Source organism: Muscardinus avellanarius (genome assembly GCF_963383645.1).
Source record: "Muscardinus avellanarius genome assembly, chromosome: 16".
In the NCBI taxonomy this organism is placed as follows: domain Eukaryota; kingdom Metazoa; phylum Chordata; class Mammalia; order Rodentia; family Gliridae; genus Muscardinus; species Muscardinus avellanarius.
Window position 1 is genome coordinate 25,939,746 of NC_137802.1, and position 70,254 is coordinate 26,009,999.

At 45.2% G+C, this 70,254-nt stretch overlaps 2 protein-coding genes across 4 annotated transcripts in view; both read left to right on the forward strand.

Moving 5' to 3' along the window:
• Positions 1-2,011: 2,011 nt before the first annotated feature.
• SDF2 (stromal cell derived factor 2) lies at positions 2,012-12,687 on the forward strand (the record flags this gene model as incomplete). Of its 2 annotated transcripts, XM_080713473.1 has the most annotated exons (4): positions 2,012-2,162; positions 9,528-9,724; positions 12,400-12,424; positions 12,539-12,687. In XM_080713473.1, 4 exons carry the CDS (start codon positions 2,012-2,014, stop codon positions 12,685-12,687), a joined length of 522 nt encoding a protein of 173 aa, XP_080569599.1. The 2 variants fall into 2 exon arrangements, with proteins under 2 accessions (XP_080569599.1, XP_080569598.1); XM_080713472.1 differs by having other exon boundaries at positions 12,400-12,687.
• Positions 12,688-33,366: 20,679 nt separating this feature from the next.
• Positions 33,367-70,254, forward strand: part of BLTP2 (bridge-like lipid transfer protein family member 2) — a gene marked incomplete at both ends in the record, with an annotated part of 39,637 nt that continues 2,749 nt past the window's right edge. Inside the window, 34 exons of one of the 2 annotated variants that reach the window (XM_080712808.1) lie at positions 33,367-33,434; positions 34,201-34,330; positions 35,984-36,033; positions 36,324-36,498; positions 36,633-36,751; positions 37,009-37,069; positions 37,266-37,455; positions 38,082-38,205; positions 38,365-38,489; positions 38,739-38,806; positions 38,911-39,056; positions 39,874-39,992; positions 40,100-40,263; positions 40,412-40,667; positions 41,952-42,157; positions 44,295-45,387; positions 46,507-46,698; positions 46,841-47,043; positions 47,183-47,301; positions 47,422-47,642; positions 48,309-48,499; positions 48,613-48,712; positions 50,177-50,379; positions 52,051-52,345; positions 58,794-58,951; positions 59,780-59,986; positions 64,187-64,286; positions 64,603-64,785; positions 65,265-65,386; positions 66,820-66,975; positions 67,070-67,191; positions 68,983-69,163; positions 69,882-69,968; position 70,254. The exon at position 70,254 is cut by the window's right edge and continues 110 nt beyond it. In XM_080712808.1, coding sequence (XP_080568934.1) covers positions 33,367-33,434; positions 34,201-34,330; positions 35,984-36,033; positions 36,324-36,498; positions 36,633-36,751; positions 37,009-37,069; positions 37,266-37,455; positions 38,082-38,205; positions 38,365-38,489; positions 38,739-38,806; positions 38,911-39,056; positions 39,874-39,992; positions 40,100-40,263; positions 40,412-40,667; positions 41,952-42,157; positions 44,295-45,387; positions 46,507-46,698; positions 46,841-47,043; positions 47,183-47,301; positions 47,422-47,642; positions 48,309-48,499; positions 48,613-48,712; positions 50,177-50,379; positions 52,051-52,345; positions 58,794-58,951; positions 59,780-59,986; positions 64,187-64,286; positions 64,603-64,785; positions 65,265-65,386; positions 66,820-66,975; positions 67,070-67,191; positions 68,983-69,163; positions 69,882-69,968; position 70,254 — 5,935 coding nt within the window. The remainder of the gene's footprint in view (positions 33,435-34,200; positions 34,331-35,983; positions 36,034-36,323; positions 36,499-36,632; positions 36,752-37,008; positions 37,070-37,265; positions 37,456-38,081; positions 38,206-38,364; positions 38,490-38,738; positions 38,807-38,910; positions 39,057-39,873; positions 39,993-40,099; positions 40,264-40,411; positions 40,668-41,951; positions 42,158-44,294; positions 45,388-46,506; positions 46,699-46,840; positions 47,044-47,182; positions 47,302-47,421; positions 47,643-48,308; positions 48,500-48,612; positions 48,713-50,176; positions 50,380-52,050; positions 52,346-58,793; positions 58,952-59,779; positions 59,987-64,186; positions 64,287-64,602; positions 64,786-65,264; positions 65,387-66,819; positions 66,976-67,069; positions 67,192-68,982; positions 69,164-69,881; positions 69,969-70,253) is intronic. The other variant, XM_080712809.1, reaches the window with a different exon arrangement.

Genomic DNA, 70,254 nt, shown 5'->3' on the forward strand with positions numbered 1-70,254 from the left:
CTTAGTAATGCCCTCTGCAACTTTGTGAGACCCCGTTTCAAAATAAAGAATGAAAAATAGGGCTGTGGGGGTAGCTCAGAAGTAGAATGCCCTGAGTTTAATCCCTACCACAAAAAAAAAAAAAAAAAAAAAAAAGACTGGGGGTGTAGTTCCGAGGTAGAACGCCCCTGGCTTCCAACCCCAGTACAAAAAAAAAAAATCATTGTGCTATGTAATCTAACCTAGTGCCCACACGAACCATTTGAATAATAGTGAGCTTGTATTGATAAAAGAGATACTAGTTAAGGAAAAGAGACCTAAATTCATAGCTGATGGAGGAGCAATCATGCTTTTGTAATTAAAATAAAGACTTAGGCCCAGCATGGTGGCGATAGTGTTTAGTCCCAGATACTTGGGAGGCTGAGGCAGGTGGATCACCTGAGCTCATGAGCTGGAGATTAGCCTGGGAAACACAGCCAGACCCAATCTCAAAAGAATGCAAAAAAGATTTACCAAGTGGTACAGTCTGAGATAAACAATGGAACTAAACTTTTCCCAAATTTAATTTCCAAATTTAATCCATCACTAGTGTAGCTTAATACTCTTTTGCTACATATGTCATTACAGTGAATTTCCATCAAAATATTTTTTGATAGGGTAAGCCTCCTCCTGAAGGAAAATATCAGTTCTTGTGACAATCCAGCGAAATTAACTTCTTCAGGTAGTCAAGAGCATACCTGAGGAAAAAGGCGGAAATTGAAAGAAGATAACATTTTGACCTAACAACCCATGCTGGCCAGGCGTGGTGGTGCACACTTGTAATCCCAGCATTCGGGAGGCTGAGACAGAGGATCGCTGTTCGCGCACAGCCTCAGCTACTTGGTGAGGCCCTTTGCAACTCATTAAGACCCTGCTTCAAAATAAGTAATAAAAATTAGGGCTGGGGATGTAGGAAATACAATGTCCCTGGGTTCCATTCCCAGTACTGGGGGAAAAAAATGATGTTTATGGTAGGTATTTGATAAATGTTTTAGGAAACGAATCTAAGACGAATGGATCAGCTTCAGATTACTTCTACAAGATTTCAGAATTTTAGAAAGGTATAAAGGATGCAGCCATCTACGAAAAGTTCTAACCGTAATACTCAAAGAGCTAGAATTTAGTACAGCCCTCTAGCCTGGTGGCTGAGATGCTGAAAGCCCAGTAGGACTTACAGTAACAGAACAATTTGATCATCTGATTCCAGGTCAGAAGCCCTAGATCTCTTACATTCCTAATCCTTTTAGCTTGGCCCAGTTTTTAGAGGGAGGACGAATTTCCAGGAAGCCTGTTGATTCAACCTGCCACCGAGTTCACGGGCTCAAAATACTACGGCGTTAGAAAAAGCGCTGCGACTCTGAGCAACTACCCCGCTCCCCCCTCCCTCCCCCGAGAGCAGGGAAGGCCGGGCGCCCCTTCTTCCCGCACACGGCTCCCCAGTGCCTCTCCCCTTACGGGACCAGGCCCTGCGAGCCCGGTTTCCCACCTGACTCATGCGGAAAACATACTCTCCAGTCTGAACTTTACCTGCTTGAAGCTCCCCGCGCCTCTGCTGAGCTAAGCCCCCACTGAGGAAAATGGAGTCGTCGAACCGAGACTGGGAAAGGATACTACGGACCCACCGCACGGCCCCTCCGCCGCCGCCGCCGCCGCCGCCGCTGCGTCAGCGTGCTGCGTCACTTCCGGCCCCCTGTCACTGGGAGGGGGCGGGCCGCTCCGTGCTTTCCTCCAACCGGGTTTGGGCGAAGCTTGGTCCGGAGGGTGCGGGGCGGGAGCTGGCCGAGATCGGTTCAGGGAGGTGGCTGCCAAAGAACGCCCGGGACAGAGCGAGGGTATCAGAAGCAACCGGGCCGGGTGGGCCGCTCTAGCCAAGAACCATAAAGATCAGGCTAGGGCTTCTCCATTTCCTCCTCTCCGCGGTTCCACCTTCAGCTTCCGGATCCGGGGAGGGGCCGAGCTTTCTAGGATAATTAGGGGTCCGCGTTCGGCCAGGATGGCGGTGGTGCCGCTTCTGGTGTTTGGAGGCTTGTGGAGTGCCGTGGGAGCCTCCAGTGGAGCAGTAGTTACTTGTGGCTCTGTGGTGAAGCTACTCAATACGCGCCACAACGTCCGACTGCACTCACACGACGTGCGCTATGGGTCAGGTACTACGGGGCACCGGACTTGGGTGGGCTGAGGAGGCAGGGGGGGACCCCAGAAAGTATGTGGGACGTGGTCTCGGGAGGTTAGGGGTCCCCAGGGGAGGTTCCCGCGCCTGTATAAAATGAGAATAAGCCACGTCGGTGGTGCACATCTGTAATCCCATTAATTGGGAGGTCGAGACAGGAGGATCTTAGGTTCAGTGCCAGTCGTCTAATTTTTTTTTTTTTTTTTTTTTTTTTTTGTGTGTGTGTGTGTGTTACTGGGGATTGAACCCAGAGGCATTCAAGCTACACCCCAGCCCGATTTTATTATCAGGAGAGTTTCACTACTTGCTGAGGCTGCCCTCGAACCTCCGATCTTCCTGTTTCAGCCTCCCAAGTACAGGGATTACAGGCATGCGCCACCAAACCCGTCTTAAGCCTGGTCTAATTTAGCTAGACCCTTTTTCAAAATAAAAAAGTAAAAGGGCTGGGGGTGTAGCTTGGAGGTAGAATGACCCTGAGTTCAATGCTTCTACCAAAAAAAAAAGAAAAGAATACTTTTGAGGTGCAGCGCAGATGCAGTAAAGAACGAATTTATTCAAAGAAAACTTCATCTTAATACCGGCTTGTCTGTCTCTCTTCTCTCTCTCTCTCTCTCTCTCTCTCCATATATTTGGGGGGTGGTACTTGGGATTGTACCCAGGGGCATTCTACACTCCCAGCCTCCCAGTCCTATTTTAATTTTGTGTGTGTGTTGTACTGGGGGGTGGAACCCAGGGACTTTTCTACTTCCAGGCTATACTCCCAGACCTATTTTATACTCTATTTGGAAACAGCGTCTCACTAAGTTGCTGAGAGCCTCATTCGATAGCTAAGGCTGGCTTTGAACCTGTGTGATCCTCCTGTCTCAGCCTTGCAAGTGCTGGGATTACAAGCGTGTGCCACCATACCCAGCTTTTTAAATTTTATTTTGAAACAGGATCTCGCTAAGTTGCTGAGGAATCTCTAAGTTGAAGTTGCCAAGGCTGGCCTGAGATCTGTGATCCTCCTGTCTCAGTCTTCCAAGTACTGGAATTACAGAAGTAGGCTACCACACCCAGTTTATCAGACATGTTAATATGTAATTTTTTTAGTTTTTAACATTTAAACAAAATGGATACTATTGTTACTCTCACTTTACAGATGAGAATGGAGATTCAAAGAGCTTGCTAGCCTGGTGTGGTGGCCCATGCTTATAATCACTCCCCACCCCCTTGGGAGGCTGAGACAGGAGGATCGCGCAGGTTCAAAGCCAGCTTTGCTGGCTTAAGAGACCCTGTTTCCAAAAATAAAAATATAAAAATAGGTCTGGAAGTGTAGCCTAGAGGTAGAAGGGTTCCATCCCAGTACCACCAAAAGAAAAACAAACAAACAACAACAACAAAAAAAACCCTCTGCTTGCTAAAGCCTTGCAGCTAGGGAATCACAAATTCAATCCAAGCCTGTTCAGGTTCAAAACCTGCTTTCAGCCGGGTATAGTGGCGCATGCTTGTAATCCTGAGCTTGGGAGGCGGAGACAGGAGGATCACACAGGTTTGAAGCCAGCCTCGCTGGCTTAAGAAACCCTGTTTCCAAATAAAATATAAAATAGGTCTGGGTGTGTAGCCCGGAGGTAGAAGGCCCCTGGGTTCCATCCCCAGTACCACCACAAAAAAGAAAAAGAAAAGAAACCTGCTTTCATACAATCCCAGTACTTAGGAGGTTGAGACAGGAGATTCACAGGTTTGCATCCAGCCTCAGCTACTTAGTGAGACCCTGTTTCAACATTTAAAAAAAAAAAACACCAAAATACGACTGGGGATGTAGCTGAGAGGTAGAATGTTCCTGGGTTCAATCCCCAGTACAAAAAAAAATAAAAATCTTCAGTTACTCTGGGTGACACTATTTTGTATAGTAGAGACAGACCTGTATAAAATTACATTAAGTAGCTGGGCATGGTGGCGCTTGGGAGGCAGAGACAGGAGGATCGCGCAGGTTCGAAGCCAGCTGTGCTGGCTTAAGAGACCCTGTTTAAAAAAAAAAAAGTATAAAATAGGTCTGGGAGTGTAGCCCAGAGGTAGAAGGGCTTCCAGGAACCCCAGTACCACCAAAAAAAAATTTTTTCAATTCATTAAGTGGTGTATCTTTAAAATCTTAAAATTTGCCCAGGCGTGGTGGCACATGCTTGTAATCCCAGCGCTTGGGAGGATGAGACAGGAGGATCGCACAGGTTCGAAGCCAGCCTCAGCTACTTAGTGAGGCTCTCAGCAACTTAGTGAGACCCTGTTTCCAAATAAAGTATAAAATAGGTCTGGGAATATAGTCCAGAGGTAGAAAAGCCCCTGGATTCCACCTCCAGTACCACATACACAAAAAAAAAATATTAAAATTCACCTGGACATGGTTGTGCATCCCTGTTATTCCAGTACTTGTGAGGTTGAAACAGGAGGGTTGCAGGTTGAGGACACCCTCAGCAGGTAGTGAGACTCTCTTCAACCTACCAAGACCCAGTTTTCAAGACGGGCATGGTAGCACGTGCTTGTAATCCCAGCATGAGGATTGCATTCGTGGATATCCTCAGCTACTTAGTGAGGCCCTTTGCAACTCAGTGAGACCCTGTTTCAAAATAAAGAATGAAAAATAGAGCTGGTGGTGTCCCTTGGTAGAATGCCCCCCGGGTTTCCAATACCAGTACCTTAAAAAAAAAAAAAAAGACACTGTTTACAAATAAGAAATAAAATCGGGCTGTAAGTATAGTTTGAAGGTAGAATGCCTCTGGATTCAATCCCCAGTACCACAAAAGTAAATAAGTAAGAGTTCACTCTTTGGTTACAATCCTGTTTTTTAGAGCTTTTGCATCTTACATACACTTGCTTTTTTAGTGCGTTCTCTCTCTCTCTCCCTCCCTCCCTCCCTCCCTCTCTCTCTCTCTCTCTTTCTCTCTTTCTCTCTCTTTTGTGGTACTTGGAATTGAACCCAAGCATTCCACCTCTGAGCTATACCCCAACTTTTTTTTTTTAAGAGTCTACCTGTCTACCTAAATTGCTTTTTTTTTGTTTTTGTTTTAATGGTACTTGGGGGTGGGACCCAGGGCTTTCTACCTCCAGGCTATACTCCCAGACCTATTTTTATAATATATTTCGAAACAGGGTCTCACTAAGTTGCTGAGAGCCTCACTAAGTAGCTGAGGCTGGCTTTGAACCTGTGCGATCCTCATCCTCCTGTCTCAGCTTCCCAAGCACTAGGATTACAAGTGTGCACCACCATACCCAGCTCCCTAAATTGCTGAGATTAGCTTTGAACTGCTATCTTCCAGGTTCATTTCCCCAAATACTAGGATTATAGTGTGGGCCACCACACCCAGCTTTATTTTCATTCTAAAATGGGGTGTGCCACACTTGTTATCCTAATACTTGGGAGGCTGAGACAGGTTCTCCACCAGCCTTAGCAACTTAGTGAGGCCCTCCTGAACTTAGTGAGACCCTGTTTCAAAATAAAAAATTTAAAAAGAGGGCTTCAGGTATAGCTCAGAAGTAGAATGCCCAGGGTTCAATCCCCAGTACCATAGTAACTGAGGCTGTCTGCAAACCCTGATTCTCCCGACTCAGCCTCCCAACTGCTGGGATTACAAATGTGTACCACCATGCCTGAGTTTTATTTTTTTAACTTATTTTTTATTTGTTTTTGTGGTACTAGGGATGGAACCCAAGGGCATTGTACCTCTGAGATACACCTCAGCTCTATTTTTTAATCTTTTTTAAAAAATTATTTTCCGGGGAGGGAACCCAGGGGCATTAGACCTCTGAGGTACACCCCCGGCTCTATTTTGTATTCTTTATTTTGAAACAGGGTCTCACTAAGTTGAGGAGGGCCTCACTAAGTAGCTGAGGCTGTCTGCAAACTGATGCTTTAGTCTCAGCCTCCCAAATGCTGGGATTACAAGCATGCCAAGCATGCGCCACCACGCCCGGCTTTTATTTTTTATTTTGAAACAAGGTTTCACTGAGTTATGGAGGGCCTCACTAAGTTGCTGAGGCTGGCTTTGAACCTGAAATCAACCTCCCAAGTACTGGAATTACAGGTGCTTGCCACCATGCTTGGCTTGTAATATATATTTATGATAACTTGGGTAACTGATGATGCTGTTTGCTGAGAGAGAAAGGGTTCTCTCAGATGGCCTAATCTGTGGTTCATGATTCCAAAACCTATTTGACCAGTTAGACTAGAAAAGGAACTTGGTTGTCATTACTGGATGTCTTAATCCTAGGATCTGTTCAGGAATACCTACTATGTAGTGGGTTTATTACTTTTTAGTTTAATCTAGTTTGTTACTTTAAAGCCCTTACATTGGTATGGAAGTAGAGAGGGGGCTAGCAGTAGAAATCTGTTTCACATACTCTGTTGGTTCTGACTGCAGCCAGATTTGAGAACCAGTCTCAGTATGGAGGAGATCTATGCTGAATCTCTTGGATACAACATCATTTGTAAGATGGTGGTTGAAGATGTAGTAGGAAACCATGAAATGCCCAGGGTGAACTATAAGTGTGTCAATTTGGATTACTTGAGAAACTTGTTAAAAATACAAATGCAAAGTGAGTGTGGTGGTCCACGCTTGTAATTCCAGTACTTGAGAGGCTGAACCAAGAGGATGGAGGTTTGGGGCCAGCCTCAGGTGCTTCAGCCCTCCACAACTTAGTGAGATACTGTTCCAAAATAAAGAATAAAAAATAGGGCTGGGGTTATAGCTCAGGGGTAGAATGCCCCTCGGTTCTATCCCCAGTGCTGCCAAAAAAAATAAAAATTAAAAAAATAAAAATTAAAAAATGCAAGCCAGATGTGGCACATGTCTGTAATCCCAGTACCTGGAAGGCTGAAACAGGAGAATCCCAGGTTCAAAGCCAGCCTCAGCAATTTAGTGAGGCTCTGGCAATTTAGTAAGACACTGTTTCCAAATAAAAAATAAAATAGGTTTGGGGGAATAGCCCAGAGTTAGAAGGCCACTGGTGGCATCCCTACTACCATGCATACACACACAAAAATTCTTTTGACCCCCAAGAATATTTGATACAGCCAGCCATGGTGGCAGATGCTTGTAATCCCAGTACTTGGTAGGTTGAGACAGGAGGATCACAATTTCAATTGCTTTGGCAATTTAGTGACATCGTATTTCAACATAAAAAATGATAGGTTTGCTGGGCGTGGTGGCGGTTCGAGGACAGCCTCAGCAATTTAGGCCCTCCTCAACTTAGTGAGACCCTGTTTCAAAAATAAAGAATAAAAAATAGGGCAGGGGTGTAGCTCGGAGGTCAAATGCCCCTGGGTTCCACCCCCAGACCCGCAAAATAAATAAATTAATTAATTAATTAATAGGTCTAGTGGTATATCAAAGAGATAGAATGCTCCTGGATTCAATCCCCAGTACCACAATAACAAAAGAACCTTTGGTACAATCAGATGGAGGCCAGGTACAGGATTCTGGGTAATCCCAAGGTGTATAAGGATTGATGGGGGAGAGTAGGGTGGTTGATAGAAAGTAAAAAAGGAAGAAAGGAAGAGTTGGTTTACCTTGTTTCATTTCTTTTTCTTTATTTCTTTTCTTTATTTCTTTATTTATTTTTTGGTGGTAGTGGGGATGGAACCCTTCTACCTCCGGGCTACACTCCCAGACCTATTTTATATTTTTATTTGGAAACAAGGTCTCTTAAAGCCAGTGAGGCTGGCTTCGAATCTGCGCGATCCTCCTGTCTCCACCTCCCAAGCAAGGGGATTACAAGCATGCACCACCATGCCTGGCCATTTTTTCCCCTTTTCTTGATGTGATAAAGAAGCCGGGTATAGTGGCACAAGTTTGTAATCCCAGTATTTGAGAGGCTGAGACAGGAGGATCTGCAGGTTCATTGTGAGCCTTAGCAACTTGTGAGGCTCTCTGCAATTTAGTGAGACCCTGTTTCAAAATAAAGAATAAAAAATAGAGCTGGAGCCAGACGTGGTAGCACATGCTTTTAATCCCAATACTTGGGAGGCTGAGACAGGAGGATAGAGGTTTGTGGTTTGCAGCCAAACTTACCTACTTAGTGAGGCCCTTTGCAACTCATTGAGAACCTGTTTCAAAATAAAGAAGAATAAATAGGGCTGGGGGTGTAGCTCAGAGGTAGAATGCCTCTGGATTCCATCCCCAGTACTGCAAAAAAAAAAAAAAAAAGTAAGAAAGAAAGAAAAAGAAAAATAGAGCTGAGGGTATAGCTCAGAGGTAGTTGTTATTGATAGAACAATAGTTAAATTTTCCCCCAGTACGGGGAGGGGGGAATAAAATAGAGCTGGGCGTGGTGTCGCATGCTTATAATCCCAGCATTTGGAGGCTGAAACAGGAGAATAATGGTTCGAGGACAGCCTCAACTCCTGAGGCTCTTTGCAACTTAGTGTGACCCTGTTTCAAAGTGAAGAATAAAAATAGGGCTGAGGATATAGTTCCAGGGTAGAATGCCCCTGGGTTCCATCCCCAGTACCACACACACACACACACACAAAAAAAAAAAAAAAAAAAAAAGATTGGGGTATAGCTCAGAGGTAGAATGCACTAGATTCAATATCCAGTAAAACAAACACACACACACAAACACACACAAACTCACAGCCGGCTGTGGTGGGTACACTTATAATCCCAGCATTTGAGACTGAGACAGGAGGATCGTGGTTTGTGGACAGCTTCAGCTACTTAGTGAGGCACTTTGCAACTCAGTGAGACCCTGTTTCAAAATAAAGAATAAAAAATAAGGCTGGGAGCCAGGTGTGGTGGCGCACACTTGTAATCCCAGCATTTGGGAGGCTGAGACCAGAGGATCACGGTTCGCAGACAGCCTCAGCTACTTAGTGAGGCCCTCTGCAACTCAGTGAGACCCTGTTTCAAAATAAAGAATAAAAAATTGGGCAGGGGGTGTAGCTCGGAGGTCAAATGCCTTTGGGTTCCATCCCCAGACCCACAAAAAAAAATAAATAAATAAATAAGGCTGGGGGTGTAGCTTGGATGTAGAATGCCCCTGGGTTCCATCCCCAGTACCACTCACAACACACACACACACACACACACACACACACACACACACACTCACATAGATTTGTGTGTATAGTGCCCAAATTCTTTGAATTTTCTGATTATGGCACACGCTTTAGTTTATTATTTAACAACTAAAATTACAGCATATGAACATGTTTAGTATTTATCTAAATATTTTAATATTGTAGAGGAGAAAATATTACTAAGCAGTGTTTCCTCCCCAGCCCATCACACCAGATTTATGATAAAGGCCACATTATTCACCATAGGAAGAGAAAGGTCTGATTCAACTGCTTACCTTCCTTTGTCCACAGGAAGTGGGCAGCAGTCAGTGACAGGAGTAACCTCTGTGGATGACAGCAACAGTTACTGGAGGATACGAGGGAAGACTGCCACTGTGTGTGAAAGGGGAACGCCCATCAAATGTGGCCAACCTATTCGGCTGACGCACGTCAACACTGGACGGAATCTCCATAGTCACCATTTCACTTCACCTCTTTCTGGAAACCAGGTGAGGTAGCACCCAGTGCATCATGGCTGCTCTGTGGTGCGCAGTTTACTTGTATGGTACCTTGGTTCTTAGTCCTTTTTCCAAGTAGTAGATGTTCTCTTTTCTTTTCTGCAAACCTGGGGAAATGGCTACACTCCCAGCCCCTATTATTTATTTTTTATTTTGAAACAGGGTCTTGCTAGCTTGCTGAAAGTTTTACTTGCTGAGGATGTCCTTGAACCTGTGATCCTTCTGTTTCAGCCTCCCACCCAAATACTAGGATTATGGGCTTGCTCCTGCCTTTTTTTTTTTTTTTTTTTTTAAACTTTTTATTTATTTGTGTGTGTGTGTGTGTGTGTGTGTGTGTGTCTGAGGATGGAACCCAGGGGCTATACCCCCAGCCCTAATTTTTATTCTTTAGTTTGAGACAAGGTCTCACTGAGTTGTGGAGGGTCTCACTAATTAGCGGAGGCTGGCCCCGAACCATGATCCTCCTGTCTCAGCCTCCTGAATGCTGGGATTACAAGTGTGCACCACCATGTCTGGCTACTTCTTATTTTTTTAATCGTACGAGGGCGTGAACCCCGAGGTATTCTACCTCCCACCTCCCAGCTAGACCACCAGCCCTATTGTATTTTATATTCTGAAACATGGTCTGGTTAAGTTGCTGAGGACCTCACTAAGTAGCTGAGACTGGTTTTAAACCTGCAATCCTCCTGTCTCAGCCTCCCAAGTACTGGGATTACAGGCATGCACCACAACACTGACTTTACATGACTTTTTTTTTTTTTTTTTTTTTTTGTAGTGCTGGGGATTGAACCCAGGGCCATTCTACTTCCAAGTTACATCCCCAGCCTGATTTTTTTTTCCTCTTTCTTTCTTTCTTTTTTTTCTTTCTTTCTTTCTTTCTTTCTTTCTTTCTTTCTTTCTTCCTTTTTTGCAGGTCTGGGGATGGAACCCAGGGTGATTCGACCTCTGAGCTACACCCCCTCCCTATTTTTTATTCTTTATTTTGAAACCGGGTCTCACTGAGTTGCAGAGGGCCTCACTAAGTAGCTGAGGCTGGCCGCGAACCGCGATCCTCCAGGTCTCAGCTCCCGAATGCTGGGGTTACAAGCGTGCGCCACCACGCCCGGCTTTATTCTTTATTTGAAACAGGGTCTCACTGAGTTGCAGAATGCCTCACTAACTAGATGAGGCTAGCCACAAACCCAGATCCTCCTGTATCAGCCTCCCAAATACTGGGGTTACAAGTGTGCACCATCATGTTTAACTCTCTGCATGTTTATTTTTACAGTACTAGAGATGTAACCCAGGGATATTCTACCTCCAAGCTACACCCCCAGCCCTATTTTTTTTTTTTTTTTTTTTGGTGGTACTGGGGGTGGAACCCAGAGGCTTTCTACCTCCGGGCTATACTCCCAGACCCGTTTTATATTTTATCTGGAAAGAGGGTCTCACTAAGTTGCTGAGAGCCTCACTAAGTAGCTGAGGCTGGCTTCGAACCTGCGCGACCCTCCTGTCTCAGCCTCCCAAGCCCTGGGATTACAAGCGTGTGCCATCACGCCCGGCTCCCCAGCCCTATATTTTATTCTTTATTTTGAAACAGGATCTCACTGAGTTGCAGAGGGCCTCACTAAGTAGTTGAGGCTAGCCTCGAACCACAATCCTCCTGTCTCAGGCTCCCAAATGCTGGGATTTTTTTTTTTTTTTTTTTTTTTTTTTTTTTTTTTTTTGGTGGTACTGGGGTTCCTGGAAACCCTTCTACCTCCGGGTTATACTCCCAGACATCTATTTTTTATATTTTTATTTGGAAACAGGGTCTCCTAAGCCAGCGAGGCTGGCTTCAAACCTGCGCGATCCTCCTGTCTCTGCCTCCCAAGTGCAGGGATTACAAGTGTGCACCACCATGCCCGGCTCCGTGTTTTTATTTTATTTTATTTTATTTTATTTTTGCGCGTGTGGGGATGAAACCCAGGGGCATCTGACCTCTGAGCTACACCCCCTGCCCTATTTTTTATTCTTTATTTTGAAACCAGGTCTCACTGAGTTGCAGAGGGCCTCACTAAGTAGCTGAGGCTGTCTGTGAACCACAATCCTCCAGGTCTCACCCTCCCGGTTGTTGGGATTACAAGCGTGCGCCACCACACCCGGCATCCGTGTTTTTATTTTTTAAAACACGGTCTCACTGAGTTGCGAAGGGCCTCACTAATTAGCTGAGGTTGTCGGAGAAATGCAATCCTCTGGTCTCCGCATCCCGAATGCTGGGATATAGGGGTATGCCACCACGCCTTGCCTATTTCACTTTTTTCTTTTTCTTTTCTTTTTTTTTTTTTTTTTTTTTTTTTTTTTTTTTTTTTGTGGATATGGGGATAGAACCCAGAGGCATTCAACCTCCGAGCTACACCCCCTGCTGTTTTTTATTCTTTAATTTCAAACCGGGTCCCGGGTCTCACTGAGTTGCAGAGGGCCCCACTAAGTAGCTGAGGCTGTCCACGAACCGCAATCCTCTGGTCTCGGCCTCCCAAATGCTGGGATTACAAGCATGCGCCACCACGCCCAGCTACCTATTTCACTTTTTAACAACACTGGAAAGCCTCTTGTTTTCACTGTTGGGTAGCCTTATTTTATCGCCTCCCTCTGATCTTCAATCCTGTTTCAACCATACTAATGTTTCCAACTTTCGCATCTTCTAGGAGGTGAGTGCTTTTGGTGAGGAAGGTGAAGGCGATTACCTGGATGACTGGACAGTGCTCTGTAACGGGCCCTACTGGGTGAGAGATGGTGAGGTGCGGTTCAAGCATTCTTCTACCGAGGTACTGCTGTCTGTCACAGGAGAACAATATGGTCGACCCATCAGTGGACAAAAAGAGGTGCATGGCATGGCTCAGCCAAGCCAGAACAACTACTGGAAAGCCATGGAAGGCATCTTCATGAAGCCCAGTGAGTTGCTGAAGACAGAAGCTCACCACGCAGAGCTATGATCCCAGAGTCTCTGAGCCATGGTCACCATACAGTGTTCACAGTCGTCTCGTGCTGCTTTATCTTGGGATCTCTGCCACAAGAATCCTGGACGGTGGCCATGTCCCCCCTGAGAGAAAGATGCACAGTAAAAAAAACTGGTGTGTTTGGAAGCTGTGGCCCTTCACACTTCAATTGATTTCTCTCCCGGACTTGGGTCAGTTCCAAGTAGAGAACTTGCTCATGAAGGTGCAGATGCTTTTAATTCATGCTGATAAAAGAAACTAGGGCAACTTTCCTCTTGGCTAGGAAATTTTTACTCTTAGCATCATGAATTATTTTATGACTCCTTTTTTTTTTTTTTTTTTTTTTTGTGCTGGGAATCAAATCTAGGGCCCTGTATGTTAGACAAGTTCCCTATCATTGAACTAGAAATCCAGCATTCATCATGGGTTGTTAATGTGTGTGATATTTTCCTTTCTCCAAAATAATTAAACAATATAATTTTATTATTAGCCACTGTGTTATTATTTTTCAGGTGTGCTGTTTTATGATCTGCTTTATCTAGCATTCTAACACTCTTTAGAGGAGCTGAGAATCTTCAAAATGGGTTATTTTAATAGGCTTACTTGCATCCAGTCTTTTCTCTCTATACCTTCACTTCCCAGGCACCTTAGCTTTATTAAATTTTTACTAATTATGGCTAAAGACCCTAAGAAAATACAGTATAAGTAGCCATTGAAATGTTTTACTCTGAGCCGGGCGTGGTGGCACACGTTTGTAATCCCAGTATTCGGGAGCTGAGACCGGAGGATAGCGGTTCGTGGACAGCCTCAGCTACTTAGTGAGGCCCTCTGCAACTCAGTGAGACCCGGTTTCAAAATAAAGAATAAAAAATAGGGCAGGGGGTGTAGCCCGGAGGCCGAATGCTCCTGGGTTCCATCCCCAGACCCGCAAAAAAAAAAAAAAAAAAAAAAAAGGAAGGAAGGAAGAAAGAAAGGAAGAAAGAAATGTTTTGCTCTGGCTGGGTATGGTGGCACACACTTGTAATCCTAGTACTGGGGAGGCTGAGACAAGAGGATCATGGTTCATGGGCAGTCTCAGCTACTTAGTGAGGCCCTCTGCAACATAGTGACATCTTGTTTCAAAAATAAAGAATAAAAAATTGGAGGCTGGTCATGGTGGCATACATTTGTAATCACAGCATTCGGGAGGTGGATACTAGAGGATTGTGGTTTGTAGACAGCCTCATCTATTTAGCAAGGCCATTCGCAACTCAGTGAGACCATTTCAAAAATAAAAAGACTAAAAATTGCCAGTCGTGGTGGTGCATGCTTGTAATCCCAGCATTCAGGAGGCTGAGACAGGAGGATCGCAATTTGTGGCCAGCCTCAGCTACTTAGGTCCTGTGCAACTCAGTGAGACGCTGTTTCAAAATTAAGAATAAAATATAGGAGCCAGGCGTGGTGGCACACACTTGTAATCCCAGCATTTGGGAGGCTGAGACAGGAAGATCATAGTTCGAGGACAACCTCAGCTACTTAGGCTCTTTGCAACTCAGTGAGACCCTGTTTCAAAAAATAAAGAATAAGCCTGGCGTGGTGGTGCAAGCTTATAATCCCTGCACTTGGGAGGCTGAGATAGGATGATCACACAAGTTCAAAGCCAGCCTCAGCTACTTAGTGAGGCTGTCAGCAACTCAGTGAGACCCTGTTTCCAAATAAAATATAAAATGGGTCTGGGAGTATAGCCCGGAGGTAGAAAGCCTCTGGGTTCCACCCCCAGTACCACCAAAAAAAAAAAAGAATAAGCCGGGCATGGTGACGCACGCTTGTAATCCCCGCGCTTGGGAGGCTGAGACAGGAGGATCGTGCAGGTTCGAAGCCAGCCTCAGCTGGCTTAAGAGACCCTGTTTCCAAATAAAATATAAAATAGGTCTGGGATTATAGCCTGGAGGTAGAAGGCCCCTGGGTTTCATCCCCAGTACCACCAAAATAAAAAGAAAGAAAGAATAAAAAATAGGGCAAAAGGTGTAGCTCAAAGGTAGAATGCCCCTGGGTTCCATTCCCAGTACCACAGACACACACACAAAAAGAATGGGATAAGCTGGGCGTGGTGGCGCACGCTTATAATCCCAGCATTCGAGAAGCTGAGACTAGAGGATCGCAGTTCGCGGACAGCCTCAACTACTTAGTAGTGAGGCCCTCTGCAATTTAGTGAGACCCTGTCTCAAAATAATAAAAAAATAGGGCAGGGGGTGTAGTTCAGAGGTTGAATGCCCATCCCCAATCACCCCCAACAAAGAATAAAATATAGTGGTAGGGCTATAGCTTGGAGGCAGAATGCCCCTGGGTTCCATCCCCAGTACCTAAAAAAAAAAATAAAAAGCTTGAAACAGGGTCTCATGAGTTGCAAAGGGCCTTGCTAAGTAGTTGAGGCTGTCCCTGAACCGGGATCCTTGTCTCAGCCTTCCAAATGCTGGGATTACAAGCGTGAGCCACCATGCCTGGCCCAGCTGGCTCTTTTAAAGGAAACTTGGTGAAGGATAATTATGGAAAGTCATGTGAAGATGACATGAGTTGTGATTGCAAGATTACATGGTGGTCTGGTCATTTTCCAGATTTTTAGGCTGATTGTGTCTCCATTATCTAAACAACAGATAATTATGGAAAGTCCCCTAAATTACAGGTTTCTCAAGATATTATATCTGCCTTGCTTAAACTGCTTATTGGGAGACAAACATGGTGGCACATGCTTGTAATCTCACTATTTGGGAGGCCAAGATAGGAGGAATGCAGGTTCATGGCCAGATTCAGCTACTTGGTGAGGCCCTTGGCAACTTAGTGAGATCCTGTTTCAAAATAAAGAATAAAAATTAGGGTGGAGGGTGTAGTTCAACAGTAGAATGCCTCTGGGCTCAATCCCTGTTACCACAAAAAAAAAAAAAAAAAAAAAAAAAAAAAAATTTTCTTTTTTCTTTTATCTTTCTTTTTTTCTTTTTTTTTTTTTTTTTTGAGGTACTGGGGGTGGAACCCAGGAGCATTCTACCTCCCAGCCACATCCCCAGCCCTATTTTTTTATCCTTTATTTTAAAACGGGGTCTCACCGAGTTGCAAAGGTCCTCACTAAGTAGTAGCTGAGGCTGTCCACAAAGTGCGATTCTCCTGTCTCATCCTCCCAAATGCTATCATTACAAGCATGGGCCACCACCAGGCAGAAAACAAAACTTTTTATTGGGGGTAAATTAACAGTGCAGAGGGTAACCATCGCTGTTGACTAACTATTATTCACAGATTCTGCAGGAATTTGGGAGTTATAGGCCTGGGAGAGTGAGAGAACTGGCTTAGAGTGTGAAGATATGAGGAACTTTTTTTTGGGGGGGGGCAGGTCTGGGGATGGAACCCAGGGACATTCTACCTCCGAGCTACACCCCCTGCCCTATTTTTTATTCTTTATTTTGAAACCGGGTCTCACTGAATTGCAAAGGGCATAAGTAGCTGAGGCTATCCACAAACTGTGATCCTCCTGTCTGTCTCCCAAGCGTGGGGATTACAAACATGCCCCATCACGCCTGGCTTTATTCTTTATTTTGAAACAGGGTCTCACTAAGTTGCAGAGGGCCTCACTAAGTAGCTGAGGCTGTCTTCAAACTGCAATCATCTGGTCTCAGCCTCTCGAATACTGGGCCACCATGCCCGGGTTTTATTCCTTTTTTTGTGTGTGTGGTATTGAGGGTGGAACCCAGGGGCATTCTAACTCTGAGCTACACCCCTAGCCCTATTTTTTTATTCTTTATTTTGAAACAGGGTCTCACTGGTTTGCAAAGGGCCTTTCTAAGTAACTGAGGTGACCATGAACCACAGTCCTCCTGTCTCAGCCTCCCAAATGCTGGGATTTAAGCATGTGCCACCATGCCCGGCTTATTCTTTATTTTGAAACAGGGTCGAACTTGTGGAGGGCCTCTCAGCCTCTCAAGTACTGGGATTACAAACATGCACTGCCAGGCCGGGCGTGGTGGTACACGCTTGTAATCCCCGCTCTTGGGAGGCTGAGACAGGAGGATCACGCAGGTTTGAAGCCAGCTGCGCGCGCTGGCTTAGGAAACCCTGTTTCCAAATAAAAATGTAAAAATAGGTCTGGGAGTGTAGCCCGGAGATAGAAGGGCTTCCAGGAACCCCAGTACCACCAAAAACAAACAAACAAACAAACATGCACTGCTGCCGGGTGTGGTGGCACACGCTTGTAATCCCAGCATTCAGGAGGCTGAGACCAGAGGATCATGGTTCGTGGACAGCGTCAGCTACTTAGTGAGGCCCTCTGCAATTTAGTGAGACCCTGTTTGAAAATAAAGAATAAGAAATAGGGCAGGGGGTATAGATCAGAGGTCAAATGCCTCTGGGTTCCATTTCCAGACCCTCAAAAAAAAAAAAAAATGCACTGCCAAACCCAGCTTTTATTCTTTTTTTTTTTTTTTTTTTTTTTTTTTCGGTACTGGGGATGGAGCCCAGGGTATTCTACCTCTCAGCTACACCCTCAGCCCTATTTTTTTAATTCCTTTTTTTGGCGGTAATGGGGATTGAAACCAGGGGATGTCTACCTCTGAGTGACATCCCCAGCTCTATTTTTTTATTCTTTATTTTGAAACAGGGGTCTAAGTAGCCGAGGCTAGCTGCAAATCTGCGATCCTCCTGTCTTAGCCTCTGAAGTACTGGGATTGCAAGTGTGTACCAGCACGCCCGTCTTCCCCAGTTCTATTTTATTTTTTTAGTTTCAACAAGGTCTAAGTTGCAGAGGTTCTCACTAAGTTGCTGAAGCTGTCTGGGAACCTGCGATCCTCCTGTCTCAGCTTCCCAAATACTGGGATTACGGGTGTGTGCCACAACACCTTGTTTCTTTTATGTCTTCTTTCTACCTATTTCATTTCTTTATTCTACTTCAGTCTAACTAAACTGAGGCTATCAATTAGTAGAGTTCCATCTCTGCCTCTACCACTCCCCCCTCATTCTTCAGTTGAAATTGTTTCCTTACAATGTCTACTGAAAGTAGACAAATAGTAAAATTAAAATTTTAACATATGAGATGGTTGGGAGTAGGGGTCATAATAGTCTAAGGAGAAGGAAGTAATTAGTTATTTTATTATTTATTTATTTATTTTGGTGGTACTGGGGTTCCTGGAAACCCTTCTACCTCCGGATTACACTCCCAGACCTACTTTTATATATTTTTTAAATTTGGAAACAGGCCGGGCGTGGTGGCGCACGCTTGTAATCCCTGCGCTTGGGAGGCAGAGACAGGAGGATCGCGCAGGTTCGAAGCTAGCCCCGCGCGCTGGCTTAGGAGACCCTGTTTCCAAATAAAAATGCAGAAATAGGTCTGGGAGTGTAGCCCAGAGGTAGAAGGGCCTCCAGGAACCCCAGTACCACCAAAAAGAAAAAAATAAATAAATAAAATAAATTTGGAAACAGGGTTTCTTAAACCAGTGAGGCTGGCTTCAAACCAGCACGGTCCTCTGTCTCCGCCTCCCAAGCGTGGGGATTACAAGCGTGCGCCACCACGCCCGGGTGTGATTAGTTATTTTAGCTGAATAAATAAATCAGAGTGTCCAGGCATGGTGGTGTGCATCTGTAATTCCAGCATTTGGGAGCCTGAGACAAGAGGATTGCAGATTCAAGGCCAGCCTGGGCAACTCAGGAAGACTATTTTAAAATAAAAATTAAAAGGGGAGCCGGGCGTGGTGGTGCATGCTTGTAATCCCAGTACTTGGTAGGCTGAGACCAGAGGATCGCGCAGATTAGAAGCCAGCCTCAGCTACTTAGTGAGGTTCTCAGCAACTTAGTAAGACACTGTGTTATGAGTCTTATTGACACAGTGGCAAGAATGACGGGTCACAATGTCTTTCATGAATACTCGGTTTATTTTACAATGCTCATAACACTCCCACCCTTCTCTAAGCCACTGGCCAGATAGCATTCGGTTACCTGCCAAACGATCTCCGCGGGTAACCTAGGTACAGAATCGCTGTCACAGCATTCATCGATGGTCGAGGTGCAGATGCTCGAGGTCCAGGGAGTCAGACGGGGATGAGCCCAGATGTCATTTAGAGGAATCGTCCAGCAGCTACCAGGGGAATGTTTCTTTCTGGCCGGGCTAACTTTCAGCTTCTTAGACAATTAGGTCAGAGCTGCTGATCTAGCCATTTGCTAGATCTTATATACCCTAAATTGACGTCACTGATTACGTAGGCTCATTGCTTCGACCGTCATCTTGTTTACTAGCTGTTTCATCCTATGGACATATGTCCGGGATGTGTGTCTGTTACTTCGTCCTTATCTTGTTTTCCAGTTGTCCCATCCTACGGATGTGTGCCCGGGGTGTGTGTCTGTTAATTTGTCTTGGGCATGTCAGTTACATCCTTCTGCCCCATCTTCTTTGCATATCTGGCCAGTCCATCCGTCCCTACACTATACCTATATCCTGACATATATTTTATATACTCACAACATTTTTGACATACATTTTGTATGCTCACAACACCCTGTTTCCAAATAAAATATAAAAATAGGTCTGGGAGTGTAGCCCAGAGGTTGGGAGTGTAGCCCAGAGGTAGAAAGCCCCTAGATTCTATCCCCAGTGCTACAAAAAAAATTAATTAAATAAAAACAAATTTAAAGGGCTGGGGGTGTAGCTTTGAGGTAGAATGCTTGAGTTTAATCCTCAGTACCACAGAGAGACACGCAAAATCAGATTGGATGAAGTAAGACTAGGAAGATGTTTTTTAAGACACCTCTCTTTGATTTGGACAGAGAGTCCTTGGGCCTTCCCTTAGCAGTTAAAAGACATATTCTTTGTGTGTGTGTGTGGGGGGGGAACTGGGGATGGAACTCAGGGGCATTCTGTCTCTTGATATACCCATAGCCCTGTTTTTTATTTTTTTTTATTATTCTTTATTTTGAAACCGGATTTCACTGAGTTGCAGAGGGCCTCACTAAGTAGCTGAGGCTGTCTGTGAACCGCCGGTCTCAGCCTCCTGAATGCTGGTATTACATGTATGTGCCACCACGCCCGGCTTTTATTCTTTATTTTGAAACAGGGTCTCACTAAGTTGCAGAGGGCCTCAATAAGTAGCAGCTAAGGCTGTCCGTGAACCCCATCCTCCTTTCTCAGCCTGCCAAATGCTAGGATTACAAGCATGTGTCACCATGCCTGGCTTCCATACTACTTTGAAATCCTCAGGATTTCTTTTTTCTTTTTTTTTTTTTATTTTCAGGTCTGGGATGGAACCCAGAGGCATTTGACCTCCAAGCTACAACCCCTGCCCAATTTTTTATTCTTTACTTTGAAACAGGGTCTCACTGAGTTGTGAAGGGCCTCACTAAGTAGCTGAGGCTGTCCACAAACCAAGATCCTCAGGTCTCAGTCTCCCAAATGCTGGGGTTACAAGCGTGTGCTACCACGCCTGGCTAGGATTTCCTTATCTTGTACTGTATTAGTAAATAATCCAGATACTGACTCAACATTACAGTAATTCTAAGAAAACATGTCCAAGTCCCTCATTTTACAGAAAGGCAGCAGGAAAAATTGACCCTGACTGAGCTAGGTGTGATGTTGAATGCTTGTAATCCCAGTACTTGGGAGGCTGAGACAGGAGAACCACAGATTTGAAGCCAGCCTCAGCTACTTAGTGAGGCTCTCAGCAACTTAGTGAGACTCATTTCCAAATAAAGTATAAAAATAGGTCTGGGGAGTCATGCATGGGCGTGTACACTTTTAATCCCAGCATTTGGGAGGTTGAGACAGGGGGAACATGGTTTGTGGCCTCAGCTACTTAGTAAAGCCCTTTGCAACTCAGTGAGGTCCTGTTTCTTTTTTCTTTTGCAGTACTGGGAATGAAACCCAGGGGCATTCAACCTCCAAGCTATAGTCCAGCCCTATTTTTATCTTTTTTTTTTTTTTTTTGAAACAGTATCTCACTGAGTTGCAAAGGGACTCACTATGTAGCTGAGGCTGTCTGTGAAACAAGATCTTCCTGTCTCAGACTCCCAAATGCTGGGATTACAACTGTGCCGTGCCACCAGGTCTGGCTGAGACCCTGTTTCAAAATAAAGAATAAAACATAGGGCTGAGGGTGTAGCTTCAAGGTAGAATGCCCCTGGGTTCCATCTCCAGTACCAAAAAAAAAAAAAAAAAAAGATAAAGAACAAAAAATAGGGCAGTGGGTGTAGCTCAGAGGTCGAATGCCCCTGGGTTCCATCCCCAGACCCGCAAAAATCAATCAATCAGCCAGGCGTGGTGGCACACACTTTTAATCCCCCTGCTTGGGAGGCAGAGACAGGAGGATCGCGCAGGTTCAAAGTCAGCCTCTCTGGCTTAAGAGACCCTGTTTCCAAATAAAAATATAAAAAAATAGGTCTGGGTGTGTAGCCCGGAAGTAGAAGGGTTTTCAGGAACCCCAGTACTACCAAAAACAAACAAACAAACAAATAAATAAAATGACCCTGACCTGAACTTACCTTGAATTCTTAATTTCATGTAATTATGTTTGCTTCCCAGATACACTATTTGTTGCTGAAGGACAAGAACTATATTCACCACCTCTGTAATCTACCTTTTTTTTTTTTTTTCTTCCCAGTACTGGGGATGGAACCCAGGGGCATTCTACTGTCCAGTCCTATTTTTTATTCTTTATTTTGAAACAGTGTCTTAATGAGTTACAAAGGGCTTCGCTAAATATTGTTAGGGTCCGAGAGTCACCCCCTTACCCAAATAACGAAGGACACACCAAGGTTGCAACTCACAAGCAGAGTTTATAGTGCTGCAGCTCTCACTGGCATGCCAGGGTCGAGACTCCTTCACTAGCTTGACTGTCAGTAGAGGAATTGCCCAGCAGCTACCAGAGGGAGCCTCTGGCCGAGCTAGCGTTCAGCCTCAGTAGACAGCAAGGAAAGTGGTCGGAGCTCCACCCTGAGCACACTTCAGGCTCTATTTTTATAGCCCTTGGAGGGGTGGTTACACATGTCACAGCCCGCCAAAAGGTAGGATATAACCAATCAGATAAAAAGGTAAACAAGTACAACCAATAATTTCAAAAGAAAGCACACACACACTTGAATTACAGCAAATAGTCTTAAATGACAGCCTTTCTACGTCACTGCCCGCCAAAGAGTGACTTTCTCTTTCATGCTTGGTTACTATGGCAACCTTCAGCTCGGCCCCTGAGTACTGACCGTTTGAGGAGCCCTCCGGGTGCTTCCTTGAGATAAAGTTGCGGTGAGCTTGGGCCTCACTTCCAAGAAAAATAGCTTCATTCCCTAAATTACTTTATACTATTTTAAAATATCTCAAACTTTAAAAAACAATTCTTAACATCAAGAATTTTGAAAAACAAGTCTATCCTTAAAATAATTTCTAATAGTAACCTAGGTTTTTAAATTAAAACAACTTTTAACATTAAGGTAGCTGGGACATAAGCAAGCAGTTTCACAGAAGCCAGAACTCAGGCAGTTATCATAAGCAGGAACTTACAAGTTGTACTTTATATTGGCAAGTGGGGTTACCGAAGCAGAGACTCACAGTTTTATTCTAGGTTAATTCTTCACATTTTAATTTTATCAGGAGAGGGGAATGTTTCCTTACAGTACTCTCACATGTTTTTGTTACTCTCTTACTTCTACAAGGGTCCTATTTTAATTCTAATATCCTGCTTTCTTATTTCTAGTAGATTCCCTATACTAGTATTGTCAATATCTTAGATTCTTCTTCCTGCATTCCTTCATTTCCCCCTTTTTCTGTTTATACTGAGGATTCTTCCTCAGCTGTATTTGTGTCCAAAAGGTCATAATGACTTTTGAGGACCAAGAGTTGTACCGCGCTTACACGGTTTTTCACAAAGGCTATGAGTTGATTTATAGCACATGGGCCTATGATAAGAATAAGAACTATAACGATTAGGGGCCCAGCCAAGGCCGAGAGAAGGGTCACCAACCATGGGGAAAAATTATACCATGATTCAAACCATCCTTGTTGGGCCTCCCTTTCCTTTTGACGTTTTTGTAATCCTTCCCTCACTTTAGCCATGGAGTCACGCACCACTCCTGTATGATCCGCATAGAAACAGCATTCTTCACCTAGAGCAGCACATAGTCCACCCTGCTTGAGGAACAAGAGATCTAGTCCTCTCCGATTCTGGAGTACAACTTCAGAGAGGGACGTTAGGGATTTTTCCAGTGCAGAAACAGACTGCTCCATGTGCGCTATGTCCTTGTCTATTGCCGACCTTAAGGTAGCCAGGCCATGTTTCTGGGTGGCCAAGGCGGCGATTCCTGTCCCTGCTCCCGCAAGCCCAAGTCCTATTATTACTGAAACAGTAATAGCAGTAATTGGTTCCCTTTTAGGTCTACGAAGGGCTCTTAATTGGCTTATTTGTGTTCTCTCATTCCAATAGTTAAAGGGGACATCTCCTCTATAATATAAGAGGCGGGGCACTATCATTACAATCATACAGAATTCTTGGGAGGGATCGAATACTGTGGTGGTGATATGGGAAGTTATCCCAGTTGAAGAACAGGCCCACCACAGATCTTGTTTGGGGCTTACCCAGGTATTGGCACTCCAATTTGGAGAGGGCAGGGAGGTGGCACACAACTGTTGTTTGTCCTGAGGGACCTTCCCCACACATGTTCCTCTACCTGCTATTTCAGTTATTGAATTTAAGCCCACAGGCTGCTGTTTCCAATTGGTTGGGGTTTCCTTGCTAATGTTATATGTCCCTTCTATTCCTACTGCTTCATAGAAAGGTAAGGTGGGTTCATAACATAGCCAACATGACCCTGTATAATTTGGAGCAGTGTGATTAAGGGTGTTATAAACGGCCTTAGCCATCGACCATAGTGGAGTGGTCCACCCCGCCTTTAGAGCTATTGAGGTAGGGGTGGTAGTGGTCGTGGTGGTAATAGGAATTCTGGTGACTAGCTTTGGGCCTAGTTGGGCAGGTTTCCTAGCAGGTTCTGCCGGTTGTTCTACTGTTAAGAGTAGTTGGGCAAGAACCGCACGGCCGGGTATTATTGTTGTAAAGAAGCTAGGAACCTCAGAACCCATGTGCATTCCAACTACTTCAGTTGTAGGGGACAAGACTATACCCCAAATGAACCCTCGCTCCCATCGATTTTCTGCTTTACCCATCTCCGTAAAATGGATTTTGACTATATTAGCCTCCTCCTTAGAGCCTTCAATTGGATACGGGTTAATGAATTTCATTAATATTAAGCCCGAGTTAACTAACCCCCTTTGGTTTTGTCCGTCTGCTGCGATGACGCAATCCCAATGAGCACAATGGGATTTTTGTACGCCTCCACATTTTTCCCTTAAGTTTACCGATTGATGTTCTGGACATACCCAAAATCCTTTCTTTCTCATGTCCTCACGGGTTATAAGTTTTCTTTTAGGGTCAGTTATGGCATTAACACCCCCCATTATTGTTTCCAGATTAAAATATAAGTCCGGAAACCACGTCAGTGGGGGCGCCACCTTGGACGTTGAATTCCATACCTCATGGGTTACTGCATTTCTAAACACCCAAGTTTGTTTAACCGGCCTATGCGGGTTACCAAAATGGGGAGGGTTCAAGGGAGTAGCCTCAGTCTGGTTCAGCATCATTCCGAGGAGAAGAGACAGGAGGAGAGGACCCGCCATCATCCTTTCTTCTGGTTAGATGTAACTTCAGTGGGTTGGAGAGATGTCTCTGGACGGTCCACTCGTTGGTTGCTTTCCTTATCTCATTAGGTTGTGCTTTTCTTGCATGGGAAAAGTGCACCCAAGGTCCAATGCCGTCAACCTTTAAAGCAGTAGGAGTGGCAAACAAGACAACATAAGGTCCCTTCCATCGAGGTTCCAAAGTCTTTGACTGGTGTCTTTTGACCCAAACCATATCCCCTGGGATTATGCCATGTTTTGGGTTCGATTGTACATCCTTATCATGATAGGCCTGAATAAGGGGCCAGATTGTTTGCTGGACTGTAGCCAGGGCTTCCAGCATGGTTAGATAATTTGGAGCCAGATTTTTCTCCCCTGGTGGCGCCATGGCGCGCTGAATGATGGGAGGAGGTGCCCCATACATGATTTCGAAGGGAGTTAGGCCGTGAATGTATGGGGAATTTCGAACCCGAAAGATGGCTAAGGGAAGGAGTGTCACCCAGTCACCGCCAGTCTCTGTTACCAATTTAGTTAAGGTCTCCTTTAAGGTCCGATTCATCCTCTCTACCTGCCCAGAGCTCTGGGGGTTATATTCACAATGTAATTTCCAATCAATCCCCATGGCTTGAGCTAGTCCTTGGAGGACTTTACTAATGAAAGCCGGACCGTTATCAGACCCAATGGCCTGTGGGATCCCATAGCGGGGAATGATTTCTTCCAACAAGGCTTTAGCTACCACCTGACTTGTTTCCCTCTTTGTGGGAAATGCTTCTACCCACCCCGAGAAAGTATCCACTAATACTAATAGATATCTGTACCCAAATTTGCCCGGTTTTACCTCAGTAAAGTCCACCTCCCAACTCCTTCCTGGTGCCCTCCCGGTTATTCGAATACCTGTATGTATATTCTTTTGCAAGGCTGGCTTCATCATGATACAGCTTACACAGCGATCTACTACCTGTCGAGCTATACTTGCTTGATGGGGAAACCGGAGCTGGGCTGCAGAGAATAGAGTTAGTAGTTTTTTCCATCCCAAGTGGGATGTTTGGTGGAGGTTAGCGAGAAGAAAATGTCCCAAATCTTGTGGCAAAATCAGTTTTCCATCACAGTCTCTGTGCCACTCCCTAGTATTTATAGGATCCCTCAGTCCTAAATGTCTTTTTATCCAATTCAAGTCCTCTGGGGAGTAATTTGGCTGAGGGGGCAAAGCTGGTAACTCAGGAAGAGGCAGACTCACCAGAGCCATGACTTCTGGCTTATTCGCATCGCTAGGATGTTGTTGCACCTCACCCCAATCTTCTGCAGCCACTCGTCTGGCCTCCGCATCTGCTTGCCGGTTACCAATTGCTTCGGGGGTGTTAGCGGATTGATGTCCTGGGATATGCATCACAGCCACAGCTTTTGGTTTATTCACAGCAGTTAACAACCGCTGTACTTCAGCCAAGTTTTTGAGTTCTCGGCCTTCTGCAGAGCGAAATCCCCGCTCCCGGTAGATGGCGCCATGCACATGCACAGTTCCAAATGCATACCGGCTGTCCGTGTAAATATTAACACGTCTTCCTTCGGCTCGCTCAAGAGCCTCAGCCATCGCCACTAGTTCTGCCTTTTGGGCTGATGTCCCGGGAGGCAGAGCACTGCTCCAGATTACCTTTCCATCCTGACTCACCACTGCTGCCCCAGCTCGCCGCTGTCCGTTCTGCACGAAACTGCTACCATCTGTATACCAACATAGTTCACAGTTCAGCAAAGGGACATCTTGTAAATCCCCTCGTATCTGAGCGACCTCAGACAAGACTTCCGTGCAATTATGAAGGGGTTGCTCCAGGTCTGGCGTGGGCAGCAGGGTGGCTGGATTCAAGATCACTGGATCCGTGAAGGTGATCCTAGGTGAATCCAGCAACAGTCCCTGGTAATGAGTTAGTCTGGCATTTGTCATCCATTTGCCTGGAGGCTGCCTTAGGACTCCTTCCACTGGGTGGGGAGCGGTTATTTGCAGATTTTGTCCAAACGTTAATTTATCTGCATCTTTGACAAGAACTGCTATAGCTGCGATGATGCGGAGGCATGGGGGCCACCCGGCTGCCACCGCATCCAGTCTCTTTGACAGGTAGGCTACTGGCCTTTTCCATGGTCCCAGCCGCTGGGTTAACACCCCTTTTGCTACTCCTCCTCGTTCGTCCACAAACAGGACGAATGGCTTTAGAGGATCAGGCAAGGTTAATGCAGGAGCCTGTAAGAGGGCTCTTTTAAGATGATCAAATGCCTGTTGATGTTCCCTGGTCCATTGCCACTGTTTAGTCTCTTTGGTAGCCTCATAGAGGGGCCTGGCCACCTCCGCAAAATTAGGTATCCATAGTCGACAAAACCCGGCAGACCCCAGGAATTCTCTTACCTTTCGAGCGGAGGTAGGGGTCGGGATATGAAGAACGGTTTTCTTCATTTCGTCAGTCAGCCATCGCGCTCCATTCCTTAGTTTGTATCCCAGGTATGTGACCGTCTGTTGGCAAATCTGTGCCTTTTTAGCACTGGCACGATACCCCAGGGCCCCCAACTCCTCTAGTAGCTGGCCTGTCGCTTCCAAGCATTCCTGTCTAGTAGCTGCCGCTAGCAGCAAATCATCAACATACTGTAGCAAAGTCACGTGAGGATGAGTCTGTCGGAAATGCTCCAGATCCTGGCTAAGGGCCTCATTAAAAAGAGTGGGGGAATTCTTGAATCCCTGGGGGAGCCTGGTCCACGTTAATTGGCCTATCTTTCCCCCTTTTTCTTCTTGCCACTCAAAAGCAAACAATGGTTGGCTAACCTCAGCCAATCTTAAACTAAAATACGCATCCTTTAAATCGAGAGTCGTGTACCAAATTAGTATTGGGGAAAGATGGCTCAAAATTGTGTAGGGATTAGGCACGGTTGGGTGTATGTCTTCAGTTCTTTCATTGATCTTTCTAAGATCCTGCACTGGTCGATAATCTGTTCCTCCTGGCTTTTTGACTGGGAGGAGAGGGGTGTTCCATGCCGAATGACAGGGCCTGAGGACTCCAGCTCTCAGCAGTCTATGGATATGAGGCGCTATCCCTCGTCGTGCTTCCTCGGGCATTGGATATTGTTTAACCCTTATAGGTTGGGCAGTAGCTTTCAATTCCACTATGATTGGAGCCACATGCTTGGCTAGTCCTACGCCTGTTATTTCAGCCCAGGCATTGGGGTAGCGCTCTAACCATATTGTCATATCCTCCTGATCTCTTAATTCCTTCCCTTGCTCTTTAAATAAACGGTATTCATCATTTAGTGACAAGGTTAGGACATGTAATGGCTGGCCATCTCCGTCAGTAACCTTAATTCCTTCCGGCTCAAAATGGATACGGGCATTTACCTTAGTAAGCAAATCTCTTCCCAATAATGGGGCTGGGCTTTCAGGAACCACCAGAAATGAGTGAGTGACCTGATGTTTCCCCAAATGAACAGTTCGTTTATTTGTCCATGAACAAAGTTTCGAGCCAGTGGCCCCCTGGACCACACTAGTTCTTTGGTTATCTAGCTTTCCCCACGACTGGTTTAATACAGAATATTGTGCTCCGGTGTCTACCATGAATCCCACCGGTTTCCCCTCCACTGTTAAAGTTACCCAAGACTCGGGGAGGGGAGTCGAGCCCTGACCCCCTCATTGTTTTTCTCCCACTAAGAGACCCTTGGCTTGTTCCACCGCTCTTTCCCTTTCCCTTTTAAAATTATAATTGTTTCCCCTTCTTTCCCTTTCTTGAAGTTTTGGGCAGTTATGCTTCCAGTGCCCATAACCCCTGCATCCTGCACACTGGTTCCTGTCTAACCTAGTAAAGTTTTTGTTCCTTAGCTTATATTCATCCCTGTCCTTGATTCCTGCCAAAAAGATTCGAGCTATTTCTTTCTGCTGCTTTCGGTTTTCCCTTGCTTGGAATTCACGATCTTCCCTTCTAATTTTCTCCTGGACCTCCCTATCTTCCTTTCTTAACCTTTCCTCTCTCTCTTCCTTAGTCTCTCTGGTATTAAATACTTTCTCTGCTATTTGCATCATTTCTCCCACAGTTAACTCTCCCAGATTCTCCTGTTTGCTTAATTTCTTTCTGATATCAGGAGCTGCCTGACTAATGAAAGAAAGTATAATGGCTGATCGATGTTCGTCTGCCTTTGGATTTATTGGGGTATACTGCCTATAAGCATCGTACAAACGCTCTAAAAATGCGGCCGGGCTTTCAGTGTCTCCTTGAACAACAGCTTTTACTTTGGAAAAATTAGTAGGCTGCCTGGCAGCTGCTTGGAGACCGGTCATTAGAGTCTGGCGGTATACTCGGAGACGCTCCCTACCTCGTGCGTCCCTGAAGTCCCAGTCTGGGCGGTTGAGAGGGAAGGTGTCCTCAATTTCATTCTGGAGTGTGGTGGGTCTCCCATTCTCGCCGAGAACATTCTTTCTGGCTTCGTTGATAATGCGCTCCCTTTCTTCAGTGGTGAAGAGTGTTTTCAACAGCTGCTGGCAGTCATCCCAGGTGGGGCAATGGGTATGCATGATAGATTCTAATAATCCTATAAGACACTTAGGATCTTCAGAGAAAGGGGGGTTCTGGGTTCTCCAGTTATATAGGTCACTGGAGGAGAAAGGCCAATACTGATAAAGGTGATTCCCTTCCGGTCCCCCCTGTCCAGTGGCACGAACTGGGAGAACCGAGACCTCCTCCTCTTGTGTTGAGGAGGTGGGCTCCTGTTCCTCTTCCTGTCTTTGGAGCCCCCTAGTTCGTGGTCTACGACCTCTGTCCTGGTTCTGAGATACGGGTGCTGAAGAGGAGGGCCTGGCCACACTATTAGGTCCCTCAGCTGCCTGTTCTGCCTGGGCGTAGGGAGGTGGTCTGGCTATATCTAAATCTAGTAAAGAAGGGTATAAGGGCGAGCTTTCCGGCAGTACTGGGGCGGAAAATTTCTCCCCAAGAGAGTTAGAGGCTCCTGTGGCTCCCTTCTTTTCCTGGACTACTAGGGCTGCATTGCCAATAGTTTGCAGAATTGGCCGGAGCCAGGAAGGGGGCTCTTGAACTATGTCCTCCCAGACCAAGATATAAGGGAATTGATCAGGATGGCCCTGGCTACCCGGCTGCGTGATGATTGTTTTGACCTTTGAAATTAAGCCTGGGGAAAATGATCCCTGTGGTGGCCATCCAACTCCAAGAGCTGGCCATTCAACAGAGCAGAGAGTATTAAACTTACCTTTCTTGATAATCAGGCCCTTTTCTTGAGCTTCTTTCTGGACCTCCGAGAAGTGGGAAAGCATGAGACCTCTGGGCGTAACCTGGGCTTGCCCCATCGTTAACTAATTTATTCTAGTTTTTTTTTTTTTTTTTTTTTATGTCTCTAAGTTGGGTGGAGGAGTTATGAGTCTAGGGGTCTTATTTTAGACTCTGGTGGCTAGTTCTTCATCCAAGTTGCTCCCCCCAGTCCTTAAGGGCTACAGGTGGTCGGAAAGCCACCCGGGCAACCGGTCGAAGTCCTTCGCCTATACCAGAGTCTGGGATGGGTTTTCCTAGTGTGTCGGGTCTGCAAGTGTGCTGTATTAAGGAGGGGACTCCACCAGGTTTTTGGCCAGGTGTCGTATGCCTCCACAGTGCCTCAGGTAAAAAAACCTGCCCTCTCTAGCAGAGGTAGGCTCGTCCGGAGTGCTGGGCGACCACCCCTCATGTGCACTCCCCTGGCGGACTGTTAGAATTTAATTTTTAATAGATGTCGTTGCTCAACTCCACCCAAGATTAGCCCTTCCTGACACGGATACCTTAATATAACAACCAATAAATGCCCTAACTAATTAGACATATTAATTTGTTATTATTATTAAAACCCAATTATAATAAACTACTTGCAATAAAACTTTTACTTATTTCTATTACTGGTACCAGTATTCTAATAAAAAAATTATAATAAGCACAGGAATTGCAATTCCAATAACACACATCATTTGTTTCCACTCACTCCATGCTCTCCATTCATACGGACCGGTCCTTCTCACATTTACACCACACTTACTGCTAGGATCCTGGATGAGGCCAAATGGTGTCCACTTCGCCGGCTGCAGGTCGATCAGCTCGAGCACTTCTTCGTTCGCCAGGACGGCTTCGTTGCTAGCTCAGGGGTTTCCACAAGAATCCCCTCTCCAATGAGACTTGAAAAAGTCTCTGGAGGTCACTTAGGTCTTACACGACGTCTCGTTGCCTAAGCCCCCTCTCTCCTCCTCAGGCCTTACACGACGTCTCGTTGCCTGAGGGGTGACAGAGGTCACGAGGGCCTTATACGGCGTCCCGTTGCCCCCGCCTTTTCCTCTGTCTCTTCCCAGGTCTTACACGACGTCTCGTTGCCTGAGGTCCGTTGTAGTTAAACTCCTGCCCTTGGGGTCGTTCGCTAGGTGGGGGGAGGGATCTCGCTGGGGCCTCCAGATGTTAGGGTCCGAGAGTCACCCCCTTACCCAAATAACGAAGGACACACCAAGGTTGCAACTCACAAGCAGAGTTTATAGTGCTGCAGCTCTCACTGGCATGCCAGGGTCGAGACTCCTTCACTAGCTTGACTGTCAGTAGAGGAATTGCCCAGCAGCTACCAGAGGGAGCCTCTGGCCGAGCTAGCGTTCAGCCTCAGTAGACAGCAAGGAAAGTGGTCGGAGCTCCACCCTGAGCACACTTCAGGCTCTATTTTTATAGCCCTTGGAGGGGTGGTTACACATGTCACAGCCCGCCAAAAGGTAGGATATAACCAATCAGATAAAAAGGTAAACAAGTACAACCAATAATTTCAAAAGAAAGCACACACACACTTGAATTACAGCAAATAGTCTTAAATGACAGCCTTTCTACGTCACTGCCCGCCAAAGAGTGACTTTCTCTTTCATGCTTGGTTACTATGGCAACCTTCAGCTCGGCCCCTGAGTACTGACCGTTTGAGGAGCCCTCCGGGTGCTTCCTTGAGATAAAGTTGCGGTGAGCTTGGGCCTCACTTCCAAGAAAAATAGCTTCATTCCCTAAATTACTTTATACTATTTTAAAATATCTCAAACTTTAAAAAACAATTCTTAACATCAAGAATTTTGAAAAACAAGTCTATCCTTAAAATAATTTCTAATAGTAACCTAGGTTTTTAAATTAAAACAACTTTTAACATTAAGGTAGCTGGGACATAAGCAAGCAGTTTCACAGAAGCCAGAACTCAGGCAGTTATCATAAGCAGGAACTTACAAGTTGTACTTTATATTGGCAAGTGGGGTTACCGAAGCAGAGACTCACAGTTTTATTCTAGGTTAATTCTTCACATTTTAATTTTATCAGGAGAGGGGAATGTTTCCTTACAGTACTCTCACATGTTTTTGTTACTCTCTTACTTCTACAAGGGTCCTATTTTAATTCTAATATCCTGCTTTCTTATTTCTAGTAGATTCCCTATACTAGTATTGTCAATATCTTAGATTCTTCTTCCTGCATTCCTTCAATATTAGCTGAGGCTGTCTATGAACTGTAATCCTTTCTCAACCTCCCAAATGCTGGGATTACAAGCATGAGCCACCACGCCCGGCTCTTTTTTGTTGTTGTTCTTTTGGTATTTCTACCTCAGCTACATCTCTAGCTCTATATTCATTCTCTCTCTCTCTCTCTCTCTCTCTCTCTCTCAAAATAGAAACTTGCTAGGTTGATGACAGTGTCACTACTTGCTGAGGTTATCTTAGAACCTGTAATCCTCCTAAATCAGCCTCCCAAATACTGGGATTACAGATGTGCCCTGCCAGGTTTGACTTTACAGTATCTTTTTACCTCTCAGGTCCAGTTCATGCTCTACACATCCTAGAATCTTTTTTTTTTTCTTTCTTTTTTGTGGTAATGGAGGTGGAACCCAGAGGCTTTCTACCTCCGGGCTATACTCCCAGACCTATTTTATATTTTATTTGGAAACAGGGTCTCACTAAGTTGCTGAGAGCCTAAGTAGCTGAGGCTGGCTTCGAACCTGTGTGATCTTCCTGTCTCAGCCTCCCAAGCGCGGGGATTACAAGCGTGCGCCACCACGTCCGGCCTAGAATCTTAAAAAGTTCTCCAATGATGTGTCCTGAACAATACTACCTACACAGTAGGCTAATTACATACTAATTGATCAGAAAAGTATTTGGACAGTAACCGAACGTGGTGGCTATTTGTTTGTGGTATCTAGGGATCGAGCCCAAGGCTTCCTGCATTGATAGGCAAGTGGTATGATTCAAGAGCTTAGATTCATTCTGTGCCTTTCAGAGGTCAATTACCTTTTGGCTTCCTTCTAGATCATTCTTAGACAAGATCCTTGAATAAGATAAGAATGGTATTACACCAGGACCAGGGGTTATAATTTCGGTAGACTCCTCAGTCCAGGCCCTGGTCGGCTAGACCATTGTAACTACCCTAGGAAATGTGTTGAAAACGTCGCCCCTGGCTTGGGGATCGAATACAAACCCTGACCTCCAGTGGTTCCCGGGGTCCCCAGTCCGGGAACTGCAGGGTGAGGGTAGGGCGGGGCGCGCATCGCGTCAGCTCCTCCGCCGCCTCCTTTTTTCCCCAGACTACGGTGCTCTCGGGAGCCACGCCCGGACTCCGCGCACGCACAGAGTTGGCCAGCCGGGCTGGCGGCGCGGGGTGGGGTGGGGCGCGGCGGGGAGCGAGGCCTCTGGCTGGCTGGCCTGCCTGGGGGCGGGGCGGGGCGCTGCGGGAAGCGAGGCCTCTGGCTGGCTGGCCGGCCTGGGGGCGGGGCTCGGAGGGGCGGGGTGAGGCAGCTGGCTGGCTGGTCGGCCTGGGGGCGGGGCACAGAGGGGCGGGGCGAGGCGGGGAGCGAGGCCGCTGGCTGGCTGGCAGGCCTGGGGGCGGGGCGCGCACCAACGCCTCTGCTCTGCGTGGCCCCTGCGCGCGCGGCTGGTCGGCCCGCGGCGGCGCAGCGCGGTTCCGGCGTCTGGGCCCGGCATGGCGGGGGCCCGGGCCAGGCCGGGCCGGACCCGGACCTAAATGCCTCTGCTTCTCTCCGCGTTGTTGGTCTTGCTGCTGGTCGCGCTTAGCGCCCTCTTCCTAGGCCGGTGAGGGTCTTCCAGCCACAGCGCTGGGTGGGACGAGGAAGAGAGGCTGAGGAGGGGCGCGCGCCGGAGGGGATGGAGCAGAGGAAAGGGCACGCGAGCCGAGGAGGGGGCGCGCGGCCCGACTGCGGGGAGGCGCTGCGAGACCGGGAGGCTGCGGGGGCGAATGCCGAGGCCAGGGATTGAGTGGGTTTGCCTGCCGAAGGGGCCTCGCTTGACGTTCTCCCCTTCCGGCTCCCTATGCCCCCGAATATCCCCTTCACCGAGAGCGAAGGGCACCTGCAGCCTCTCCCTGGAGAGCAAGGTCCGGAGGACTGGTTGTCCCGCGAAGAGCGGCTTTTGAGCTAGCCGGGTGTGACCCTGCGATGCCTTCTGGCGGACACCTGTCTGGAGGCTGGGAGCAGAGACTGAGATTCTTTGGGAGTGTGTAGTGGCATATTTGATACAGCTGCCTCCAGTCTGATTCCTATTGGGTCTCTTTCTGAGACTCTTATAGATTTGAGGGATTGCCTTTTTTCTCCCTTCACCTCTTTTGTCCTTGTCTTAGAGGGTGGGATTTAGTTTATCTGATTTCATCTGGCTGGAGGGGTCACTGGGGGCCTAGGGCGCTGATTAGCGTGGCTGCATGTGTGTGACAGAGATGTGCTTTGGGAGGTAGGAAAAAATTTAGCTTCAGGACAACACCCTTTACAAGGCCGCTTCGGACCCACAAGGGTGTGAGGAGCCATAATTGGAAGTAAGTCCTATGAACTCAGGGATTTTTCTGCAGGTGGCTTGTGGTCCGATTGGCCACCAAGTGGTGTCAGCGGAAGCTGCAGGCGGAGCTAAAGATTGGCTCCTTCCGCTTTTTTTGGATCCAGAATGTCAGTCTTAAGTTTCAGCAGCACCAGCAAACAGTGGTGAGTTCTGGGAAACTCCCTAGATGTGTGCGTGTATGGGCAGGAAGTAAGTGTGTGTGTGTGTGTGTGTGTGTGTGTGTGTGTGTGTGTGTGTATGTAGGGGGGGGATTTGATCCAGTTGAATTTCAACTTTTAGTTTGCTTATATAAACATTCCAGTTGACTTTACTACTTAACCCCACCCTTGCTGTTTCTTTGCCAAGACGATCTTAGCCTTAGTTGGGAAACACTGGGCTCTATGCAAATTGTTCAGTTAAAGAAGTTTTTAAGAAAGAGCACAGTGGTGCATGCCTGTAATCCCAGTACTTGGGAATCTGAGACAGAATTGCAGGTGTGAGGCCACTCTCAGCAACCTGGTGAGACCGTCAGTAACTTAGGGAGACCCTGTTTCAAAATAAAGAATAAAGCCAGGCGTGGTGGTGTAATAACAATATCTGGGAAGCTGAGACCCAGAGGATCGCGGTTTGGGGACAGCCTCTGCTACTTAGGCCCTCCATAACTTAGACCCTGTTTCAAAATAAAGAATAAAAAACAGGGCAGTGGGTGTAGCTTGGAGGTCAAATGCCCCTGGGTTCCATCCCCAGACCCGCAAAAATAAATAAAGAATAAAAAGTAGGGCTGGAGGTGTCGCTAGGAGGTAGAACTCCCCTGGGTTCCACCCCCAGTACTGCAAAAATAAATAAATAAATAAATAAATAAATAAATAAATAAATAAATAAAAAAAATACAAAGGGCTAGGGAGTGTAGATGAGAGGCAGAATGTCCCTGGATTCAATCCCCAATACCAAAAATACAAAGGGTTGAGGAAGCCAGGCATAGTTACATATGCTTGTAATATCAGCAATTGGGAGGCTGAGACAGGAGGATCATGGTTTGTGGACAGCCTTAGCTACTTAATGAGGCCCTTTGCAACTCAGTGAGCCCCTGTTTCACTATAAAGAATAAAAAATACATCTGGGAGTGTAGCTTGGAGGTAGAATGCTCCTGGGTTTCATCCTCAGTACTGGGAAAAAAAAAAAAAAGAGGCTGGAAGTTTAGCTTGGAGATAGAATGCCCTTGGGTTCAATCCACTGCATTAAAGAAAAAAGTGTATAAGGCACAGAATATTTATTTATTTATTTATTTTGCAGTACTAGGGATGGAATTCAGAGGCATTCTACCTCTGAGCCACACCCCCAGCCCTATTTTTTATTCTTTATTTTGAAACCGGGTCTCACTAAGTTGCAAAGAGCCTCACTAAGTAGCTGAGGCTGACTGCGAACTGGGATTCTCGGTCTCAGCCTTCCAAATGCTCAGATTACAAGCATGTGCTACCAGGGCGGGCTAGAATATTTAGAATTTATAAGAAGGATACAGTAATAAAGCACAGAAGAAAGATTAAAGGAACTAGAAGAGCATACTGTTCTAATTTAAGAGAGGAAACAAGGCAGCATATCCATAAAAAAGAAATGCTGAGCAAGTTCAACTGTTAATATGAGGCGCAAGATACAATGTGCTGAGCAGAGAAGACAATGCAAATGGAATGGGGTGTATTTAGTGCAAGAGTCCATAGCATTTTCTCTTCTTCTGTGACCCAGAACCATTTCCTGCTTGTCAGGCAACTCATTGCCCACTTAGCAACTAATATACAAAGGTTTTTCCCACACTGTTTTAGGAAATTGATAACTTGTGGATCTCCAGCAAACTCCTTAGCCATGATCTTCCGTAAGTACCCTTTATCCTTCTTATTTCTCCTGGGGAATATTCTGGGGTTGAGTTTTATAGAATGCTATTCTACAGAGGCCTCTCAGCCCAAAGAGGGAGGGAGGTTCTTGCTGGAGTCTCTCTATTAGCCTGAGTGCTCTTACCATGTGAGACAGTTATTGATAACTGCCGTGAGACTATCCTCTGGTTTGAACTGTATTTCTAGGGAGAGTTGGGGGGATGGATATGAGGGAGGGGAAGAAACTGCTGTGGGAGGGATGGACCTGGTGACAGGTTTCTCTTCTGGGCAGACACTATGTGGCGTTATGCTTTGGAGAAGTACGCATCAGAACGGACCTACAGAAAGTTTCTGGCCTGTCTGCCCCATTCTCACAGAGAACTGGGGTGGATCAAAAGGAGCTACCCTTCAGCCCATCCTTACTGAAGATCTTCTGCCAAGTGAGACTACTTCTGCTGTCCCTCATTGTATTCCAGGGGTGATTGGCTTTGGCAGTGGGGTTTTTCCTACCATTCTGAGGGCATTGTATTATGATCTCAGCCAGAAAGGCAGGGTGATACTCTGATATTAACTCTTATTTATCTTTACTCATTTTTTTCAGCTATTCTCCATTCATGTTGATGCTATAAACATCATGGTTCTCAAGGTGGCTACCTCTGAGTCCTTATGGCACATTCAGATTAGTAGAAGCAGTTTTCTTTTGGATTGTGATGGGAAAAGGTAAGCATTGGGTAAAAGAGGTTTGGTAATCTCATTCTTGGGTTGAAGTAGCTTCAGAGAAGGTAGATGTAAGGACCTCCTTATTATCAAGGTATAAATTTAACATTCTGTGCAATTTGAGAGGCTCAAATTTGTGCTTTAAATAATATTAGGTATTTCTACTTGCTTTATCCCTTCTAGCCAACGGAGCTTGATTGGAAGTAAATGGTGAGGAAAGGGGGTGAGTACTCTTAATTTTTTTTTTTTTTCTTTCTTAGGCTAATCTGTGAGGTGAGCTTATCTAAGATCAACAGCAAAGTTCTAAAGAGTGGTCAGCTGGTAAGTATGCCATGGTCATTCTGATGCCTTCTTTCCTCCTGGACCTAAGGTATGAAGGGCTGTGGGGCTTATATTCTAGATTCTGTGTCTTTATGGGGTTCTCTCGAGACAACATCCAGGATTCAAGATAATTGCACTTTGGTCTAAAACTCCCCAACCTCCTTATGCATACCTTACGGGCATATCCTTTCTACAGGAGGACACGTGCCTAGTGGAGCTCTCACTGGCCCTGGACCTGTGTGTTAAGGTGGGCATCAGCAATTGGCATGTGAAGGCTCTTGCTGTGGATGTGTGGACGCTCCATGCTGAACTACACGAAGGCCTCTTTCATAGTCAGCTGCTGCGTCAGAGCACAAACCTGGTTCCTAAGTCTCTGCCCTTCTCAGGTAAAGCCCATACTTTGAGCTTCTTGGCTGTCTAGATAAAAACAGAGATTTCATTACTCACTTAGGTCTGTGTTATTAGTCACCATGGCCTTTGACCCTAAGAATAATTAGACGAAATAGGGCATTTGCTTGTGCTCAGTGAAAGAACTGACATTTGAGGGATATGAATTAGACCTCTGTTGTGTTTTATATGTGTTCTCTCACTAAATTTTTAGCATTTCACAAATAAGGAAACTGAAGCCTGGGTTGGTTAGCTAGGTAACTTGGTGAGATCACCCAGCTAGTCAGTAGTAAAAATGAGGTTTAAATTATTTGGCCCTGAAGTCTGTGTTCTTTCTGTTATACCAATCTCTTCTCCAAACTTATTTTTCTTTTTTTTCCCCAATGCTGGTGATTGAACCCAGGACCTCACACTCTACCACTGATCTGTATTTCTAGCCCCTATTTGTTTTTAAGAGTCTGAGGAAGGAAATACAGTAGGTACCTGGATCCGTGGAGTATTTGCTTTGTGCTTTTGCTTGGGTCTTTGGTTAGCCTGTTTTATTGTGGAAGAATTTGGCCAAAGAGGGCAGGACTTACTGGAGTAATCAGAGTTGAGGATTGATGGCTATCATTCATCTTCTCAGATGTGACAGAGGACTTGGCTGAGCCAATTCTGCCTGGCCAGTACCTTCTTCAGCAGCTGCCAGACCAGGTCAAGGTGAACATGGAGAACACAAGTGTGGTCTTATCCATGAATAGTCAAAAGAGGTGAGGCCTCTTTTGACAGAGTGTGGAGAACGATAAGGAGAGCTATATGCTGGGACCTCCGTAACCAGTCCATCAGCTGCACTGAGCTTATTGGTGGGGAGAAAGGATGTAGAAATGTCACCCCATGTCTTTCTGAGCCAGATTCTGTTTCTGGGCCAGGCACCTGACTTGGACACTGAAGCTGCTGCATTTCTTGTACCACCGTGATGAGGATCAACTCCCCCTTCGAAGCTTCACAGCAAATTCTGATATGGCGCAGATGAGCACGGAACTTCTATTAGAAGGTTCATGGGTGTGGGTCCTGCTTTTGAGATAGAATGGGAGGACCAGGCACTCTCTGCCTCACATGGTCTTAATATCAGTATAACTGGGAATGGGGAGGATAGAACATGCTGAGAAAAAAATAGCACCGTTTGCAGATGTTATGAACAAGTGACAATCGGTTTCTCTCCTTAACTGCTTCTGCCCCTCTCCTAGTTTTTCTTCTTGCGCTCCCTTTGCTCTCCTCTGATTTGTCCTGTGGCCTTTTGCAGATGGGTTATTGCTGTCCCAGAGTCGCCAGCGCATTGTCTGCCTCAGTTCGCTCAAGACTAGCGTGCAGGTGTGATACTGAGAATTAATCCCTTTGCACTCTGTGTACGTGGGCTGCATTGTGAATTAGTGAAATAAAACCCTGGCCCACAGTTCTGGTCTTCTCATTTCCAGGTGACCACCATTGATCTCTCAGGGTCCTTGGCTCTGAATACTTGTATCATTCACTACCGGCACCAGGAATTCTCTCACTGGCTACACATGCTAGCACTGGAGACCCAAGGATCTAGTTCACCTGTTCTTAGGGAAAGAAAAAAAAGGTAGTTTAATCTTTTGGCCATCATCTTAGCAGGTAGATTCTCTTTTGGTGCAAAATGGAATCTTGTTTTAAATAATTTTTTGTTTTTGTTTGTGGTATCGGGTTGGATCCAGGGACTTTCTATCTCTTAGCTACACCCCAGCCTTAATTTATTCTTTCAGTTTGAAACATGGTCTCACTAAGTTGCCGAGGCTGTCCTTGAACCTATGATTCCCCGTCTCATCCTAAGTACTATGATTACAAGCATGTGCCACCGTACCCAGCTTAAATATATATTTATTTGCTCTTCCCAAATCTTAGTCTCTGAAGCAAACCGTCTATTTTTCCTATTAGACTAGACACCATAATGGTAAGAAGATGTCTTTTGTACCTTGTACAAAGTTAACATCTGTTGAACTGTCTTATCTGCCTTAGGTTATAAGATAGCAGTATCAGGTCTGCAAAGCCATTTCTGTCTTTGCCTACTGCTTGCATTATGCTCCACAGAGACCTTAAGATTAACAGTTTGGAAATGATACTTCTTAATTATGTTGAATTGTGATATTGATGATATTCATTATATTTCACTGTGGAACTGGCAGTTTCATGTGGTTCAACCTCATGTCTTTCTGGGGTTCCTGCAGATTACCATTAAGATTAGCAGCAAGCTGATGAATTTAGCTTTTTCCTTTCTAGTTGTAGCCTATCCTAAGAATCACAAAAACCCCTCTACGTCTTGATTTAACCTAGTCCTGATTTTGAAATCTTTAGAATTCTTTTCCATGATAGGGAGTGGCAGTTATTTCCTTATCATACACTGATGTCTTATTCCTGTGTAGAACCTTCCCTCAAATACTGGCTCCCATCATCTTCAGCACCTCCATCTCCAATGTCAACATTTCCATTCAGCTTGGAGATACACCACCTTTTGCCTTGGGTTTCAATTCCATCGCTTTAGGTAAGACTCTGGGATGGAAAAGGAACAAGAATCTGTCCATTAGTGGAGCTATTCCAGTTGATGGTCACAGTGGCTCAGTTGAAATTCCCCTTCCCACATTTGTTCAGATTATCAGCACCTCAGGCCACAAAGCATTCATCAGCGAAGTGTCCTAACTGTGGACCACCTCTGCTGGCGTGTGGGTAGTGATTCCCACATTCAGCGGGCACCACACCCACCCAATATGCATGTTTGGGGTGAGGCGCTTGTTCTGGATTCCTTCACATTACAGGTAGGTGGAAGCTTTGGTGAGTAGGAGACCCCACAGCTTCTCATACTAACATACTTCAGAGCACTGAGCATCGTGGTGGCCTGTGATGAATAAGGGCATTACAAAACTGAACCTATGTGATTTCAGTGCAGTTCTTCTTCTTTTCTAGGGTAGCTATAACCAGCCTCTGGGCTTGTCTAACACCCAGTCAGATACCCTCTTTCTTGATTGTACTATTCGAGGACTTCAGGTAGAAGCATCAGACACTTGTACCCAGTGTTTGTCTCGTATCTTATCACTGATGAGTCTACACTCTGGGAAGACAGCTTTTTCTAGGAAATCTTCATTTGGGGAATCTACATTACTGTGGAAGGTGGATTTGAAGGTGGAAGACATGAACTTGTTCACTCTTTCTGCCCTGGTTGGTAAGTAGGACAGGAGATCTATCTATATATTTTTTTGCGGGTCTGGGTCTACCCCAAGGGTATTCTACCTCCAAGCTACACCCCCTGCCCTATTTTTTATTCTTTATTTTATTTTATTTTATTTATTTTTTATTTTTTTATTTTTTGGTGGTACTGGGGTTCCTGGAAGCCCTTCTATCTCCGGGCTACACTCCCAGACCTATTTTTACATTTTTATTTGGAAACAGGGTCTCCTAAGCCAGCGCGCGCGGCTAGCTTCGAACCTGCGCGATCCTCCTGTCTCTGCCTCCCAAGCGCGGGGATTACAAGCGTGCGCCACCACGCCCGGCTTATTCTTTATTTTTAAACCGGGTTTCACTGAGTTGCAGAGGGCATCACTAAGCAGTTGAGGCTGTCCGCAAACTGCAATCCTCTGGTCTCAGCCTCCCAAATGCTGGGATTACAAGCGCGTGATTACCACGCCTGGCTCAGGAGATCTATATTGAAGTGGGTAGTGTACAAGCTAAGCAAATTATGCTGGTTCCCTCTTATTTAATGAAGCTGACTATCTGGATTTTTCTAAATTAGAAGCATGAGATTTTGGAAAGCTTGCATAACCATTGGATTTCTTGACATTTTTTTTTAAGGGCTTATGAAAAGTAAGTGTTAAACAAGACATACAAGAAAAATATTTAGCTTTGATGTGGTCAAGAGAATGAGATCCACATAGATTTTTATTTTCTTGTATGTTTAGTTCTAGAGAGTGAATGCTTTATCTCTGGACTTTTTTTTTTTGGTGTGCCTTTATATGTATATGTGATACTATCAATGAAATAGAGGGGCTTTCTACTTCTGGGCTATACCTCCAGCCCTATTTTATTTTTAATTTGGAAACAGGGTCTCACTAAGTTGCTGACAGCCTCACCAAGTTGCATGAACCTGCAATCCTCATGTCTCTGCCTCCCAAGTACTGAGATTATAGGCATGCGCCACCGCCACCATGCATGGTTTATCTCTGGGCAATTTGTCTGCATTAGGGAACTTCAGATTTAGTTAGTTAAAGAGAGGAAAGAGAGCTGGGTGGTGTGGTGAAGCACACTTGCAATCCTAGTAACTTGGGAACAGGAGGATCACCAGGTTCTTGGCCAGCCTTAGCTAGTGAGGCACTCCACAACTTAGTGAGATCCTGTTTCAAAATAAAGAAGAAAAAATATAGGGCTGTGGTGTAGCTCGGAGGTAGAATGACAGATTGAAGTTTCCGTTTGAGAGCTGGAAACCAAGGCTGATATGGTTTCTGGATGGTAGGTGCTTCGGAGATACGATTGGACACATTGACTGTCTTGGGCAGTGCTGAAACTTCCACCGTGGGGATTCAAGGGCTTGTGCTTGCACTGGTAAAGTCAGTCACAGAGAAGATGCAGCCCTGTTGCAAGGCTCCTGACATCCCCTCTCCAGTGCTTGGCCTCTCCATGCTCTCCCTCACCTATCACTGCAGCATCCGCTCTCTGGAGGTAATGTGCCTTTGTGGGGGGTGGAGCCAGGTTGGGCTTTCCCATGCTTATTTCTTTTCGACTTAGGTTTTGAAACTCAGGGGAAACATGACACCTGGTATTCTCTTTAATTTTTAGCTTGTTTTTTACATTTTAAAATTTTTACTAGAGAATTAAACATATATGAAAATTGAAGAGAATATTTGAGCTTTCGTGTACCCAGCTTCAGTAGTGACCAGTTCATGCTTAACTTGTTTCAGCTGTCCTCATTCCAATTTTCCCTGCCTCAAGCTCTCAGATTATTTTGAAGGTGGTGCCAGATAAATAATTGCAACTGTAGGGATATCAGTATGTATCTCTGAAAAATAGGGGCTTAAGAATGGATCCACCATATGATCTGGCTATACTACTCCTGGGCATCTCTCCAGAGGGGTTGAAATCAGAGAACTACAGTAACATATGCATACCCATGTTCATAGCAGCACAATTTGTAATAGCCAAAATATGGAACCAACCTAGGTCTTTATCAGATGAACAGATTGCAAAATTATGGGAAATAAGCCAAGTGTGGTGGCGGACGCTTGTAATCCCAGCATTCAGGAGGCTGAGACCGGAGAATTGCAGCTTGTGGACAGCCTCAGCTACTTAGTGAGGCTCTTTGCAACTCAATGAGACCTGTTTCAAAATAAAGACTAAAAAATAGGGCTGGGGGTGTAGCTTGGGTTCCATCCCCAGTATCACACACACACACACACAAAAATTATGGGAAATACACATAATGGAATTCTACTCAGCTATAAAGAAGAACAAAATCATGTCATTCACAAGAAGATGGAAAGACCTGGAGAACATGTTAAGTGAGATCAGCCAAGCACAGAAAGAGAAGGGACATATGTGTTTTCTAATATGCCCAAACTAGGGAGTATTAGGAATACCAGATGACTCTAGATAATGGAGGGGAAACTCAGCAAAGCTGAAATGGGAGGGTAGGAGACGAATAAGGCTGAAGTTGATTAATACAGGAGTTACATCCGAATATATGTATAAGTATCAATGTAGCATAGTCAACCTGGACATTCATTTTTGGGAAGGGGGGAATGGGAAGTAGGAAGGGGAGAGGGCACCAAGCACAGTTTGAATGTATGCCATTTTCAATATGAGCTACATAAAAATAAAATAAATAAACAAAAAATAGGGGCTTACTTTCACATAAGTCAATTGCTGTGTTGTCTTTATACTGTACTTTTAAGAATTATATTAAGGCCGGGCGTGGTGGTGCACACTTGTAATCCCCGCGCTTGGGAGGCTGAGACAGGAGGACCGCACAGATTCAAAGCCAGCCTCAGCTACTTAAGTGAGGCTCTCAGCAACTTGGTGAGACCCTGTTTCCAAATAAAGTATAAAATAGGTCTGGGAGTATAGCCCGGAGGTAGAAAGCCCCTGAGCTCCACCTCCAGCACCACACACACACACAGTAAGATGTAATCAGTTAGTGAGACATTTCACATTGCAGTGGTACTTAGAGTATGGCTGTTAGTAGACAAGTAACTTGTGAGTGGAAATAAAGCTAAATGATTTTTTGAGTCCCTACTACTTATCCTGATGTACTGTGGTGGATACCAAAGAATTAAAACACTTGGCCCCTACTTTTAGACATTTAGAATCCAATTGAGAAAGTATAAAATAACTAGCAACTGTTATAATTAATATGGTTACTCAGGAAAGACTCCTGGCTAGATATGTGAGCTAGGTATGTATCTGAGCATGATGATTGACAGGTTTTTGTTTTTGTTTTTTTGGTCTGGAGATTAAACCCAGTGGCATTCAGCCTCTGAGCTATACCCTCAGCCCTATTTTATTTTTAGGTTTGAAACAGAGTCTCACTAGGTTGCTGAGAGTCTTGCTACATTGTTGAAGCTTTCCTTGAACCTGTGATCCTCCTGTCTCAGCCTCCCAAGAACTGGGATTAGAAGCTTGGGCCACCATGCCTGGCTATTTATTTTGAAATGGTCTCACTAGGTCGATGAGTGTTTCTCTACTTGATAAGGTTGTCCTCAAATTTGTGATCCTCATGTCTCAGCCTCCCAAGTACTGAGATTACAAGCATATACCACCATGCCCGGCTGACAGATCCTTTTTTTTTTTTAACTCCTTAAAGGTTCAGTGTGGTGCAGGATTGACCATCCTCTGGAGCCCCCCAGATCACATGTACCTGTACCAACATGTCCTGGCCACCCTGCAATGCCGAGACCTCCTAAGAGCCACTGTGTTTCCTGAGACTGTTTCATCCCTTGCACTAGAGACTTCAACAACCGCTTCTGAGCCAGAAGACCATCTCCCTGAGCCATCTCCACCAAAGCGTCTGCTGAACCTGACACTAGAGGTGAACACAGCCAAACTGACTGCTTTCGTAGCTGAGGACAAGTTCATCACCCTCGCTGCAGAGAGTGTATCTCTGAGCCGGCACGGAGGTTCACTGCAGGCCTATTGCCCAGAGCTGGCTGCTGGTTTTGATGGCAATAACATCTTCAATTTCAAGGAGGTAGAGGTGCAGCTGCTGCCTGAGCTGGAGGAGATGATCCTCCACCGGAACCCCTTCCCTGCGCTGCAAACTCTCCGTAACCGTGTTTGGCTCCTCTCCCTTGGCTCGGTCTCAGTGGAGTTCCCTTATCAGTATGACTTCTCTCGGACTCTGGATGAGGCTGTGGGAGTCCAGAAATGGCTGAAGGGGCTGCATAGAGGGACTCATGCGCGGGCCTCTCCAAGTCCTGCCCCGCTCCCACCTGATCTCCTCTTGAAGGTTCAGCATTTCTCTTGGGTTTTCCTGGATGACATTTTTGAGGTGAAGCTCCATGATAACTATGAACTGATGAAGGATGAAAGTAAAGAGAGTGCCAAAAGGCTGCAGCTGCTCGATGCCAAAGTGGCTGCCCTTCGGAAGCAGCATGGGGAGTTACTGCCAGCTCGAAAAATTGAGGAGCTCTATGCCTCTTTAGAACGCAAAAACATAGAAATCTACATCCAGCGCTCCCGTCGTCTCTATGGCAACACACCCATGCGCCGGGCACTGCTCACTTGGAGCCTGGCAGGGCTGGAGCTGGTGGCTCTGGCAGATGCCTCCTTCCATGGGCCTGAGCGTGTGGTTGAACAGGTTCGAGAGCTTGATCCAGGCAGCCCCTTTCCTGCTGAGGGTGTAGATCTTGTCATTCAGTGGTGTCGAATGCTCAAGTACAGTGTCAAGACCTTTCTGGGTAAGTCGTGCTTTGGAACCTGGTAATGCCCTCTGAGCTCCAGGGAACTCTCTTAAGAGATTACAGAGGAGTTACATTATATTGGGAATTGACTGTGGCTATTTTTTGTTTGTTTGTTTGTTTGTTTGTTTTTGATGGTACTGGGGATGAAACCCTTCTACCTCTGGGCAATCCTCCCAGACCTGTTTTATATTTATATTTTTATTTGGAAACAGGATCTCTTAAGCCAGCGAGGATGGCTTCAACCTGCACGATCCTCCTGTCTCTGCCTCCCAAGCGCGGTGATTACAAGCATGCGCCACCACAACTGGCAACTGTGGCTAATTTTGGATGGATGGAGTGGGGATGGGTGGGATCCCTTCCCTTTTTTTTTTTTTTTTTTTTTTTTTTTGGTGGATCTGGGGATGGAACCCAGGGGCATTTGCCCTCCGAGCCACACCCCCTGCCCTATTTTTATTCTTTATTTTGAAACAGGGTCTCACTAAGTTGGGGAGGGCCTAAGTAGCTGAGGCTGTCCGCAAACTGAGACCCTCTGCTTTCAGCCTCCTGAATGCTTGGATTACAAGCATGCGCCACCAGGCCCAGCTTCCCTTCCCTTTCTTTATTATTGAATTTCATTCTGAAACTTCTTGACTGACATAAAGGGGACCTAGCACAGACCTCTTTAAAGTTATTGTGGCTCTTGGATCTCAGTGCTATGCCCCTCACTCTTCTGCTCCAGGGTCACAGGGACTTTTTTCATTTTGGCTACTTTTTCTCTCTCTCTTTATAGTCTCTTGCCCTTTAGAAATTTCAACCTATAGCCGGGCGTGGTGGCGCATGCTTGTAATCCCAGCGCTTGGGAGGCTGAGACAGGAGGATCACACAGGTTTGAAGCCAGCCTCAGCTACTTACTGTTTGCAAATAGTTTAAAAAATGTCTGGAAGTATAGCTTGGAGGTAGAAAGCCCCTGGGTTCCACCCCCAGTACCACACAAAAAAAAAGAAAGAAAGAAATGTAAACCTTTGTTCTCTCATTTGGCTTTAGTAAATATATATTCAAAAGAAGTGGCAAGGAAAATAAATACCAGTGTTCGCAGAGCCCCCTGAATAGCCAGTGTGCATCTATCTTATAATACAGTGCGAATCAGAGACTATCCACGTTACCTGTTTGAGATCCGTGACTGGCGGCTGATGGGTCATCTTGTGGGCACAGAGCAGAGTGGTCAGCCTTGTTCCCGTCGACGTCAAATCTTGCACTTGGGGCTTCCATGGGGTAATGTTGCAGTAGAAAGGAACATGCCCCCACTCAAGTTCTACCATGACTTCCACTGTGAGTAGAGAGGGTACTTGGTTTGACTGAAGGATATTTGTGGTGGCTGGGGTGGGAGATAAGCTGCTGCCTTTTTGGAATGAAGGAGGAAGAGAAGGGTGAAGTTGTATAGCAAGCCGTAGCCTTTGTTCCTCTATCCCAGCGGAAATCTTCCAGTACACAGTGGTATGGGGCCCATGCTGGGATCCAGCCTGGACGCTGATTGGCCAGTGTGTAGACCTCCTGACCAAGCCTTCAGCTGACCCCAGTCCACCCCTGCCCTGGTGGGACAAGAGCCGTCTTCTGTTCCATGGGGACTGGCACATGGACATTGAGCAGGCAAACCTGCATCAGCTGGCCACGGAGGTGAGGGACCCTGCTGAATCATTTTCCTATGAGGATGGTATGATTGGGGCCTGTACAGCTTCTCAGGGGAAGTACTGATTTAGGAGGTCAGAATGGTTCTTTGATCCATGTCTCATGAAGTTCTTTGGGGTGGTTATAGGATCCATATAACACAACTGAAAATATGCACTGGGAATGGAACCATCTTTCTTTTCACTGGAAACCTGGTCAGTTTGTGTTCAAAGGTGATTTGGATGTCAACGTGAGAACAGCCTCTAAGTGAGTGGAATGAAGGGTGGGGGATCAGTGGGGTGGGGACTCAAGGTGGAGGGAGAGGGGAAAGCCAAGGGGAGGAAGGTGACCAGGTCACTGAGGACTTGGGGCTCTGTTGTGAGGCAGGTATGATGACTGCTGCTTCCTTCACCTGCCTGACCTCTGCATGACACTGGACCTGCAGTGGCTGTGCCATGGGAACCCCCATGATCACCACAGTGTCACCCTGAGGGCCCCAGAGTTCCTGCCTGAGGTGCCTGTGGGCCAGCTACATGACTCCTACCGGGCCTTCCGCTCTGAGAACCTCAATCTCTCCATCAAGATGGATCTGACTCGACACAGCGGGAGTGAGGCTTGGGCCTGGGGCAGCGGGGAGGGTGGGCTTGGACGCTGAGGACTTCAGCTTGGAAGGAGAGAGGATAGAAAGGCAGTGGAGAATTTGGGTTAGGATCTTTTTTGAGAGAAGGTTGGTGTCTTTTTGATCTGCTGTAATAGTAACACCATGAACTGTGTGGCTTATTAACAGACATTTGTTTCTCACATTCTGGAATCTGGGAAGTTCAGGGTCGAGGTGCTAACAGTTTTAGCGTGTGGTGAGGGCCTGTTCCTTATAGATGTCCCATCTTGCTGTGTCCTCATGTGGTGGAAAGAGCCAATGAGGTCCCTTGGGCCCTGTTTGTAAGGACATTAATCCTATTCATAATGGCTCTGCCCTTATGATCTAATACCTCCCCAAAGCATCAGCTCTTAATACCATCACCTTGGGGTATAAGGATTTCAACATGGGAATTTTTTTTGGGGGGAGGTGTAAAGAGAGAGATAAATATCCAGACCGTAGCAGTAGGTGAAAGCAAAGAACTTAGACATTTGAAAGAACTTGCTGAGGATATTAATTATGAAGCTGGGTGCCATTTGGGTTTTTAAACCTCTGAAATCTGTAGCTAGGGAACAATTTAGCCTCACTTCTGTGGTTGTTGAGCCACAGCGGGATATATCTATTTCTTCTTTTGCAGCAATATCCCAGCCCCGAATTCTGCTATATAGTAGTACCCTACGCTGGATGCAAAACTTCTGGGCAACTTGGACTAGTGTCACACGGCCTATCTGCAGGGGAAAGCTCTTCAATAACCTGAAACCCAGTAAGAAGAAACTTGGCCAGCACTACAAGCAGCTTTCCTATACTGCACTCTTTCCCCAGCTGCAGGTCAGGCTCAGACATCTTCTGTTCCCCTTCCCTAGTTTTCTTATTTCTTAAATTGGATAGTTACTGTCTCTCTCATGCCATCCTTTGTTCTCTCTCATGCTCTCTTGTGCCAGGTGCATTATTGGGCCTCATTTGCCCAGCAACGAGGCATCCAGATTGAGTGCAGTCAGGGCCATGTCTTTACTCGGGGGACACAGCGGCTTATACCTCAAGGTAAGATCAAAGATTATTGGGCACAGTAGCACATAACTGTAATCACTCCACTCGAGAGGCTGAGGCAGGAGGATTGCAAGATCAAATTCAGACTGGGAATTTATTGAGATCCTGTCTCAAAATAAAAAGGGGTGTCGGGTGTGGTGGCACATACCTGGAATCCCAGTACTTGGGAGGCTGAGACAGGAGGATTGCAGGTTCAAGGACAGCCTTAGCAATCATTTCTCATCAACCTAGCAAGACTTTGTTTCAAAATAAAAATAAAATAAAGCTGTGGTATAGCTTGGAGATAGAGTGCCCTTGGGTTCAATCCCCGGTTTCACACAATTTTCAAAAATGCAGCCGGGAGTGGTGGCGCACGCTTGTAATCCCAGCATTCCGGAGGCTGAGACCAGAGGATCGTGGTTCTCGGGCAGCCTCAGCTACTTAGTGAGGCCCTTTTCAACTCAGTGAGATCTGGTTTCAAAATAAAGAGTGAAAAATAGGACTGGGGGTGCAGCTTGGAGGTAGAAAGCCCCTGGGTTCTATCCCCAGTACCGCAAAAAACAAAACAAAACAAAACAAAACAAAACGTTGAGCCAGGCATGGTGGTGCACACTTGTAATCCCAGTATTTGGGAGGCTGAGACAGAAGGAACACAGGTTTGAGGACAGCCTCAGCAAGTTGTAAGACTATGTAGCAACAACTTGTTTCAAAATAAAAATAAAATAGGAGCTGGGTATTGTGGTGCATGCCTGTAATCCCAGTACTTGGAGGCTGAGACAGGAGGATTGCAGGTTTATGGCCAGCCTCAGCTAGTTAGTGAGGCACTGCACAACTTAGACCCTGTTTCAAAATAAAAAATAAAAAATAGGGCTGGGAGTGTAGCTTAGAGGAAGAATACTCTCGGGTTCAATCCACAGTACTGCAAAAAAAATAAATAAAAAATAAATAAATAAAAATAAAGTAGGAGCTGGGCGTGGTGGCGTATACTTGTAATCCCCGTCTTCAGGAGGCTGAGACAGGAGGATCACACAGGTTCGAAGCCAGCCTCAGCTACTTAGTGAGGCTGTCAGCAACTTAGTGAGACCCTGTTTCCAAATAAAATATAAAATAGGTCTGGGAGTATAGCCCGGAGGTAGAAAAGCCCCTGGGTTCCACCCCTAGTACCACAAAAAAAAAAAAAAAAAAAAAAAAATTAAAAGTAAAATAGGGCTGGGGGTGTAACTTGGAGGTAGAATGCCCCTGGGTTCAGTCCCCAGTACCAAAAAATAAAAAGCGAGAGGTGGATATGAGTATGAATGATTTAGCACTCTTGGGTTTAATCTAATCTCTAGTGCACCAAAGAAGAAAGAAGAATTCTCTTATTTTTCCTAGCTTGTTCCTTCTCCCTTTTCTCTTTCTCAGTTTCGTTCCCTTCCTCCTGCAAGGACTCCCATTATTCTTTCCTGCTGTTCTTCATAGACTGTTGTCTCTCTTTCTCAGCGGGCACAGTGATGCGACGCCTCATCTCTGAGTGGAGTGTGACCCAGATGGTGAGTGACCTAAGTCAAGTGACCGTTCACCTGATGGCCTCGCCCACTGAAGAGAATGCTGATCACTGCCTGGACCCTTTGATAACGAAGACCCACCTGCTGAGTCTGTCTTCCCTCACCTACCAGCGGCATAGCAATCGCACTGCTGAAGAGGTACTGCCTGACAGGCCCCTTACTACCTTAGTCATATTAGTAGGTCGGCTTGGAGCTGCCATAACAAAATGGTAGCTTAAACAAGTTTAATTTTACAGTTTGGGAGGCTGGGAAGACCAAGATCAGGGTGGTGCCAGCATGGTCAGGTTTCTAGGGAGGGCTCTCTTCCTGTCTCGCAAAGAGCTGCTTTTTTCTGTCTTCAGAGAGAGAGCTAGCAAGAGTACGTGCCACAGTGAGTGAAAGCGTGAGTGTAAGTGTGTTCATGTATGTTTGAAAGTGTTTTGTTGACTCTCCTCACTAGAATACTAATCCTATCACAGGGGCTCCACCCTTTGCACCTCACTAAAACTAATTACCTCCCCTGTCCAAATACTATCACACTGGAGGAATGGGCTTCAGTATATAATTTGGGGTATATACAGTTCAGTGATAGGAGCAGAATTTAGACTAAGTTCATGGTAAGGTTCCTAACTGGTATCCTCAGCATGTGTGTCATTACTTTGTGGTGCACTCATGTGGTTTAGTTGTATGTGCATCTGTCTTTTTTTCCTTTTCTTCTTTTTTCTTTGTTTTGTGGTACTGGGAATGGAACCCAGGGGCAATCTACCTCTGAGCGACACACCCGGCCCTATATTTTATTCTTTATTTTGAAACAGGGTCTCACTGAGTTGTAGAGGGTATTATTAAGCAGCTGAGGCTGTCCGTGAACTGTGATCCTCCTGTCTCAGCCTCCCAAATGCTGAGGTTGCAGGTGTGTGCCGCCACGCCCAGCGGTTTCTTTTTTTTTCTTTTTTGTGGTATAAGAGATTGAACCCAAGCCCTATTTTACTATTTGGAAACAGGGTCTCCTACTTGGATTCGTCTCACTACTTTTTTTTTTTTTCTCAAGGTAGTGGGGATGGAGGGGCATTCTACCTCTGAGCTATACACCCAGCTCGATTTTTTCCTTTTTCTTTTCTTTTTTTTTTTTTTTTTCAGGTCTAGGGATGGAACCCAGGGACATTCGACCTCCGAGCTACACCTCCTGCCTATTTTTTTATTCTTTATTTTGAAACAGGGTCTCATTAATTTGCGGAGGGTCGCACTAAGTAGCTGAGGCTGTCTGCGAACCATGATTCTCCTGTCTCAGCCTCCCAAATGCTGGGATTACAAGCGTGCGCCACCACGCCCAGCTTAGACCTTGTTTCAAAATAAAGAATAAAAAAATAGGGCTTGGGGTGTAGCTCAGAGGTAGATTGCCCTTGGGCTCCATCCCCAGTACTGGGGGAAAAAAAATGCATTGGATATTGGGTATATAGAATGTAAGGTAATCTTTTTTCAGGGTCTTCCTATCTCTTCAAGAACAGGTTTCTCATTCAAGTTTTTCTCTTTATATTTCTATGATCCAGGAGCAGTGGTGGGAATGTCCATGCTACCCTGAAGTTCTTTTTGTGTGTGTGTGTGGTACTGAGGGTGGAACACAGGGGCTTTTCTACCTCCAGGCTATACTCTCAGACCTTTTTTTAAATTTATTTGGAAACAGGGTCTCACTAAGTTGCTGAGAGCCTCACTAAGCAGCTGAGGTTGGTTTCGAACCTGTGTGATCCTCCTGTCTCAGCCTCCTAAGCGCTGGGATTACAAGCGTGTGCCACCACTCCTGACTTACCCTGAAGTGCTTTTCCTCTTTCTTAGGAGCTCTCTACTCGAGATGGGGATCCCGCCTTTCATACACACCAGTTATACTTGGTAGACTTACGGATATCCTGGACAACCACCAATCGGGATATTGCCTTTGGTTTGTATGATGGCTACAAAAAGGCAGCTGTTCTCAAACGTAATCTCTCTACTGAGGCCCTGAAGGGATTAAGGATTGATCCCCAGATGTCGGCCAAAAAGCTAAAGCGGGGTGTCTCAACAAGTGCCCCAGCTCCATCTCATGCCAACACTCCCAGCTTCAGTGGACGGCCTGATAAGGGGTCATCAGGAGGTAGGTTATTATTTTTCCACATTAGGCCATATTTGTCTGTTTTTTGGGGGGCAGGGTATTACTGGGAATTGAACTCATGGGCATTCTATCTCTCATCTATACTCCCAGCCCTTTTTTTTTGAAACAAGATATTGCTAATGGATGGAACCCAGGGGCTTTCTATCTCCAAGCTACCCTCCAAGCCTTACTCTGTTATATTTTATTTGGCAACAGGGTCTCACTAAGTTGCTGAGAGCCTCACTAAGTAGCTGAGGATGGCTTTGAACCTGTGCGATCCTCCTGTCTCAGCCTCCCAAGCGCGGGGATTACAAACATGTGCCACTACATCTGGCAATGATGTGGAATTTTAAAGGGTTTAGTCCTGTGACCAGAGAGGTTCAGGAGTGATGAGTAATTGAAATTAATTAATTAATTTATTTATTTATCTTGTACTGGGGATGGAACCCAGGGGCATTCTACCTCCGAGCTACCCTGAGCCCTTTTCTTTCTTTCTTTCTTTCTTTCTTTCTTTCTTTCTTTCTTTCTTTCTTTCTTTCTTTCTTTCTTTCTTTCTTTTTCTTCAGGTCTGGGGATGGAACCCAGGGGCATTTGACCTCCGAGCTATATCCCTGCCCTATTTTTTATTCTTTATTTTGAAACCAGGTCTCACTGAATTGCAGAGGGCCTCACTAAGTATCTGAGGCTGTCCACGAACTGCAATCCTCCAGGTCTCAGCCTCCCGAATGCTGGGATTACAAGCGTGCACCATCACACCCGGCTTTATTCTTTATTTTGAAACAGGGTTTTACTAGGTTGCTGAGGGCTGTACTAAGTAGCTGAGGTTGGCTGTGAACCTGTAATCCTCCTGTCTCAGAATTCCAAGTACTGGGATTACAAGTGTGCGACACACCCAGCTTTTTTATTCTTTTTTTTTTTTTTTTGGTGATACTGGGGATGGAACCCAGGGGCCTTCTACCTCCGGGCTACACTCCCAGACCTATTTTATATTTTATTTGGAATCAGGGTCTCTTAAGCCAGCTGAGGCTGGCTTCGAACCTGCACAATCCTCCTGTCTTAACTTCCCAAGCGCGGGGATTACAAGCATGCCCCACCACACCCGGCTTACTCTTTATTTTAAAACAAGGTCTGGCTGAGTTGTGCAGAGCCTCACTAAGTAGGTGAGGCTGTTCTTGAACCACAGCACTCCCATCTCAGCCTCCTAAGTACTGGAATTACAAGCATGTGCCACCACACCCACCTGAAAATTCATGTTTTGATAAATTAATTTGTTCAGTCAACAAATATTTCTTAATTACTTTATAGGCAAACGTTGCTTCCCTGGCTTCAGTGAGGGATACAGGATGATAGATACTCTATTGTCCTTAAGTTTATCATCTGGATAAGCTTAGTTCATTTCCTCATTCAATTATGAATCATTCTTAGATTCATTTTAGCCTTATTAAGAGTTAACAAGGGCTGGGCCTGGTGGCGCATGCTTGTAGTCCCAGCAATCAGGAGGCTGAGACCAAAGGATCATGGTTTGCAGACAGCCTCAGCTACTTGGGCCCTCCACAACTTAGTGAGACCCTGTTTCAAAATAAAGAATACAAAATAGAGCAGGGGATGTAGCTTGGAGGTCAAATTTTGGCCCCTGGGTTCCATTCCCAGACCCACAATAAAATAAAATAAAGGAGGAAGTTCTATCAGGGAAGGATTAAGGAAATAGCATTTAAGTTGGACCTTGAGGGCCGGGTATAGTTTGAACATACAGAAATTGGGAGGAAAGGTAGTCAACAGAGAGAATAACTGAGGAGTGGATTTGAGAAATCTCAATATATTCAGAGAGGAGTGAGCTGTTAGTCGGTCTTGGTTTGCAGAGTAATTGAAGCAGTGAGAATAGGCTTGAAAAAGAAGATGGAGGTGGATCATTAAGACCTTTAACACATGGCTAAGGAGCTTCTAGTCCTTATTCATTAGGGAGTGGTGAACTACTGAAGGCTTTTATTTTTTAATTAATTAATTTTTTTGCGGGTCTGGGGATGGAACCCAGGGGCATTTGACCTCTGAGCTACACTTCCTGCCCAATTTTTTTTTTATTCTTTATTTTGAAACAGGGTCTCACTGAGTTGCAGAGGGCCTCACTAAGTAGCTGAGGCTGTCTGCGAACCACAATCCTCTGGTCTCAGCCTCCCGAACGCTGGGATTACAAGTGTGCACCACCACGCCCGGCTCCTTTTTTTTTTTTTTTTTCTTGCAGGTCTGGGGATGGAACCCAGGGGCATTTGACCTCCAAGCTACACCCCTGCCCTAATTTTTATTCTTTTTTTTTTTTTTTTTGGTGGTACTGGGGTTCCTGGAAGCCCTTCTATCTCCGGGCTACACTCCCAGACCTATTTTTACATTTTCATTTTGGAAACAGGGTCTCCTGAGCCAGCGCGCGCGGCTGGCTTCGAACCTGCGCGATCCTCCTGTCTCTGCCTCCCAAACGCTGGGATTACAAGCGTGCGCCACCACGCCCGGCTACTTACTTACTTATTTTGTGTGTGTGTGTGTGTGTGTGTGTGTGTGTGTGTGTGGTACTGGGGGTAGAACCCAGAGGCTTTCGACCTCTGGGGTTTACTCCCAGACCTATTTTTATACTTTATTTGGAAACAAGGTCTCACTAAGTTGCTGAGAGCCTCACTAAGTAGCTGAGGCTGGCTTCAAACCCATGTGGTCCTCCTGTCTCAGCCTCCCAAGCATGGGGATTACCAGCCTGCGCCACCACTCCAGCTAAGTCTTTTTATTTTTGAAACAGGGTCTCACTGAGTTGCAAAAGGCTGCCTAGCTGAAACTGTCTAGGAACTTTCCAAATGCTGGCATTACTATCATGGGCCACCTCCCCCTTCCTATTTTTAATTCTTTATTTTGAAACAAAGTCTCACTAAGTTGCAGAGGGCCTTACTAAGTAGCCATTGCTGTCTGCAAACATCTCAGCCTCTCAAGCACTGGGATAAAAAGCTTTCACACTCCCTGCTTCTATAAATATTTATTTATTTATTTATTTATTTATTTATTTATTTATTTATTTATTTATTTTTGGCGGTACTGGTGTTCCTAGAAGCCCTTCTATCTCCGGGCTACAGTACTGGGGATGGAACCCAGGGCATTGTACGCCCCAGCCCAATTTTTTTAGGCTTTTTATTACTTTCTTTCTTTCTTTCTTTCTTTATTTATTTATTTATTTGTGGTACTAGGGGTGGAACCCTTGTACCTCCATGCTACATTCCCAGACCTATTTTATATTTTCTTTGGAAACAGGGTCTCTTAAGCCAGCGAGGCTGGCTTCGAACTTGTGTGATCCTCCTGTCTCCTCCTCCCAAGCACAAGATTACAAGCGTGCAAGCCCAGCTAGTCTTTTTATTTTTTTATTTTTTATTTTTTTGGTTGTACTGGGGGTGGAACCCAGAGGCTTTCTACTTCCGGGCTATACTCCCAGACCCATTTTATATTTTATTTGGAAACAGAGTGTCACTAAGTTGCTGCGAGCCTCACTCACTAGCCGAGGCTGGCTTCGAACCTGTGCGATCCTCCTGTCTCAGCCTCCCAGGCGTGGGGATTACAAGCATGTGCCACCACACCCAGCTAGTCTTTTTATTTTTTGAAACAGGGTCTCACTGAGTTGTGAGGGCCTTGCTAAGAAGCTAAGGCTGTCTGCAAACTGTGATCCTCTGGTTTCAGTCTCCCAAATGCTGGGATGACAAGCGTGCTCCACCACGCCCAGCTACATATATATATATATATATATATATATATATATATATATTTTTTTTTTTTTTTTTTTTTTAGCCGGTCCGGGGATGGAACTCAGGGACAGTCGACCTCCAGGCTACACCCTCTTCCCTACTTTTTGTTTGTTTGCTTGTTTTATTTTGAAACAGGGTCTCACTAAGTTGCAGAGAACCTCACTTAGTAGCTGAGGCTGTCTGCGAACCACAATCCTCTTCTCAGCATCCTGAATGCTGGTATTATAAGCATGTGCCACCGCACCTGGCTTTCTATAGTGTATTTTAATGTATCATTTCATTAAATTTTACCGGCAAGCCGGGCGTGGTGATGCACACTTGTAATCCTAGCATTCAGGAGGCTGAGACTGGAGGATCTGGGTTCGCGGACAGCCTCAGCTACTTGTGAGGCCATTTGCAATCTAGTGAGGCCCTGTTTCAAAGTAAAGAATAAAAAAATAGGGCTGGGGGTATAACTTGGAGCTAGAGTGCCCCTGGGTTCCATTCCCGTACCACAAAAAGAAGAAGAAAAAGAGAATTTATAAGACCTGTGAGAAAGAAGAGGATCTAAGAGCCAGGAGTGGTGGCGCACGCTTGCAATCCCAGAATTTGGGAGGCTGAGACCAGAGGATCGCAGTTCGCAATCAGATACTTAGTGAGGCTCTCTGGAACTCAATGAGACGTGGTTTCAAAATAAAGAATAAAAAATAGGGTGGGGGTGTATTTCAGAGGTCGAATACCCCTGGCTTCCTTACCTGGACCCACAAAAAAAAAAAGGATTTAGAGATAATCATAGGAAGCAGCAAAACCACAGGGACATAAAACTAAAGAGATAGGAGTGGTTTCTTTTCTCTCTCTCTCTCTCTCTCTCTCTCTCTCTTTTTTTTTTTTTTTGACAATTGGGGAATGAATCCAGAGGCATTCTACTTCTGAGCTAAGCCCCAAGCTTGGTTTTTTATTTCTTATTTGGAAACAAGGTCTCACTAAGTTGTGGAGGGCCTTGCTACATTTTGGAGGCTGGCTTGGAATCTGCGATCCTCCTGTCTCAGCCTCCCAAGTACTGGAATTAAAAGTGTGTACCACCATGCCCGGCTTTCATTGGAATGGTTTATTTTATTTTATTTTATTTTTTGCGGGTCTGGGGATGGAACCCAGAGACATTCAACCTCTGAGCTACACCCCCTACCTTATTTTTTTATTTTATCTTATTTATTCATTTTTTTTTTGCGGGTCTAGGGATGGAACCCAGGAGCATTTGACCTCTGAGCTATACCCCCTGCCCTAGTTTATTCTTTAATTTGAAACTGGGTCTCATTAAGTTGCAGAGGGCCTCACTGACTGGTTGAGGCTGTCTGCGAACCTTAATTCTCCTGTCTTAGCCTCCCGAATGCTGGGATTACAAGTGTGCACCACCATGCCTAGCCATTGGAATGGTTTTTTTTTGTTTTTTTTTTTGGTGGTACTGGGGTTCCCGGAAGCCCTTCTACCTCCGGGCTACACTCCCAGACCTATTTTTACATTTTCATTTTGGAAACAGGGTCTCCTGAGCCAGCGCGCGCGGCTGGCTTCGAACCTGCGCGATCCTCCTGTCTCTGCCTCCCAAGAGCGGGGATTACAAGCGTGCGCCACCACGCCCGGCTTGGAATGGTTTTAAATGGAAAGGAGTAGTCACAAATGAGTAGCGTGTAAAATAATATGAAATTATAAATAAAAGGGACAAAATAGGGGTAAGATATAGGTGTTTATTCTTAAGAGAAAAAATGCTGCTACTTATTACTTATATAGAAATTTTAAGTTTCATTTGAGAAACTGTTATTTATTTGTGGTACTGGGCATGGAACCATGGGGCTTTTCTACCTCTGGGCTATACTCCCAGACCTCTTTTATACTTTATTTGGAAACAGGGTCTCTTAAGCCAGTGCAGCTGGCTTAGAACCTGTGTGATCCTCCTGTCTCTACCTCTCAAGCGCGGGGATTACAAGCGTGCACCACCAGGCCCAGCATTACTTTATGTGGAAACAGGGTCTCACTAAGTTGCTGAGAGCCTCACTAAGTAGCAGAGGCTGGCTTTGAACCTGTGGGATCCTCCTGTCTCAGCCTCCCAAGCACTGAGATTACAAACCTGCGCCACCACGCCCTGCTGAGAATCTGTAACTTTTACAACCATTGATGGGAACATAAAATGATAACATTGCCAGGCGTGGTGGGGCAAGCTTGTAATCCCCGCGCTTGGGAGGCGGAGACAGGAGGATCACGCTGGTTCGAAGCCAGCCCCACCGGCTTAATAGACCCTGAGACTGGAGGATCACGATTTGCAGACAGCCTTAGCTACTTAGTGAGACCCTCTGCAACTTAGTGAGACCCGGTTTCAAAATAAAGAATAAAAAATATGGCAGGGGGTGTAGCCCGGAGGTTGAATGCCCCTGGGTTCCATCCCCAGACCCTCGAAAATAAATAAATAAATAAAAATAAAATTTAAAAAGTATAAAAAATAGGTCTGGGAGTGTAGCCCGGAGGTAGAAGGGCTTCCAGGAACCCCAGTACCACAAAAACAAAACAAAAAAACAAAAAAATGATAACCTTTATTTCACCCTCAGGGATCAAGGGTGGATTGGGAATGATATACTTACCTAACCAGAGATACTGAGTGTTTGTCTTTTTTCCCTTTGAGATTGAGTTTTGTCTACTTCCTATTTCTTTGCCAGGTGCTTACATGCTGCAGAAGCTGATTGAAGAGACAGATAAGTTTGTAGTATTTACAGAAGACGAGTCAGGTATGAGTGACCAGTTGTGTGGCATTGCTGCCTGCCAGACAGATGACATATACAACCGAAACTGCCTTATTGAGCTGGTCAACTGCCAGGTACCTTTTCTTTACCAGAGCACCCCACATTGGACTAGATCATAAAACACCCTTGTGTTTCAAGTTAAGACAGGAGGGTCACAGGTTTGAGGCCAGCCTCTGTGACTTAGTGAGACCCTGTTTCAAAATTTAAAAAAAGGGCTGGGTAGTAACTCAGAGGTGTATCCGTGAGGAGAGTGGAGGGCTGGGAATGTAGCTCAGAGTTAGAAGAGTCTTGATTTCAGTATCCAGTACAGAAAAACAAGCCGGGCGTGGTGGCGCATGCTTGTAATCCCAGCATTCGGGAGGCTGAGTCCAGAGGATTGTGGTTCATGGATAGTCTCAGCTACTTAGTGAGGCCCTCTGCAATTCAGTGAGACCCTGTTTCAAAATAAAGACTAAAAAAAAGGGCAGGTGGTGCATCTTGGAGGTCAAATGCCCCTGGGTTCCATCCTCAGACCTGCAAAAAAAAAAAAAAAGAAAAAACAAAAACAAAAGGCTAGGTGCTGTGGAGTATGCTTCTGGTCCCAGTACTTGGGAGGCTGAGATAGGATGATCGCACAGATTCGAAGCCAGTCTCAGCTACTTGGTGAAGCTCTCAGCAACTTAGTGAGACCCTATTTCCAAATAAGATATAAAATAGGTTGGTGGTATAGCCCAGAGGTAGAAGGCTCCTGGGTTCCATCTCCAGTACCACCAAAAAAAAAAATCCATTTCCTTGTTTAAAAGCCAGTAAATTGATTCAGTAAGCCAAATTAGACTCAGCTCCAGTGGTTGCTACATTTCATTTATTTCAATAGCCTTCTCATCTTCCTTGGTGGCTTACCTCTGTTTCTATCTCTGGCACAGATGGTTCTTCGTGGAGCAGAGACAGAAGGCTGTGTCATTGTGTCAGCTGCCAAAGCCCAGCTACTGCAGTGCCAACACCATCCAGCCTGGTATGGTGATACACTGAAGCAAAAGACATCCTGGACTTGCCTGTTAGATGGCATGCAGTACTTTGCCACCACTGAAAGTAGCCCTACTGAGCAGGATGGTCGACAACTATGGTTAGAGGTCAGTAAACAGGGCTGGGAGGTCCTGTTATATCACTCATTTTTCATAGTTAGCCCCTTCTACTAGAGTAGCTAGAAGATTTTTTTTTTTGTGTGTGTGTGGGTCTGGGGATGAAACCCAGGGGCATTCGACCTCTGAGCTACACTCCCTGCCCTGTTTTTTTATTCTTTATTTTGAAACAGGGTCTCACTAAGTTACGGAGTGCCTCACTAAGTAGCTGAGGCTGTCCGCAAACCGCGATCCTCCGGTCTGAACCTCCCAAATGCTGGGATTACAAGTGTAACGCCATCATGCCCGGCTTGCTAGAAGATTCTTGACAATACTTATTGTTTTAGCACTGGCTAAACACTTTGTTTTTTTGCCTTTTTTTTTGGGGGGGGGGGTCTGGGGATAGAACCCAGGGGCATTCGACCTCTGAGCTACACCCCTTGCCCTATTTTTTATTCTTTATTACGAAACAGGGTCTCACTAAGTAGTAGCTGTGGCTGTCTGCGAACCGTGATCCTCTGGTCTCAGCCTCCCAAATGCTGGGATTACAAGCGTGCGCCACCACACCCAGTGACAGTAACACTTTGAATATAGACAGTCCTTGGTCTGTGAGCATGTAGTACTTTTTTTTAAATTAATTTAATGGTGTTCTATTTCATTGCAAGAGAAACTCATTTCTTAGTACTGGAATAAAATTGGAGCTTTTTTACTTTTTAGTCTATTTATTTATTTATTCATTCATTCATTCATTCATTCATTCATTTTTGTGGTACTCAGGGTGGAACCCCAGGGGCTTTTCTACTTCCAGGCTATACTCCCAAACCTATATATTTAATTTGGAAACAGGGTCTCACTAAGCTGGCTTCTAACCTGTGCAATCCTCCTGTCTCAGCCTCCCAAGTGCCGGGATTACAATTGTGTGCCACCACGCCCTGCCTTAGACTTTTTATTTTTATTTTATTTTATCTTATTTTATTTTATTTTATTTATATTTTTGAGGTCTGGGAATGGAACCCCGGGGCATTAGACCTCCAGGCTACACCCCCTGGCCTTTTTTTTTTTTTTTTTTTTTTGGTGGTACTGGGGTTCCTGGAAACCCTTTTACCTCCGGGCTATACTCCCAAACCTATTTCATACTTTTTTTTATTTGGAAACAAGGTCTCTTAAGCCAGTGTGGTTGGCTTCGAAACTGCACGATCCTCCTGTCTCCACCTCCCAAGCACGGGGATTACAAGTGTGCGCCACCACGCCTAGCTCCCTGCCCTATTTTTTATTCTTTATTTTGAAACAGGGTCTTACTAAGTTGCGGAGGGCCTCACTAAATAGTTGAGGCTGTCCGTGAACCGCAATCCTCCGTTCTTAGCCTCCTGAATGCTGGGATTACAAGCATGTGCCACCACACCCGGCTTAGTCTTTTTATTTTTGAAACAGGGTCTCACTGAGTTGCACAGGGCCTCACTAAGTAGCTGAGGCTGTCCACGAACTGTGATCCTCCAGTCTCAGCCTCCCAAATGCTGGGAGTACTAGCATGCGTCACCACACCCGGCTTATTTATTTTGAAACAGGGTCTCACTGAGTTATAAAGGGCCTCACTAAGTAGCTGAGGCTTTCTGTGAATCACAATCTTCCTGTCTCAGCCTCCCAAATGCTGTGATTACAAAGCGTGCATCACCACACTTGGCTAGTCTTGAGAACTTTTAATAAACTATCTATTTACCCTTTCTCTGACCTTATTAAAATGATTGATTGGTTGTTTGAACAAGAGAGTGAGGTTGAATGAAAGACTTTATCTAGAACTTATTCCATAAAAAACCACATTAAAGTCTACATCTCAGGAAACCTGAGAAAACATTTTTGTTTAGATGGTGAGATTGTGAGCAGTTAGTAGGGAGTAGGGAAAGAGCTGTTGTTACTTTTCTAGGTAGCCAATTTACAAACTTATTGGAGAGTCTAATGGTACTGAGATATATCCAGCCATTATTGTGCCATGTCATTATGTATTTAACAGGTGTTGAGTGCCCACCCTGTGCTGGGCATGGTACACCCCCACATAAGCTCCAGGATCTAACTGCATCCAATAAGGACTAGAGCAATTGTTGCATTTGCCATTCTACTCAGTGAGGATAAAACAGGTCCCTTTTCTTCCCTCCTTGGCTAGTGCTCTTTATACCAAAGGCCTTTAGGGCTCAGTCCACACACTCTCAAACATGATGATATGAGTGATAGTGGACATTTAGATCAGGTGTCAAGCCAAGTAAGGGCCAGGTCATTTGCCATATGAGAGGTCTTGCTGATGTTAAATAACAGCTGTGGTTCTGGCCCTTTACCAGTAATCTTAGGAAGTAGGCACAGAAGGTGTTAACTCTCCTTGTAATGGTAGGCAGAATGAGCTATTAGGTCTCCCTGCCTGGCATTCTTCTGAGCTTCTGCTTTTAGGCATGCCATGTTTTATAGCTGCACTTCCCTTTTTCAGGTTGTTGTTATTATCATTAGAGTAGAATGTCCTTGGGAAAGGTGGAAAGGAATGTGATTTTTGCCTTTCCTCTCTGAGTTTTTTTGGTGACTTAGTAGACCTGCCATCTGAAACCTTACTGGTACTGCTATGGTCTTCCCATGTCACTTATTCTGTTATTCACTCTGACTTTAGCTTGACAGTGAATCAAAAGAATTCAGGGCTGGGGATATAGCTAAGTGGTAGAGCACTTTCCTCACATGCATGAGGCTCTGGTTTCAACCTTAGTATCATGAAAAAAAAAAAAAAAAAAAAAAAACAACATTAAAAAAATTCAGTCCCAGCCAGGCATGGTGGCACATGCTTATAATCCCAACTTTTGGGACGCTGAGACAGAAGGATCATGGTTTGCGGACAGCCTCACCTACTACTTAGTGAGGCCCTTTTCAACTTAGTGAGACCCTGTTTCAAAATAAAGAATGAAAAATAAGGCTGGTGATGTAGCTCAGAAGTATACTACACCTGGGTTCTATCCCCAGTACTGAAAGAAAAAAAAATTCAGTCTCCTTCCCTCTGAGCGACAGTATTAAAGAGTGGTTTTCTATCTAAAAAAGGCAAGAACATAAAAATAACTGAGAGCAAAATGGGTGGGAAAGTCATTTAAGTTTTTTTTTTTTCTATCAATTAACATGATTTGATTTTTTTTTTCTTTTTGAGGTATTGGAGCCTGAAAAAGTATGCCTATAACTCAATTTGGTTGGAGAATTTGGGTCTTTGTTTGTTTGTTTTGCAATACTGGAGATTGAACACATGGGCATTCTACCTTGGAGCTACTCAGGCCTGTTTTTTATTTTATTTTATTTTTATGCTGTACTGGGGATGGAACCCAGGGGTATTCTACCTTCGAGCTACACCCCCAGCCCTATTTTTTATTCTTTATTTTGAAACAAGGTCTCACTGAGTTATAATGGACCTCACTAAGTAGCTGAGGCTCTCTGTGAATCATAATCCTCCTGTCTAGGTCTCCTGAATGCTGGGGTTACAAGCATGTGCCACCATGCCCAGCTCTTATCCTTTTTTTTTTTTTTTGCGGGTCTGGGGATGGAACCCAGAGGCATTTGACCTCCAAGCTACTCCCCCCTGCCCTATTTTTTATTCTTTATTTTGAAACAGGGTTTCACTAAGTTGTGGGGGGCCTCACTAAGTAGCTGAGGCTGTCTGCCAACTGAGATCCTCCCATCTCAGCCTCCCGAATGCTGGGATTACAAGCGTGCATCACCATGCCCAGCTTATCTTCATTTTGAATCAAGTTCTCACTAAGTTGCAGAGGCTCTCACTAAGTATCTCAGGTTGGCCAGGAACCTGCAATCATGTCTTAGCCTCCCAAATACTGGGATTACAAGTATATGCTACCATGTGTTGGAAAATGGGTTGGAGAATTTGGTGGTTTGGGATAATAGAGAGCTTATATCCTCTACCCTGGGAGATCAGTTAAGCTATTCAAAGCAGGGGAGTTGTAAATAGTAAGTTTAACTACGGGCACAATGGAGGTACATCTGAGAAATGTGTTGTTTGGGATGGCTATTATATCACTTAGGGATATAATCTCATGGGATCACCATTGTTTATGTATTCTGTTGTTGATCAAAATATCATCATGTGGCACATAATTCTGCTTGAAACAGAGCTCTGTGACTCAGTTGGTCAGGACAAGCCAGTGTTTTCCCAGGAGCTAAAGTTGCCTGCATCTCTGTCTTCAGGTGAAGAACATTGAGGAGCACCGGGAGCGTAGTCTGGACTCTGTACAGGAGCTGATGGAGAGCGGGCAGGCAGTGGGAGGCATGGTTACCACAACCACAGGTCAGCTCTCCCTCCTCCCCATAATGTGGTTAGGAACAGATATATGTCCCAAAGGGGTTTCATTTACTTGCCTTATTCTTCATCCTTTTTTAATCCCCACCCCTACCCCGGTTCTGGTGATGGACCCCAGGCTTTAACACTGAACTACATCTCTAACTCTACTTATATACTCTTAATATTCATATATGCTGGAGCAGGACCATTTTGTGCTAGGCTATATTGGAAGCAGTGTTTCTGGAATTTCCGTGTATCGTACATAGCTTGGATGCTCTCACCAGACCTTTATTGAGGACATCTTTTTCTTATCTCTTTATAGATTGGAACCAACCGGCTGAGGCCCAGCAATCTCAGCAAGTTCAACGGATTATTTCACGTTGTAATTGCCGAATGTACTATATTAGTTACAGCCATGACATTGATCCTGAACTAGCAACTCAGATTAAGCCACCTGAGGTTCATGAGAATCAAGAAAAGGAAGATCTCCTAAAGAAGCAGGAAGGTATTCAGGGCTAGACAGCCTTAAAAAGAGAACTAAAAGCTGGGGGGGTGGGGGAGGGTGCATGCTTGTAATCCCTGAGCTTGGGAGGTGGAGACAGGAGGATCGCACAGGTTCAAAGCCAGCCTCAGCTACTTAGTGAGGCTCTCAGCAACTTAGTGAGACCCTGTTTCCAAATAAAATATAAAATAGGAGCTGGGCGTGGTGGCGCACGCTTGTAATCCCAGCAATCAGGAGGCTGAGACCAGAGGATCGTGGTTCACGAACAGCCTCAGCTACTTAGTGAGGCCCTTTGCAACTTAGGGAGACCCTGTTTCAAAATAAAGAATTAAAAATAAAGCAGGGTGTATAGCTTGGAGGTCGAATGTCCCTGGGTTCCACCCTTAGTACTGCTAAAAACAGAAAAGAGAGAGAGAGAGAAGATAGAGTAAATATTTAGAGAGAAACTTGAGCCTCTTATTTAGCTGCTAATAATTACCTAGGGGCTGTGGATACCTTCACTCTCATCCACCATGAACTGGAAATTTCCACCAACCCAGCTCAGTATGCCATGATACTGGACATTGTCAACAACCTGTTGCTTCATGTAGAACCCAAGCGGAAGGTAAGTGTGGGCTTCTCTAGATTGTTGGTTAACTTCACAGGAACCATCCAGACTTTATTTGGGCATTATTTATGCTTTATTGGTCTTCAGTAAGAAAAGCCATGCTTCACACTGAAAGGGGCCTTCTGGTTGTTATATCCTCTTCTAGCAGCAGCAGTTGAAATTTCACACCAGCTATGGCCAGCCACTCCTGTACTTGGGAGGCTAAAACAGGAGGATTTCAGGTTCAAAGCCAGCTTCAGCAACCTAGCAAGACGCTGTTTCAAAATAAAAAATAAAGCCAGGCTTGGTAGCACATGTTTGTAATCCTAGTACATGAGAGAATAAGACAGGAGGTTTGCAGGTTTGCAGCCAGCCTAAGCTACTTAGCCCTTCTCAAATTAGTGAGGTCCTGTTTCAAAATAAAGAATAAAAAATAGGGTTTGGGAGCTGGGCATGGTGGCACACGCTTGTAATCCCCGCGCTTGGAAGGAGGAGACAGGAGGATCGCACAGGTTCGAAGCCAGCCTCTTTGGCTTAAGAGACTCTGTTTCCAAATAAAAATATAAAATAGGTCTGGGAGTGTAGCCCGGAAGTAGAAGGGTTTCCAGGAACCCCAGTACCACCAAAAAAAAAAAAAAAAAAAATAGGGTTTGGGGCATAGCGTGGAGGTAGGATGCCCTGGATTGAACCCCTAGTTATGCAAAAATAAATTAAAAATTAAAAATAAAACAAGGGCAAGGGTATAGCTTGGAAGTGGAATGTAACTGGGTTTAATCCCTAGCACCAGAAAAAAGAAAAAAAGAAAAAAAGAAAAAAAATGCCACCAGGTGTGGTGGCATACACTTATAATCCCTGTATTTGGGTGGCTGAGACAGGAATATCACAGGTTTAAAGCCAGTCTTAGCAATTTAGTGAGGCTTTCAGCAACACTGTGAGATCCTGTTTCCAAATAACAAATAAAATTAGGCTGGGGGTATAGCCTGGATGTAGAGTGCCTCTGAATTCAATCCCTGGGACCATAACTTTATTTATTTATTTTTTTTTTTCACTTAAGTAGGAAAGGTCTGAATGTCCCTAAGACAGTAGCTCTTATTTTCTTTTGACTGTTTTTCCTGGCCAGTTCTCCACTCAGTTACCTAGATTGACTCTGCCCCATTTTAATCTGTATTCTCTCTCTGCCCCTGTGGATCTGTCTTATCAAACTCTAATTGCCAAATCTTTGGCATTGACTCTTGCTACAAAGGTGATAATTAACCATCTAGAAGAGAGCCCCACTTCTCATTCCATTTTACTTTACTATACTACTTGTCTACTAAAACCCATTTTATTCATGGTGCAGGGGATGTCACACAGTGGTAAAGCATTTGCTTAGCATGTTCAAGGCACTTGGTTTGATCCCCAGCACCATACAAACAAAAATATTGTATTCATTTTCCTTTTCATTCCATTAGGAGCATAGTGAGAAGAAACAGCGAGTCAGGTTCCAGCTTGAGATCTCTAGCAATCCCGAGGAACAGCGCAGTAGCATATTGCATCTGCAGGAGGCTGTGCGGCAGCATGTGGCCCAGATCCGGCACCTGGAAAAGCAGATGTATTCTATTATGAAGGTAGAAAAAAAAAACCCCAGGTAGTCTGATGATAGGGAGGTCTCCTAGGATAAGGAAGATCTTCCTCCTAATTTCTCCTGTCCTGTTTCCCTAGTCTTTGCAGGATGACAGCAAGAATGAGAACCTACTTGACCTGAACCAAAAGCTTCAGTTACAGCTAAACCAGGAGAAGGCCAACCTGCAACTAGAAAGTGAAGAGCTCAATATCCTCATCAGGTACACCACAATCTTCTCCTGCCCTCTTCCACTCCCCCGGCTGGAGGTCACTTCTCTTCTTTGCCCATGTTGTCGGTTTTTAGGTCTGGCGTGCATTATCAAAGACTGACTAGGAGTAGATTCAGGTCCTGAATGAGGCTTGCTGGACTTGGCCAAGAACAAGAGAGCCCTTCCTTTGGGTTCTCAGTATATACCTTCTGGGAAAGGCTCTGCTATAAGAAAAATGAGTACTTGGGAAAGATCACTTTTGTGGCTTTTTTTTTTTTTTTACGTCTGAGATACACCCCCAGCCCTATTTTTTATTTGGAAACAAGGTCTCACAAAGTTGCAGAGAGCTTCACTAAGTAGGTGAGGCTGGCTTCAAACCTGCGATCTCCTGTATGTGCCACCGTGCCTGGCTTCTTTTGCTTTTGTGGCTTTGATACTGTGCATCTGAACTGAAAATATCTTTTTTTTTTTCCCCTGGTACTGGGAATTCAACCCAGGGGCATTCTACCTCTGAGCTAAGCCCTAGCCCGTGTGTGTGTACATACGTACACATGTACATACTGGGGGTGGAACCCAGAGGCTTTCTACCTGTGGGCTATACTCCCAGACCTTTTTTATACTTTATTTAGAAACAGGGTCTCGCTAAGTTGGTAAGAGCCTCACTAAGTAACTGAGGCTGGCCTTGAACCTGTGCAATCCTCCTGTCTCAGCCTCCCAAGCACTGGGATTACAAGCATGCGCCACCATGCCTGGCTGCCCTTTTTCTTTTTTTCTTATTTTGAAACAGGGTTTTACTAAGTTGCAGAGGGCCTCATTAAGTAGCTGAGGCTGGCCGTGAACCAGCAATCTTCTTGTCTCAGCCTCCCAAGTACTCTGGATTTAGCTGGACATCTTGGCTAATCAAAGTGGTTTTAGTGGGAAGAGACTACTTTTTCAAGAAGCTGTAGAGTTGAGATTGGAATAGTGATGCACACTTGTAATCCCAGTACATGAGAAGCTGAGACAGGAGGATAGCATGTTTAAGGACAACCTCAGCAATTTAGCAAGCCCTTGTTTCAAAATAAAAAAAGGAGGGGCTGGAGGTACAGCTTGGAGGTAGAATGACCCAGTGTCAATCTCTAGTACCAAAAAAAAAAAAAAACCTGGGAAGCTGAGACTAGAGGATCACAGGCTTGAAGATTGCCTCAGCAATGTAGCAAGACCGTGTTTTAAATGAAAAATAAAAGCCGGGTGTGGTAGCGCATGCTTGTAATCCCAGCATTTGGAAGGGCTGGAGTGTAGCTCAGAGGTAGAATGCTTTTGGGTTCTATTCCCAGTACCGCAAAAAAGAAAAGTAGGGCGTGGTGGTGCATGCTTGTAATCCCAGTACTTGGAAGGCTCAGGATTGCAGGTTGGAAGCCAGCCTCAGCTACTTAGTGAGACCCCCTGCAACTTGGTGAGACCCTGTATCCAAGTAAGAAATAAAATCAGGTTGAGGGTACAACTTGGAGGTTGAATGCCTCTGGGTTCAATCCCCAGTACCAAAAAGAAAACGAAAATAGGGCTGGGGATGTAGCTTGGATGTAGAACACCCCCAAGTTCAATCCCCAGTACCATAAAGGGGGGAAAAAAAGTTATATTGCTGAAAGATGAGGTTTGTGTTTCCATATCCCAGGGTGTCAGGAACAGTAAATCCAGTAATAGAAAAAAAAAAAATTAGGGACTAGCTAACCCAGAATAAGTTCATCTCTGGGCTTACTGCTTACATTCTAATAGTGATCCGTCCTACCCATAACCTGTATGCTGTTTTCTATTCACCTTTAGATGTTTTAAGGATTTCCAGCTGCAGCGGGCCAACAAAATGGAGCTGCGGAAGCAGCAAGAAGATGTGAGTGTGGTCCGCCGCACTGAGTTTTACTTTGCTCAGGCACGGTGGCGCCTGACAGAGGAAGATGGACAGCTAGGAATTGCTGAATTGGAGCTGCAGAGGTTCCTCTACAGCAAGGTATCTGGGATGTACAGTCACACAAAGACTGCTGTATTGATGCATTGACCTATCTCAGAAGTCCAACTAAAAAAAAGTGATAAAAGGGCTAATTATTATGTGATCATTAATGATGGCCATGACTAGAAATATGAGCAGAGCTCCCTTAGACACATCTGTTTGTAATCTTAACTGATACAGATGGAGATGAGTTTGATCAAGTCCTTCTGATTCTTTCATTAAGATTATCTATCCCTACAAGTGTGGCTCTGAGAGAAGTAGTCTTCCAAGTCTATGTTAGAATAGAACCCTTGTAACAATGCTATTCAGCTTTCCTGCAGTTTACCCACTGATAGGGGAAAGAGGACACTATTCGCACTTTGTCTCACAAAGATGTTTGGAAATGAGTGAGAACATTTTTAATGTCACAGTAATTGGGAAGTACTGCTAGCATTTAGTCCACCGGCCTGTGCGAAGCACTGGTTTAGAGGGTGTGCCAAGTCTGGATTGGGGACATGGAGAACCTGAAAATAAATAGGATATGTAGCGGTGTTAGCAAGCTCCTGAGAAAGGCTTATAGTGGACAGAGCAAAATCTTTTTTTTTTTTTTAATTATAAAACAAATCATTTTACTTCTTAGTTTCTGTGACTTTTCTGATTAGATTTCTGTCTTTTAAATAAGGCTGAGGTATAGTACATACACTGACAAAAATAATAAGAGCCACAAATCTGTTTTTAGGTGAATAAATCTGATGACACGGCAGAACATCTTTTGGAGCTGGGCTGGTTCACTATGAATAACCTCCTCCCCAATGCTGTCTATAAGGCAAGTCTTTTTTCCTCTCTTTTTGTGGTGCTGGGTATCAGGGCAAGCGCCTTGCGCATGCCAGGCAAGCACTCTACCGCTGAGCTCTATTCTCAACCCTGTAAGGCAAGTCTTATTTTCCATTCTTAGTCCATTCATGTGATCCCTGTGGGAGACAGTGTGAGATGGTGAGAGCTTGCTCAGCTTAACAAGACCGTGCTTTCTTCTCTCATTCTCTGAGGATTTGTAGTTTGGCTTATGGTAAGGAGGACATTTAGTTGGATTCTTTTTCATTCTATCATACAGG